The sequence below is a fragment of the Camellia sinensis genome, chromosome 4 (genome assembly GCF_055761805.1).
Source record: "Camellia sinensis isolate YWXY chromosome 4, ASM5576180v1, whole genome shotgun sequence".
NCBI classification, from domain to species: domain Eukaryota; kingdom Viridiplantae; phylum Streptophyta; class Magnoliopsida; order Ericales; family Theaceae; genus Camellia; species Camellia sinensis.
Window position 1 is genome coordinate 54,192,956 of NC_138964.1, and position 72,089 is coordinate 54,265,044.

At 36.0% G+C, this 72,089-nt stretch overlaps 1 protein-coding gene and 1 long non-coding RNA gene across 2 annotated transcripts; one reads left to right on the top strand and one right to left on the bottom strand.

Annotated features, from left to right (window-relative positions):
* Positions 1–22,477: 22,477 nt before the first annotated feature.
* Positions 22,478–23,271, bottom strand: LOC145823765 (uncharacterized). The gene is made up of 2 exons (XM_082923283.1): positions 22,953–23,271; positions 22,478–22,647 (listed from the first exon to the last, which is right to left on the bottom strand). Exons 1-2 carry the CDS (start codon positions 23,269–23,271, stop codon positions 22,478–22,480), a joined length of 489 nt encoding a protein of 162 aa, XP_082779409.1.
* A 9,701-nt stretch (positions 23,272–32,972) lies between these two features.
* On the top strand, positions 32,973–37,346 carry LOC114323566 (uncharacterized). The gene is made up of 3 exons (XR_014366486.1): positions 32,973–33,431; positions 36,588–36,835; positions 37,021–37,346. It is a non-coding gene; the product is annotated as an uncharacterized LOC114323566 (long non-coding RNA).
* The last annotated feature ends 34,743 nt before the right edge of the window (positions 37,347–72,089 follow it).

Below are 72,089 nucleotides of genomic sequence, written 5' to 3' on the forward strand. Positions count from 1 at the left end.
GATGCAAGCATCCGAACTAATGGTTTACAGTGACTCCCAGCTTGTGGTTAACCAAGTTTCTGGGGTTTACGAGGCAAATGATGACAGAATGATGAAGTACCAAGCTCTGGTCAGAGACCACATCAAGCGATTTCAAGCGATCAGGGTCCAACAGATTGGCCGAGAAGAAAACGGCCGAGCAGATGAGTTGGCCGGCCTTGCTTCTATGGTCGACAGCACATCTCCCAACCCTCTTCTGATTGAATTCCTTCCGAGGCCCAGCATTGAGGAAGCCGGGCAGACAGAAGTACTTTGAGCCGAGCTAGGTCCTTCTTGGATGGACCCCATAATCCTCTTTCTCAGAGAACGGACCCTTCCAGTCGACAAGAAGGAAGCGCATAAAGTGCGGGTGAAGTCTGAGCGGTTCTGGCTCTCTCCACCAGGCACTTTATACAAGAAGTCTTTCACCGGCCCCTACCTGAAGTGTGCGCACCCTAGTAGCGTGGAAGCCTTCCTTTGCGAGATACACGAAGGCATCTATGGCAGTCACATAGGGGACAGGTCCTTGGCCTACTGAGCTATTTCGCAAGGCTACTGGTGGCCGTGCATGCAAGCCGACGCCCAGAAATATGTTCACAAGTGTGAGAAATGCCAGAAATTTGCCCACCAGATCCATCAGCCTGCCAGGGAACTTCTTCCCCTCACTAGCCCTTGGCACTTTGCGATGTGGGGGCTAGATATAGTGGGGCCACTCCAAACAGCACCAGACAACCGGAAGTTCTTCATCGCGGCCACAGACTACTTCACCAAATGGGTTGAAGCGGAGCCTTTGGCAACAATCAAGGCGAAAGACGTGAAGCGGTTTGTCTGGCAGAACGTGGTCACGCGGTTTGGCATCCCCAAAATTTTAATCTCTGATAACGGCACCCAGTTTGACGGTTGCCTATTCAGAGGGTTTTGTGAAGATTTGAAGATCAAATTCTACAACTCTACTCCGGCTTACCCGTAGTCCAACGGTCAAGCCGAGGCTTCGAACAAAACCATTCTTGCTGGACTGAAGAAAAGGCTTGAGAAAGCCAAAGGAAAGTGGGCTGAGGAGCTCCCCAGTGTCCTTTGGGCATACCGAACAACCCCACGGCGATCTACCGGGAAAACTCCTTTTGCTTTGGCATATGGCATGGAGGCGGTCATCCTTTTGGAAGTTGGTATGCCCACCCTCAGAAGTGAAAGTTTTGAGCCCGAGCTGAACGCCGAAGCCATTGCCTTGAAATTGGACCTAGTGGAAGAACGCCGGAAAAAGGCTCTTATCCATGTGCCGCCTACCAACAGGAGCTTTCAAGGAAATACAACAAAACCGTGCACCCCAGACCGTTCAAAGTGGGTGATTGGGTCTTGCGAAATGTCATGGGCAATACCTTGGTGCCAGGCGAAGGCAAACTTGGGGCAAATTGGGAAGGACCCTACAAGATAATTGGTCTGGCAGGCAAGGGGGCATATCACTTGGAGGACTTGGATAGTAGAGTAATACCCCGGCCATGGAATGCAGCCAACCTCAAGTTGTATTATTTTTAGCTTTTGCTCTCTTTTTTGTGCAAATGAATTTTTTGCCTTACACTTCATGTAATATTCATTTTTGTCAATATATAGAAATGGCTTATCTTTGCCTTGGCATTTTTTGTTGAAAGAGTTGATGTTTTGTTCAACTTAGGTACTCTCAACCAAGATGTTTATTCCGGTTGAAAGAGTTGATGTTTTGTTCAACTTAGGTACTCTCAACCGAGATGTTTACTCCGGTTGAAAGAGTTGATGTTTTGTTCAACTTAGGTACTCTCAACCGAGATGTTTATTCCGGTTGAAGGAGTTGATGTTTTGTTCAACTTAGGTACTCTCAACCGAGATGTTTATTCCGGTTGAAAGAGTTGATGTTTTGTTCAACTTAAGTACTCTCAACCGAGATGTTTACTACGGTTGAAAGAGTTGATGTTTTGTTCAACTTAGGTACTCTCAACCGAGATGTTTATTCCGGTTGAAAGAGTTGATGTTTTGTTCAACTTAGGTACTCTCAACCGAGATGTTTACTCCGGTTGAAAGAGTTGACGTTTTGTTTAACTTAGGTACTCTCAACCGAGATGTTTACTCCGGTTGAAAGAGTTGATGTTTTGTTTAACTTAGGTACTCTCAACCGAGATGTTTATTCCGGTTGAAAGAGTTACTCTCAACCGAGATGTTAATTCCAGTTGAGAGATTTGATGTTTTGCTCAGCGCTGGGTGCACTACCGAGATGATTTATTTCGGTTGTTTGAGTTAATGAAATTTGTCTTGCCGAGATATTTTGTTCGGTTGAAGTTATTCAGTTATAGGACCGTGCAAACACTAGGTGAAACTAGATCTTTTTCATTAATGAAAAAAGAGTACAAAAGAAGGGGCAGAGAGCCCGGTTACATGTGCAAAGCAAAAAATGAAAGAAAACAGAAAACTACACAAGGGGGAAAGGTTGGAGAATACGTCATCAGCTGCTTCCAGGTCGACTGTTGTTCGCTCTTGGACACCGGCCTCAGTTTCTTCGGGCTGCTCCTGGCTGCTTCCCTCCTCGGCATTGACCTCGGTTTCTTTGGCAAGCTCTTCCTCGGCCTCAGCTTGCAACGTGCTGAAGACGTCGTTGGCAGAGGGCACGAGGTAGACCGGTAGGAAGGCAGCCGGGGGAGCGGCAAACACATCGGTATCAGGACCTTGACCGAGATGTTCGCAGGCTGACTTCCAGCCCGCTTTGAAATAAATGTCTTGAGTAGCGAAGACCTGCTTCTTATAGTTATCCTCGGCTTCCTTGAAGCCGGCGTTGTTGGCATCCTCACACTCCTTCTTCCTTGACTTCTTGAGCGCATCCAGCTCGGCCTGGAGCTTATCCCTCTTCTTCTTGGCTTCATCAAGCTGGCCGAGCAACCTATTGTTGTCAGCATTGGCAATTTGCAGAGAGGATTTTGCTCGGTCCAGCTCAGTTTGAAGGCTCTGCACTTGGCCGGCAGTGTCATTCGCCTTCTACCGTAGTCGATGGATTCGCTCCATGACCAAGTGTTGCTTCTGGATGGCCTGCAAGAAGAAAGTTCGATCAGAGAAGAAACAACGCAAACACTTGTAAAATTTCAGTAGAAGATTGAGATTCTTACCTTGGTCATGGACTTCACGGCTGATTTCACCAACCGGGTGTCAGGGACATGGTCGCTGCCCACCACGTCGCGCGGCAGCAGAAGGGCTTTTAAAAGGTCGAAGGCGAGCAAGTGCTCCTTGTCGCCCTTGACGGAAGCATTACCCGGGATGTCTTTACCCCGGTGCTTCAGCCGCGGTCGCCACGGAGGTGTTGGGTCGACAATATCGGTGGGTTGCTCGGTGGTTAGCTCGGCAACCAGCTCGGCAGTTGGATCTGCGCGAGGTCTTTTGCCAGCCCGGCGGGCCTCTTGTATGGCCTGCCCGGCGGCTGGAGATGCCAAAGCGACCACGGGGCCGCTGGATTGCCCGACAGCTTGAGAATGGGTAGTAATGCTTGATATCTCGGCTGAGGTTGCTGTGAGGAGGTTCTTGATGCGGCTTCGTTTTGCCATCTCTTGTTCTTCGGTCAGTCGGATTAGCGGCACGTCCAGTAAAGTTGGGTCCGGAGGAGGCGTTGGAGCACGGAGAAAGTCTGTAACTTTACTTCGGCGTGGAGCTGAGTATCTGTAGGTTGGAGTGTAGCCGAGCAACTCGTTACAATCTCGGTGGCTGTAACGGAGCACGGTTCAGATGGCTTCAACGTTGGGATATTGGTAGTTGGATTGCAAGGCTTGAATTGCTGCAAAAGAAACAGGAAAAATAGTAAGTACAAAATGTTGAAGGTAGGGACTTAACCGAGCAAATTAGCGGGACTTACATGTGGAACCAAAGCTCTTGCTGATGAACCAGCCCGGTACGTCGGCTGTTTCATAATTTCCAGACACCTAGAAGAAGTCGTCATCATGTAAGTCCTTGTCCGGGGTGCCGGTTATTATCTTCTCTTTGCCCGATCTTATTTTTAAATAATAGGCCAGGCCGTCGCCAGTGTGCCCAAAGGTGTATTGTCGTAGTATCTCGGCTAAACCTAAGTTTGTTCGTAGTCGGTTGTTTAGCTCGTGCAGGCCATTGATTATTCGGTAGGTGTTGGCCGAAACCTGGGTGGGTGCTAGCCCGGTGCAGCACAGAAATTCGGTCATCAGAGGGTTGACCAGGAAGCGGAGGCCTCCTTCAATTACTGACAGCACGGTGAAGGGGCATTGGTCAAGCCTGCCCCAAGGGGTTGTTTCTATCTCGGCGAGCTCTATGTGGACGTCTGCCGGGATACCGTATTCTTCCCTGAAGGCAGCCAAGGCAGCAGGTGTGTCCACAAGGAAGCGGAATTTTCCCATGTTTGACTGACTAATCTAGCTCGGCTGTGGTGGTTTGGCACATGCTGGGGATTAATGGCTGCTCGGTCCTTGAGAGCCTCGGGATTGGTCTTTGGTCCCCTTGGACTCTGCAGGAAAACGGAGGGTAATTGTAAGTGGGAGCGCGGTCGCGCAAAACGAGCTAGAGTTGATTATGCCAAACCACCTTGGTCGCAAAGGTTAGCCAAGGAGCTCGGTCGCCGAGCGAACCAGTGATTAGCCCGGTCGAGTGGCCAAGTCCATTTTGCTACCCTGGTTTCTCCTAAGGTTGGGACAAACTAAAGATTTGCTCGGTCTGAGTGATTTTTTGGATCGAATGAAGATCTGGAGCCCGGTCCACCCCAGATCTTCATTGTTCATCAGGGAAATTGAAGAACAGTGAAGAAACTAAGGGGCATTGAAGGTTTTGGGTGGGGGAGGCCCTAAACCTACGGATTTGGTGCTATAAAGAAGAAAAATATGAAACGAAAATAGTAATAACAAGGGCTCGGAGACCTTACCAGGAGAGGGCAAAGTGTTCTTCTTCGAAGACGAACTCAGCAATGGCAAGCAAGCGAAGGCAGAAGCTCTGGATCGACAAGGAGGAGAGAGGGTCGGTAAGGTTGAAATGAAAGAAGGTTAAATATGTTTATAGAGATGAATAAGACCGCCAAAAATTTGAATCTGAACGGACGTGATGTTTGGCTGCTCGAGGCCAATCAACCCACGACACGCGTCCCTATTGACGGCGGCGCCAGTACTGAAGAGACAGGATGGTGAATCGAGGCATCGACCGGGCAAGTTTTGAAGACAGGCATGTCAAGTAGCCCGGTCACCGTATTGTAAACTGAGGACTGAGGAAGTGTTACCCCGGTCAGAATTGGTAATCCCAGTCACGCTTGTGCGGACGGAATTAAGGGGCAATCGAGAGGGAGAATTATAAGCCGGATATGGGTCGAGTTAGAGGCCGAGCAAATTGGAGGCCTAATGGTGCCTTGGGCCGCGATAACTTTGGATTCGCCCGGAGTTGGGGCTGCTCAGAGATGGATCGAGCCACTTGGGTCTGCGCAGGTGATACCCGTGCAACTTGCGTTGCTCGGTCAAAGGCACGCACTGTTAGCCCGGCCAAGAAACTTGTGCCAGAAGCCTGGCTGGATGGCCTGTGGTTGACCGGTACGACCAGTCTCAAGGTCGGCTTCGCCGGAATGCTGCCGAGCATGGCTGGAAAGGATCTCAGTTCTTGGAGCAATTGGGCATGAAACACAGCATGGCCGTCGACAGCCAAGAAGATTCAGCCCGGCTGCCGAGCTCCTAGTAGAGTGGGCTGGCAGTCGGGTTAGGTGATGTTCAGCAAGATTTGTGCTGACAGATGGGATAGCAGAACCACGTGTCGAGAGATCACTGGGAGTAGATTTGGGGCGCAGAAGGTATATAAGCAAGTCTGCGCCCCCCCATGCTGGACAGACGAACATTTGGTGAGACATACACTAAACACTCAACATTCTCCCTTCTCTCTATCTATCCTCAGGTGTGTGCTAACTTAATCGTCGGAGGGGTTTTCCAGCCACACACCGCTGGGTAGCTCACTGCTGTTGTGCACGCAGGTAATCGGATAGAAACGGAGCTCGGAAGCAAGGAGTGCGGACCCGGTGTCCAAAGGGGAGGACAGAAGACAGTACCAATTGTCTCACAGCATGCTAAGGGACAGGGAAATTCACATCGGTAATCACGAGATGTCGGGTGGACAGAGTCATGGCAAGGGAGTCATAGAGGACACCACGAACTAAGGGGACCTATGTTAGGGGATCTCGATAGATCCAAGGGCTGGGCCTTTGTTTTGATGATGCAAGGGACGTGGAGAAGTCCAAAATAACACATCTTAACATAGGAAGCAGCGCATCGAAAAGGTTAAAGTTGACTAACAACCGAGCTCTTGGACAAACAAAGGAGGACCTGAGAGATTACCTCCAAAGGAAAAGGCACGATGCCGAGATCATATCCAACGTCCATCCAAAGACATTGTTCTCAGTGGAATTGGATGCGTTCAAAGTGTCGAAAAGATTCAACATGCCAAGGTTTCAAATTTATAATGGTAAGTCTGACCTGAACTTTCATGTTAGTTTATACTTAAATTCAATGGCTTTGTGGAGTGGGAATGATCAGCTATTGTGTAAGGTGTTCCATCTTCATTTGGAGAAATAAAATTCGATTGGTTCCACAAACTGCCGAAAGGATGTGTGAATAATTGGGAAGGCCTGGCCGAGTTATTTGTGGCCAGGTTTGTTACAAACAGATTATAGCCACTGGGAGTAGATTCCCTACTGGCTTTAAAGATCAGCGATTGCAAAGGTCTTAGGGCCTACGCCAAGAGGTATTATGAGGTTTACAACTGGATTCCAACTTGTAACCAGTAACTCGCAGTCGTATCTTTTAAGAACAACTTAGATGATAATTACCCACTTCGACAATCGCTTGGGAAGACACTCCCGAACAACATGGAGGAATTAATGGTGCGGATCAAAAAATATGCTAGGGCAGAAGAAAACAGAAATGCGAAGAAGACGAATGCATTGAAACAAGAAAAAAGAAACAGCTCGCCGAAGCAAGGCCGAGAAAATACCGGTGTTGACAGGCTGTGGTTAGGATTGAGATCCATGCAAACAGTGAGTACAGTTTTCAAGATCCCCATCTATAAGATCTTGGAGAGAATCAGGAATCAACCATACTACAGGGCACCATAGAAGGACTCGGGAGAATACATGGGCAAGAACCCTGGGAAGCACTGTGCCTACCACGAGGAAAGCGAACACATGACCCAGGGATGTCGGGCTTTGAAGTCGCACTTGGAAGATTTGTTCAGACAAGGACACCTGAGAGACCTAATCGGCAAAACAAAAATAAGAGAGGAACAAACGAAGTTAGCCTAGGCGCCGGTAGCACCACCACCTCCACAGATGGATGGACCATGGGTCGTCAACGTAATCCACACGAAGGTTAATGAGAATGAGATCCGAGGTGAGACTCAGAGAGTAAGGTATCTGCAGCATGTCTACTAGATCTAGCAGAAGAAGCCCATGATAGATGGATGTTGGGGGCCGATGATATCTTTCATAGAGGTGGATTTAGAAATGGTACAACATCCATATAACGATGCTCTGGTGGTAGCATTGAAAGTTGGAGACTAACAAGTGAGGCGTATCTTAATTGATCAAGGCAGCTTTTGTGACATCATGTACGTCAAATGTTACAAGGAGCTCGGCCTCCAGAAGCATGATCTAAAGCAATCCGATAGCCCTACGGTTGAATTCAATGGGACACCAATATGGCCGCTAGGAACCATGAGTCTGAAGGTGTAGGTAGGGACCAAGAAGGTAACTATAGAGTTTACCATGTTAGATACCCCATCCTCATATAACGTCATTCTGGAAAGACCTTGGCAGCATGCAATGAGGGCAATTCCCTTAACGCTGCACCAACTGTTGTGATTCCTAACTGAACATAGGATAGAAGAGGCGAGGGAAGACCAAGTGTAGGTGAAAAATTACTCTATGGTAGCAATGAAGTACACTTACAATGTGAGGGAAACAGAGACATCAGAGATTGATGGCGAAGACAGGGAGGTCTTGGATGATGTTGGCGAAGAACCTGCTGGCAAGAGTGAAGAACCCTTGGAAAAGGTTCTAGTACATAAAGGCGATGATGAGTGATTCTTCCTCCTCGGCTCTAGTTTAGCCGAGGAAGAGGAGAGAAAGCTGGAGAATTTTTTGAGAGTAAACATAGAGGTGTTTGCCAAAACATCCTACGAGATGCCAAGGGTCAGCCTCGAGGTCGCTTGCCACAAACTTAACATGGATAGGTCGACAAAACTCATGATTCAGAGAGCAAGGAGACTAACTCTGGTCCAGGTACAAGCAATTGAAGAAAGAAGAGAAAGAGCAATAATCCGATTGGGGGCATACTAACAGCAACTTGCCAGGGCATATAACAAGAAAATCAATCCTAGGAAGTTTCAGATTGGAGACCTCTTCCTAAGGAAGGAAGTCAACAATAAGAAGGATCCCAGGGACGGCAAGTTTGGCCTGAACTAGGGAGGACCATATCGCATTATCTCAGTCACTGACAATGGTGATTACTGGCTTAAAGACATTGATGGCAAGTAGTTGCAAAGACCATGGAATACCGGCAATTTGAAAATTTTTTACCATTGATTTTTGCTTTTCAAAATTCCTCTCTATGTAATGGATATTAGCTGAAGTAGTAATGAAATACTAGTATTGATTTTGTTCTTACAAAATGTTGTTTATGATTATGAGATAAGACTGAAAAAGTCTTAAGGTGATGTTCTTGTGGTGAACACGACGATTAACTTAGACTTGCCATGATGGCAGAGTTAAACTAAGTAAAAGGCGATGTTCCCGTGGTGAATAAGGAGATTAACTTAGACTTGCCATGATGGCAGAGCTGAACTAAGTATAAGGCGATGCTCTCATGGTGAACAAGGCGATTAACTTAGCCTTACCATAATGGCAGAGTTGAACTAAGTTTAAGGCGATGTTTTAGTATGAAACAAGGCGAAACTTGTAACGTTTTGGTCAGTTTGTGCGAAAAGCCGAGGTAGATAGTACTCTCGGTACACTGAGGTCAAGCCTTAAGTGTTTAGTTTGGGCGAGCCAAACGCGATGACCTTGGACATGGATGTCTAAGTTGGACTTAGGCAAGAACCAGGCGATGCATCCTTAATGTGAACATAAGTGAGACTTAGGTTCACATTAGGGGGGCAAGAAGCATGAATAAGTTAAAAAAAAGCACAACACTTGTAAAAAGGCGATCTTTCAATGTGAGACAAGGCATGTTCTGGTCGGTTTGTGCGAAAAGCTGAGGTAGATAGTACTCTCAATACACTGAGGTCAAGCCTCAAGTGTTTAGTTTGGGTGAGCCAAACGTAATGACCTCGGTCATGAATATCTAAGATAGACTTAGGCAAGAATCAAGTGATGCATCCTTAATGTGAACATAAGTGATACTTAGGTCCACATTAGGGGGCATGAAGCATGAATAAGTATAACACTTGTGAAAAGTTAATGAGAAAAATGAAAAATTTTACAAGTTGAAATTATCCGAGACAAATATTAGAGATACTATCTAAGATAATCGATTAGTGGTAATCTAAGATAAAGTACCCGAAGTATTCTGATTTGAGGTAAGGAACCAAGTTGTTAGACTTGGAAAGATAAAAAAAAGTCTAAGTATGGAAACATACAACACAGAGAAGATAGCAAAGCATACATAAAGCAATTACGAAAGGCAAATATCCAACACTTGGAAGAAAATGAAGAAAGACATGCATTAAAGGAGGAGCTTGTTCGGCTACAAAACGAGGCACTTCGGCTTGACAAAAATAGAAGTTGTTCAAAAGAAAAGTTACAATTGCCTAAAGAAGAAGAAAAAGTACAACCAAAAAGAAAAGGAAAAAATTCTAAGTATCAACATGGTTCTTTGGCTGGTTCATCTCCGCGGTTGGTGTCGAGTTGGCCTCGGTGACCAATGTGTTATTCTCAGCCGCTAACTCGACATCGATTTCCAGGAGAGTTTGATCCAGGTTTTTCTCGGCGGCGATAACTTCAGTGTCAGAGGTGGCCTTCTTGGGAGAAGTGCTCTTAGAAACCTTGCCCTCTTCTTCTTCGGTCAGGTCCAGGACCTAATTGTTGAGAGTTAGGGACTTGGTTCCAGCAGTGACTTCGGCGTCATCACCCTCCTCAGCGTCGGCCTCTTCTTTTTCGTCGTCTTCCTCGAACTGGTTAGACGGGGGATGAGAGGGCATGTTGAGTCAGTTGATGTCACGAAGAGGCGAGGCCTTAGGGATGGACAGCTCCTTGAAGGCCGCCATCCAGCCGAGGTAATAGTCTTTATTATAGGCCAGATTAACATGCAGTTTATACTAGTCCCGAATATCGCCTTGCCCCTCCTCGTAGGCCTTCTCATCGGTGGCCTTGACCTCGGCCTCCTTGGTTTCCAACGCCTCTTTGAGCTTGCCCTTGGCCTCAACAACCTTAGCCTCAGCCTTGGTGTATTTCGCCTCGGCTGCCTTGGTCGCGTCCTCGGCTTTCTTTGCAGCGGCCTCTGCTTTGTTTTGAGCGGTCTTGGCAGCGTTGGTTTTGTCTATCAGACGCCTGATGTGGGTCTCGACTTTGTTGAGTGAAGTCAGGAGACCTGTAGCTTCTTGCGTCCTTTTCGTGAGATCTTTTTTTACCAACTCGACCTTGACCACATGGAAATGAACATGCTGGATGGCCTACAAGAGAAGAAGCAAGTTAGAAAAATATTGGCTAAGTACAAATGACTAAAATAAAAGTTGAATAGAAGGACAAAAGGTCAGAAACTTACCAAGACAGAGTGTTGTACAATCATGGTAAAGTTTTCATATTGGTTGAAGTTGGCGAGCTAGTTTATGTCGGCCGAAAGAAGAACGGTCGTGGACAGGGCAGCGCCGACTTCGAGACTCTCTATGGCACTGTCATCGGCTTTGAGAGGTTGGTTACCAACTAGGACCTCGGGGGCCTAGGTTTCCTCGGGGTGGAAACCACTCTCATTTTCTGGGCCTTCAGATCTTAGCTTTTTTGTTGAAGGCACATCAAATGACTCAGCCTCGGCAGGCCTCTTCAAGGTGTCGGCTAGTTTGGATATTGGGAGAGAATCCTCTAGATCCTTTTCAGAATCAAAGGGGATTTGGGTGATTGTAGCCTTGGCCTTAGCCTTCTTTACCCTCTTTTGCTTTGGCTTGGGTTGGGGAGATGGCGTAGATTGCAAGGCCACAACATCAGGCAGACCAACTAATAGGTCCTCGACAATTTCCGGTTTGCAAGCTATCTCTTTGGAGGTGGCCGCGACGGTTACTCTGATGCTGAGTTTAAGTGCCAAAAGGGCTAGTGGAGGATTCGCTGGATTGTAACTTAGCGCGTTTGACCCTTGACGCTTTCGGCTGCGCGTTCTGCTGGCAGGAGTGTTCAAAGGTCGGCGACGGCATTGACGTTGCGATGGAGGAATAAGTTGGGCTGGAGCATAAATGAATGGCTTGTTCACTGGATTAGGCATTGATGCCTAACCTGGCCTTGGCGAAGAGGTGACTTGTTGAGTTGAAGCAGATAGTGGAGTTTTGCTTCTTTTAGGGACGTCGAGAAGTGGTGATCTGTAGGTCCGCATGTAATTTAACAAGACTGAGGCCTTGTAATCTTCAATGGCAAGTCTATGAGCCATTTGAGATCTCGGCTCGGGACGTAGGACTTTCGAAAAGATTTGCTCGGCTAAGGAAGAGCTACAAAATGAAAGAAAACATTAGAACCAGAAAGAGATATATGCATGAATGTTAAGAATATGGGACCTTGGGATGATTAAGTTCTTACCCTCATCTTCCCTAAAAACTCCACGATGCAAGGGGTGGAGATGAAGGTCATCATTTGGCACAAACTCCCAGTTGCCCGAGACAAAGATATAGTCTTCACTAACACCTTTGTTAGAGTCTGGGAGGTTGGCTATCAGTTTGTATGCAGTGGATCTGGGTTTGAAGTAATAAGTGTAGCCACTGGTAGACTTGAGGCCACACATGATGTAGCAGTATTGGATATCACAGAGGGTGATCCTAGCGTTTTCTAGGTGAGACAGCTCAGCTATGCCGTTGATAGCCCTAAACGTATTAATGGCTAATTGCATGGGGTTAAGTTTGTAGAAGTACAAAACTTCTCGAAAAAGAATGTCAATGGGGAATCTAACTCCGTTCTCGATTATGGACACAATTGGAAATGGCATGTAGGTTTCTCCGAGCATAATAGAAGCCTCTTCACCAGCTAGCCTAAGGTGGATGTCAGCTGAAATGTTAAACTCTTGGCAAAAGTGTTCTAATTTACTGGGTGAATCTATCCCCCACTTAAACATTCCCATGACCTCAGTTTATTGGATTATGGTAGTGGTTTATGTCGAGGAAGGTTCTTAGTACCTTGGCGAGACCCTAATGAGCACTAAGGCAGGGATTCTAAAGATCTAAGGAAGGTTTTGTTTCAATTTTTCCTAAGAATGGTTTCTAACAAATCCCAATCCAAAATCTATGCAAGAATTACCGATATGAACAAGACTCATGGGGCAAGAATCTAGAAACATGCCAGAAAAATAAAGAAAAACATGATTCAAAACCAAGGTAAAGGAAGAAAAGAACACAGATATGGAAAGTGTAGTGCTATGTATTTATGAACACACTTGAAGCGAGAAATAATGATTCAAACTCAGAACATTGAACTAATCAAGGCAAAAAATTTGTAGAACATAGGATTTGAATCTAGATACAGATTCAATAACAACACAAGCGTAGGCACAGATGTGTATAACAGCACAAAAAAGAAATGTACTTGAGAACAGTAAGGAGAGTGTGAAAGAAATAGGGTAATTACAGGGAGAAGTAGAGAAGTAGATGTCAGAATGAAGTTCGCCGGAGTCAGATGATGATGATGATGACAAGAACCAAATGGTGAAAGGCTTACCAGAGGTGATGAACAGACGGTTGTAGATAGCTCGAAGGAATGAAAATAGATGATTGAGAGAAATTTTGTAGAGAGAGAAAGTTTGACAAGAGCGAGGGTTGCGTTTGCAAAGTGAAGAGACGAAGAGAGAGGGAAGAAAGTTTTGTCAAAAAATAAAAAGGCGAAAAAACATGATGAAACTGCCTTGGACGACATACCTGACAGGCTGCGTGGGTAGAATTGATGTGACATAATGACGCGTGACAGGTACGAACCAATAAGGTTGTGACACGTGGATGAAACAGTTGGAGTAATGGAGCGTGACAACTCATACGCAGTTGAGATTCTTAGAATTCCTGAACTAGTAGGGTAATGACCTTGTCTAGTGAAGTGATTTTGGTTGAGATGTTGAAAGAACTTGGTTCCTGGTTCTTGATTCTTGATGAAGTGGGCATCTGAGTCTTTGTTACCTAAAACCGACGAGTCATGATCTCGGTCGAAGAAGTATATTTATCTGCCCGACTATCATGACTCAAACCCGTCCCTGTAGTTTTAGTGTCGTAATCGACCAATAGTCCTGGGATTACCCGTGGCCTCTGAACAGAATAACAAAATATAAGGGGCTAACGGAAGTAAATATAAACATACAACATTTATAGAGCTGTGGAGACATACATGGGACTAAAAATTTAAACTTAAATATATACATATGATGTCAAAGTTGCATACATCATGCGTTACTATACAGGTAGTATCATAATGGACTTAGCCCAGGATACAGATAAACAAAACAAAACCTAAATGGCCTTGACATGATTCACAAAGCTAGGCTTCTTCAAATGGAACCTTCTTGGGAGGCACTGAGGCTGGCTGACAAAATTGAACTCTAGGCCATCAACTTTGGGCCTGGTTACTCGTTTGGTCACCTATATACATAATATAAATAGTGAGCGGAAGCCTAGTGAATAATAACAGAGTAAATAGCTAAATGAATGCTGTCCCATAGCAGATTCAAAAAGCAGAAATAGATTTATAATTCTTATTCAGAGTTTAGAAGCATATGCTTATTCATTTCACAGATGATCATACGCGGTACACCCATTAGAGCTAACATATCAGATACAGAGCATTATACTTGATCAATTCCATAAAGGAACCTCCGGTACCGGGAACAAATAACATACTTAAGCCACGGTATTGTTACCCCCGGGCGAGGGCCATGAGACCACGGTATTATTGCCCCCGGGCAAGGGTCATGAGCTAAGGATGCCACGAATACTTGTCAGAAATTAGACAATCATTCATTGTACAGAATATAACATTTCATAAAACAGATTTTATTGCATCATATAGAAAATAACTAAAGTTAAGCATAACTTTACTAAGTTATTACTCACAGATGGCTCCAGAGCAGACAGACAGAGTAGACAAATCAGATAACTTGCGGCACGTGACCTACACAAACATAATAGACACACAGATTGAAACACACACTCGGATAATACTTAACTCATTATGTTTCGTTCTTAGTGTATTTCTAAGTCTTATCCTCATTATTATGTCCTAATCATGGCCTAGGATGTCTTAATCATGGCCTAGGAATGCATAGGATGCAATGAAGATGCCAAAATGTTCTTGAAAACACTTAGTCAGATTTGCTGAAAATAGGGGCTTCACTCGAGCGCAACTTCCTTTGCTCAAGCGGAGGTTCACAAATAAGGGTTGTCGCTCGAGCACAACTTTGGTCACTCGAGTGGTGTGTAAACTCTGCAAAGATACTAGTTGATTAATTTTTCCGCTTGATGGCTCCTCAACGGTCGCTCGAGCGTGTGACTGAGGTCTTCGCTCGAGCGCAACTCTGGTCGCTCGAGCGATCTGCAAAAATGGTAAACTTCTGGGAGCATGCATTTTATGCTCGAGCAGAAGTACAAAACTAAGAGTGGTTGCTTGAGCGCATAATCTGTCGCTCGAGCGGAGAGACAAAATTATGAAATTTCAAGATTTGCTTCCAAGCTTCAAAACTCAACTCAAAGCTGCAAATCATATTCTTTGGGGCCAAAAACTCAAGGAAACTTGTATAAACTTGCAAAACATCATGAATGCAAAACCATTTTGCAAAATCAAGGCCCAAGAGTAAGTCAATTATTCAACCCAAGTTTGAAACTTACATGTATATGACATGTATGCAATGCTATGAACTCAAACTTGTCCAAAACATGATCAGTTTAGATAAAATGGTGAGAAACTTGATAAATTCTCAAAACAAAGCCAAGATGGACACATGCATGTGAGATTTGTTTGAAATTTAAAATCGAAATGTGATGAAAATGCACGCATGTATGAATCTTGCTTAAATTCATCAATTCTAGCTCAATTCTTGCATTACACCACTTAATTCTCTAGAGTTCTTGTCCTAGATATTATAATTACATAATCTAAATGTTGAATTCTTACCTTGAGGGTGAATCCTAGTGAGTTCTTGTTCAATTCTTCCAATCCCCTCTAATTCTCTAGCAAATCCTCCATTTCCTTCTTGAATTCAACTCTCTCACTCTAATTCTCTCACTCTAATTCAACTATCACTCTAATTCTCCCTCTCTCAAAGATGAGTCTAAATGGTGTATAAGCCTTATATAGGCTAAATTAATGAAGCTTAATTAACTTGAGTTAAAGATAACTAATTAACATCATTTTATTCTAATTATTTGGTTCCGAGTCGAATTTCAATTCAACCTACCATAAATTCCCAAAAATTTCAAATAACACATAAGCTAAGTCAATTTCGTGATCGGATGCCAATAAGGCCTTCAATTAGCAGAACAGAACAGAAATACACACAAATATTCCTAACATGAATAGATATAAACACAAATAATGCAATTCACATGCAATTAAATCAGAATTTCATCTTAATTACTTATTAGGAATCCTTAATCATGGATTAATACTTAATCACAGGTCGGGTTTGTTACACCGACGTGGTTAGAAATCAGACGATATGGGTTCTATCACCTCAGGTTGATGAGGTAATAGAACCTATGGGCAGTTATGGAAAATTATTTTGAGAATGACGCCACATGGCTAGGTGCCTTCGAGATGTCGGCCGAGGTGCCACGTAGGTGGGTCATGTTTGCTGAGGTGATTGCGGTATTGTTGAGGTTTGGTACAGTAATATGAAATCCGAGATATCTAGATAAAGGACAAAAGTCCTAGATCAAAGAAAGCACTTAGTTTGGATAAGGATAAGGCTCTTGAGGAGTTTATCCCTATCTAGCTGTGAGTTCGAGATAAGCATTGTGCTTGAGTCCTATGAAGTGAGACTTCTAGGGAACTAGGGCACTGTTGGCTATAAAAGTGAGGCACCCCGTGGGTCTAAGGTATGCTTTTATTCTGTGCATTGAGTACTTGTTTGATATCTTTGAGAGATAAGTTAATTGACTTGATCGTTGGAGTGCCTCCTAGTGGACAAGCTACCGTGGTATTCTCATCTTTTTGTTGACAGGTGGTTGGCTTGATCTATTCTACCGCATGCACTCCAGCTAAGTTTCCTGTTTGGTTGTGAGGTTAGAAATCAACACCCACATTCACCATTTTTAGGTGATTTGAGCATATCATAGCAAAGGACAAGAAAAAGGTTTTTTGTGGTGCGATAAGTTGAATTGATATAGGGCTTTCGATGGTGGGTTTTTTTATTATTTTATTCTATGGTTTTGGTTATTTGATTTGAGTGATTTTGATTGTGGAGTGAGGTTATGGGAAATAGCAATTACAACGAGATGAGTTTTACATTCTTCATTCTTGATTTTTTATTTTAATATTTTTTTCATCTTTGTCCTTGATCCCTAATGAGAACCAATTTTATATCACCACCCCGCCCTTAACAGGGTTCGATTTTTTCGGGTTTGGTTTTTCCCGCACCACACATCCCTGCCCTGTTCTCCTCGTCTATTATTACCGCTTCAGTTTAGGAGTACTACTCATTACAAATAAAAATAAAAAATTAAGAAGAGAAGAAAGTGAAGGAAAGGGATAAATCAATTAAAATAAATAATTTTTAAATTATTGGGCGGATCTCACACTAGGAGACATAAATTAAAATTAAATAAAAATTGTGTAGATTAAGTTTCATTTGTTTTGACGTAGTCTATGTTACACACACACACACACACACCACACACACACACACACACACAAATCATGTAAATTAATTTTGTACAAAAATATATATAATTTTTAACGTTTGATTGACAATTAAAACAACAAATAAAAATATTTTTTATTTCTTATAATTTTTTACCAAATCATTTCATTCAAACGAAGTGCTTCAGAATTTGTACTAACAAGTCGTTTTGGGGACTATGATAAAATATCTTACTTAGTTTTTGTTTAATCAAATAATAAAAAAATAAGTAAATAAAGAAAGCATTTTATTGGCTCCTTAGGCTATCTCCAATGCTGTATCAAATGATTTATCAAATTTGAATTTGATAAAGAAGCAGTCATTTTTCAGCTCCAACGGTTTCATCAAATTGATATCAAATCGAGAATATAAATAATCTTTCACCAAATAGAGGATTTTTGGCAGCCTTCACTATTTCACTGTTTAGTGCCGTTGGTTTGGACAACCGGCCGAACGTTCGGTTGGTTGTCCCCCTAGTCATCCAGTTAGTAGATAACTTCCCACAGCAATGCTTGCCCTCGGACGACCAAGCAGAAGTCCTCCTAGACATCCTCTGTGTATATAGGCTTGCAAAATTGTGTGACTTGTGTGCCAGCAATACCAAATTTATGACCAACAATTGAGGGAAGTGTAGTAGAGCGTTAGAGGATGCATGAAGATACAAAAATGCTATCTAAGATTAGTCGTTGCTTTTGCAAGGTGTCTGACCTGTAAGGTTACCGTTGGTATTGTAGAGGGTTTATCAAAGTTGGTTTTGCAGAGGGTTTATCAAAGTTACTGTTAATGTGGTATCTATAAAATATGAGCTGATTTATATTTTACTTTTACAATATCATTACAGTTTCTATTTTCTTTGTTATAATTTCCTTCAATATTCTTGTGGTCTCTAATTTTTCAGTTGTTCCTTTTATGAGCTAGTTATTGTTAATTTAAACCTTTAGGTTTTCTTTAATTTGTCACTTTTTTCTTGTACAATCTGTTTCACTATCAACTTCAATTTTCGATCGTATTGATTTTTTTTGAACTAGTTTAGTTCTACAAATTTTACCTTCAAACTATGGAAGATTTTGAAACGTTTGACGAATCACAAATTTTTTTCCAGAGCAATGATACAAGTATTATTTCCAAAACATCTTGTATTCCTCGTGGTAAAGTGTTCACCATTATAGAAGATGAAACTTTATGTAGATCTTGGTTGGCCATCTCTCAAGATCTCATTGCAGGTAATAGTCCGACCATGGCAATATTTTGGGAACGGGTACTCGTTTATTTTAATTCACAATTGAATGGTCAATCAAATCAAAACCGTATTTATTTATCTCACCGTTGGTCTGTGATGCAAAAGGCAATTAATAAGTTCTGTGATTTTTCTTGAACAAATTCAATTGAGGCAACAAAGTGGAACAAATGAGGCAGACAAAGTAATTTTTATTGGTTGTTATACTATATATATTTTCTGATTTTGTTATACTTACTATGTATTTCGTTTTTAAGTTGTTGAAGTTAAGCACATGTATCATGCAATTCAAAAAAAAAAAAACATTTCACATTTGATACAAGTTGGAAAATTTTGCGCCAAAGTTGTAAGTGAGATGAAATTAGAACACAAGGCAATAAACCCACACCACTAGCAAATCCATATTCGACTCCAACAACTGAAGGTGAGGCATCAGAACCCAACAACAATATATATTTGGACCAACAACGAAGTAGTACATCAACACAACCAATTGGTACTAAGGTTGCGAAAGAAAAGTTGAAGAAATAAGCAAGCCACGATGTTAGGTTTGATGAAATGGCAGCCAACTAGCCTAAAATTGTTGAAGTGTTGATCGAGATGAACAAAAGGCGATAAAACGTGAACAAAAGGCTGCAGAACATCGAAGAAGAGCCGAGGACAGGGAGGAACAACTGAAAATATTATCTATGATGAATGAAAGAGAACAACGAAATGAGGAGTATAAAATAATGTTAATGGATATGATCAATTTAAATCCTATGCAAAGGTCCTACTATAAAGAGCTTCAACGACAAATCTTATTTCGATCAATAAATAGATTTGCTTGACTGTTCTATGAAGACCGCTTTTTTGAGCCCAGTTAGTTTCATATCAATTTTCATATTTGTTTGTTTAATTTATTATTGTTTTAGTAATTGATTTTAGTCATGATCTTTTTATAGTAATGATGTGAAATTTATTTTACTATTGATTTGCTCATAGTAAGGATATTTCTTGACTTTTTGTTTTATTTTAGAAATAAATAACGATGAAAAATAGTTACTACTGATAACAACTTGTCTCATAAAATATAGGAAGTTATTTAAAATATTTAGCTATGTAAATTTTGAGACACGTGATAATATATGAAAATTTTCACATGTTTTTGCAGTTGAGGCCTAAAGCCATTGTAGGATATTGAGGCCTAAAGCCATGTTTCATATTGTAGATTTTTTATTTTCATATTTTTTTCGCAATTGAGTCCTAAAGCCCTGTTTCATATTGTAGGATATTGTGGTTCCTATTGCTATTGCTATCTATTGCAACTGTTTTAAAAAATAAACATTTATTATTATTTTATTTTCCAAGTGACAGTGCTTTTGTGAGGAAACAATGTGTATCACTTGCAAAATGTCATCCATTACAACAGTGTTAGAGGTTTTTTTTTTAAGGGTTGTCAAGACACATTTGAAGTTCACCATTTACAAATAATACATCCATTCAAACATTAAAAACCACATAGTACTAGTACATCCAAAAAAAAAACCACACTCGTAGTATATCCACACACACACACACAAAAAAAAAAAAAAAAAAAAACACCACATATTGAAACTACATCCAGTTTCTCTATCAATAACTTCAAAGGTCAGTGTCAGGTGGTGGTAGAAGGAAATAGTGATGGTAGATGTCAGTCACTCGGTGCTCAATTTGCTCAATGCAATTGGTTGCTTGTTCATGACGTCTTTCAGTGTCCACACGAAACTCACTAAATTGTTGAATTAATGCGTTCTGAGTGGTGCCAAATGCATCAAACTGATTCGCCATGTGTTTTTCCCATTGAATGGGTTGATTGTGTCATTCTTGTTCCATAGAAAAAAAATAAGTCCAGTATCGAGGTTGTTGAGGTGGTTGCATGGCATTCTCATTATGTTGGGGATCATCTATTGGTGCATTTAGACTTTGCAATAACAAATCACCACCGTCAGCTCGGGTGAGTGTGTACTCTGAAATCACAGCTGATATTTTTGTTTTATTTCACCTATAAGTTTGATCTTGAAAGCTTTGAAAATTTTTGTAAGCAGAGCTCCAAAAATAAATGACCGGCCACTGATATTAAGATTTGCAACTACTATTTCTTTCATGAGTATATAACATAAATCTAATTTGTGGCCAACTTCAAAATAGTAGAGCAAATAAGCATTAAAAACTAGAACCACATCAAAATGTCCTCCTTTTGGAGTGACATTTTCTATTATGTATCGGTGGAGAATACGAAGGTGGGGTTTCAAATGTTTTGCTTGCAAATTACTTATAGTAAATTTACTATCACAAATAATAAAATATACTTCAGTTATGTTGCCAACAATATCAATGATTTCATACTCATTGTGAAAGTAGACTTGCATCTCCCTTTTCTCAACTCCAATAATTCATGCCAAAGTGGGGATATCAAATTCTATGTGTTTACCTTTCACATAAGACTTAATAGTATAGTTTCCATCATCTTTAGATATACGTTCCAAGTGAACATAAAAAAGAGAAACAAGATGAGGATATACCTTCTGTGATAAATTGATCAAATTTATCCACCTCATAGTTTTAAGTTTGATAACCAACAGAGTATCATATTGAGGAGAAAGATTTAGCCTTCTACCAGTGACACTAGGTCAGCTGCAGAAGTTTGGAAAGGCTTGTTTATGACTGTAAGTTAGAAAATCTTGAGTCGGATACTATTGTTGAGGTGGTTGTTGATGTGGAACAGGGTTGGAGGATGGTCTAGGTTCGCTTTTTGTTCTTTTGGTTCTACGCATGACTATCTGAAAATGTCAAGGAACAGAATAGTTACAAAATGGTGTGAAAATGTAAGCAATAGAAAAAGGAATAGAGAGGTTGAACCCTCAACTTTGGAGCCTGTCTGCAGTTGAAGTGGAGAGTGAAGCCACCGATTGACTGGCCGGTCGTCCTGCCAGATATCCCTTCGGTCGACCAGTTGTGTGCAGCTTCTTGTTCTACTTTTTGCTTTCGGTTTGCAATTGCGGTGCTGCTTCTTGTTTTTGTCCACACCACAAACATACAGACATAGTGATGTTGCTTTATAGATAAGTGAGGCAGTATATGATAATCAATGAGGTAGATATACATATTGAATGAGGTGGTTGATCATGAATGAGGTAGGTGTGGCCTTGAATGGTTTTGAGCCTTCTTATGCCAATTCAATGTTTTGAGTCTTGTAGAACATGACAATGCATACATTGATGTTCCCATCAACTTCAAAATGCACATGGCTGATGTACATTCAAAAAAAAAAAAAAAAATAGCATCAACTATTGTCAAATTGTAATTTGGAGATGGTAACTATTTTACAGTAGTTTTTTTTTCTGGCTGTGAACCAATAGATCACAGTGGAAAAAATGTGCTATTTTTAAGATCAAAGTGATAACAAATAATAGTTTTGTAGAGGGTAAACAAATTACACACTATTATCATCATATAAATGAAAAAGGTCAATGTCATTTTAGATCAATAAATTGTATATTGATAGTAAAGTGGATTTTAAGTATTATTGAAGGACCAATAATACTTTAGATACAAAGTATAATTTCTTCAAATAAAATTTTAGTAATTGACTTGTTCCCATAATTAAAGTCGAAATTCAAAGTCAACTGTTATGCATTACAAATAAAAGTTAGATAACAGTAAAATGTCAATTGCGAAAAATATAGTAAAATAATGAAATCCAATAATCATCTGGAACAAGATAAGACCATATCCAAAAACATTATATATTCATTTCATGCATTTAGTTGCAAAACTGATATATGTGTACAGGTGTAAGACAATCTTTACTACCAAAACAACAACAAACAGTGACAAATCAATCACCCTAAACACCTCCTAATCAAAAAAGCCAACAAACAGTTCATCCTCTTGTCCACATGGTCAAGTTACTTTTCACCATGAAGTTGTCACATACGTTCAATTAAATCATTGCGAAGGGCAGATATGTATTCTTATCTCTAATACCTAAATGACGGGATATAAACAATTCAAAGGCATTGTTACTGGTAGTAGATAGTACTACTGTTAAGGTGCTTATGATATTTCATAATCCAAATCAAGATAGGAGTCTCTCTCATCTTCGACAATCATATTGTGCAATATAATGCTAATCTTCATTATGTTACCAAGGATTTTGGGATCTTAAAAATGTACTAGACCACCTACAATTGCAAATAGGGATTAGAGCACTCCGAATGCTTGATCTACATCCTTCCTTGCTGACTCTTGCATCATAGAAAAATGTTGCCTTGTTGCTTCTTGGGGAGAAGAGATTGTCTGCACCAATGTTGCCTATGGAGGGCATATACCATTAGCAAGATAACAACCCATATTGTAAGTGTGTCCATTAACTGTGCAATTCGTAGGCGGAGCTTTCCCTTAGGCAAGATAAGAAAATAAGGGCGAACGATCCAAGACATTCAAGTCATTGTGTGATCTAGGCATTCCAAAAAATGCATGCCAAATCCACAAGTCATAAAAAGCTACTACTTCAAGAATTATGGTTGGCTTTTTCTAATGGCCTACATATTGACCTTGCCATGCCATCGGATAATTTTTTCACTCCCAATGCATGCAATCTAAACTTCCCAACATACCCGGAAACCCACGAACATCCCCAATAGCAAGTAATCTAGCAATATCAGTAGGTGATGGAGATCTAAGATATTCAGGTCCAAAGATTTCGAAAATTGAATTGCAAAAGTGTTTCAAACTTTCAATTGTTATGCTTTCCTCAATTCGCATATAATCATCAACTGCATTTGCTGCCATTTCATATGCAAGCATTCTAACTGCAAAAGTCATCTTTTGAAGTGCAGACAATCCGAGAATATGAGCTGTATCTTTTTTTTGAACAAAATATGTGTCGTATGCTTCACTGGCATGTGAAATTTGCAGATACAGATCATGACACATTCTAAAACGTCTCCGAAATGTTGAAGATGAATAAACTGGATTTACAGCAAAATAATTCGCAACCAATCAATCATGACCCTTTCTTCTTTTGCGATGTATGTACTTATGTCCTACAACAGAGCCACATTTTTTCTTTGTTTGATCACTTATTGTTAGCATTTATATCATCCTAGCATTATTTATCTCATAAAGACCCACAAGTGAATCAATTTTTGCATTATCACTTTCATCATCAGAGGATGAAGAAGAAGAGGAGGATGAAAAATTAGTGAACAAATAAGAAGTTGAAGAAGTCATTATGCTCTGCTTTTCAGTGATAGGTTGGTTCTAGATACAACGTTGTTTGTTGGGTGTATTCAATTGGTTTAATCTATTTATATATATATATTTTGAGGGAAATAATTAATGGAGGAAAAAAGGAATGGAAAATAATTAATGGAGGGAAAACAAATAGCAAAGAAATTGAGAGAAACAGAAATGGAGGGAAAAATAATTTTCGGAACTAGTGGATTGCCCTTGTCGGTCAACTAACCAGCCGTTCCCTTGGTTGACTTGTTTGTTGATGATAGCCAAAATTGCTCCATTGGAGTGTTGGATATCAGATGGAGTTTTTACTCAAATTTGGTGAACTAAATGATTCACCATTGAAGATGCTCTTATAAAAATAGTTTCCAAAGTGTGTATGTGAAAAACATAAAGAGAAAAATAATGCTCCTTCCATTCCAAAATAATAGTCTCTTTTGGAAAATTTAACTTTTTTTGGTAGTACAATTATTATACTTTAAAAATATTAGTTTTTCAAAATTACGCTTTGATAGTACATTTTTTGAGAATATCAATTGCCATAATTGTACTTTTTGTATTGTTAATGGATTTAAAAGAAAGGCAAAATAGGTAATTCATATTATTTTAATTATTGATTTTTGAAAAGGGACTAATATTTTGGGACAATGAAAAATGGAATAAGAAACTAATATTTTGGAATCGAGGAAGTATATATATATATATATATTATTTCATTAGTTAATATTAGCAATTTGAGAAAGCATGGTTAGTTGGAATATTCTTTTACCTATATCAAAAGCTTTGCTTGTTTCTTCTATTTTATAATGAAAGAAGAAAAAGTAAATGGGGATTCACCAAATTGACTTGATATTCACCTACCCCACCCCAAAACTAATGGGGATTCACCAAACCAATACTATAACCAATCCATAGGGAAAAGAATTGAAGAAAAATCGCACCTATAAGTGCGGGGTGGGGTGGGTCCCTATCGGGTCGGAGCATCGTTTGTCATTGGGGAATGCGTTTCTACCAATGGAAATCGAAATATGAGGGGTTTTAGTGGTGTGGGACGTAAAGTGGAGCTAGAAAAATAAAAGAAAGAGAAGGAAAGGAATGGGGGAGAAGTTGATGGTTAAAGAGGAAAAGAAGTAGGTTGATGTGGGTTAGAAAATAAGGTCGAGGTGGAGGTGGTAGGTAGTAAGGGAATTGAAGTAGAAATGAGGTGGAGGTAGAGATGGTGAGTGAAAGGAAAGACATGTGCTGGTGGCGGCGGAGAAAAAATAGGTGCTGGTGGGGGAAGTCCAGGTTGGCGAATAGTTTAGAAATGTGGTTGGTAGAGAAAGTTGTTGTTGTTGTTGTTGTTGTTTTTTTTTTTTTTTTTTTTTTTTTTTTTTTTGCAAATGATATTATTATTATTATTTCAAAATGTAGGGTCATTATTGAAGGATAGAAATGTAAATTACTTTTTCTAATTAACTGTGACCTCAAAATTAATGGGCATCAAAATAAGATCTAAACTTGAAAATTAATTTAATAATGGGTTTCTAATCGTTGTTTCTAAAATATTCATCATAACCCGTCAATTATAAAAATAGAAATTACTATTATCAAATTAAAATCTAAGATAAACTTAAAGCTTTGTCTTAAAATATTCATGATAAGAAAAGTAGCTTAAAACTATATACCTAGGGAAATATTGATGGGACTTGAGCACGTTGCAGGATGGCCAAGATTAGCCGTCACCTTTATATGTCTCGGCATTTTCTTCAGCTTCCTTGGTAACTAACATAATACCCCATGAGTTGCGAAACCCAATAGGATTTTTTGATAGAGCATGAAATGATGGGGAGACATTTATGGCCAAGAGCAATAACCTTCGACGGATTTAGTTTTAAAATTTTAGAAAGAAATGAGTTATCACTACTACAAAAACAGTTAAAGATCACACTTTGATAAATGAAAATATCTCACTTTTATTGGAAGTGTGATAAAAAAAAGATTAGATTGATATTTTAATCACACTTGATTTGATTAAATGTAATAATATTTATTTTTTAGTCACTTTTCAATTAAGTGTGATTATATATATTTTTTTAATCACACCTTCTAATTAACGTGTGATTACAGATCACATAAGAAAAATTAAAAATATCTCACATTTATTAGACGTGTGATTAAAAAAATTAAAATAATTTTTTAATCACACTTAATTTAATTAGTGGGATAATATTTTTTTTAATCACACATTTTAAATAAGTGTGATTATATATATTTATTTTCATCACAGTTTCAGGTGTGATTATATATAATTTTTTAATTTAATTTTTATATAAAATAATTATTCCCATATTCGCGCCTCTTCTACACGATTGAGATGGCAACGACTCTTTGAAACACCCACTAAGATTGAATTTGCTAAATACGTACAGGCATTATTATAATAATATAAAAATCACACGAAAGAAATTTAAAATAGTTCACTTTTATTAGAGATGGCAACGACTCTTTGAAACACCCACTAAGATTGAATTGGCTAAATACGTACAGGCATTATTATAATAATATAAAAATCACACGAAAGAAATTTAAAATAGTTCATTTTTGTTAGAAGTGTGACTTAAAAAAATTAAAATAATATTTTAATCCAATCAATTTAATTGAATGTGATAGTATTTATTTTTAATCACACTTTTGTTAGATGTGTGACTATATCTTTTTTCTAGTCGTAGTTGCTAAGGCTTGGTTTGGGGTGTTGCAAAAAGTTACAAAAAAAGTAAAAAAGTTATTACTATTCACAAATTAAAAATATTAAAAAATTAATATACATAATATTTTAATCAAACAAAATTTACACAATTTTCAGGGCTGAATTAACCATTTAGTACCGTGAAAGGGCAAAAAAAAAAGAATTACATATATAAAATCACTAAGTTGGATGGAAATGTTGGGCCCGTGGGGGCCCACCACAGGTCCCGTTTTGATAATCCGAACCGTCAATATGTAAAACTCGTCCAGAACTATATGCCTGAAAAAAATCATGTTGATCGGAAATCGGTAACTACATGATCAAATCAGTTTTGTATAAAAAATGGATGGTGTCATAGTTAACAGTTGACAAGAAAAACTAACACGATCATATAGCTATTAATATCCAATCAACGTGATTTTTTACAAGCATATAGTACTTGACGATTTCTACATATTGAACGGTTCCGATTAGCAAAACGGGACCCGTGGTGGGCCCCCATGGGCCGAACAGCACCGTCCAATTTATGTCTGAAAAGGAGAGAATCAATCTCCTACCCCTACCCTTTGCCGCGCTGCGCTTACGCATCCGACCGTACGGCGTATTCCATCACTAACTTCTCCTATACACTTATTTATACAATTTTTTAATACACATTTTTTCATAAAAAGTCAAAAAGTTAACCCAAATATCAATATTTTTTTCCTAAACTTTTTAGTCCAAAAAGACAAAAAATGCACTTATTTAGGACACCCCAAATAAGTGTGACAGTGTGTTTCGTTTCAGTTTTTTGAATTTAGTTATCTGAAAATTGAGTTTTTTGTTTTTCGTGTTTTTTTATTTTATTTTTAGTGAATATTTTATAAATTTTAAGTAATTTTTTACTTTTTTAGATGTACCTTACTTAGATGTATCTAAATAATAAATTATTTGTGAAAAAATATTTAAAAAATTAATAAATACATAAACATACGAAAAATGTATTGAATTTTTGTATTTTTTTTTTATATTTTTGGTACTTAATGAATTTTTTAAAGATTTTTTTTTTCACAAATATTATACTTTCTAAGTGTATTTATGTTAAGTGTGTTTAAAAATTAGAAAAATTGTTTAAAATATTAAAAAAATTCAGTGAAAACAAAAAACAACAGAAAATGAAACAATAAAATTTTTAAAAAGTGAATTCTGAAAACAAACAAAGTGATTTTTTTTTCCCCTTTTTTTCTTATCTATATAACAAAAGAAAACAGTTTTTGAAAATGTCTTAGACCATCTCCAACGCTTCACCAAACTTGACATCAAATTTAAATTTTGGTGAAAAAGTTACTGTTTGGTGCTCCAACGGTTGCACCAGATCGATATCAAATTGAGAATTCACCAAACAATTCATCAAAGTGAGAACAGAATACAGGTCTCACCAAATTACTGTGTGTGACCATTGGAGGAGACCAATCGGTCAACCGGTTGGTTGACCGGCCGGTTGACCAACCGGTTGACCGATTCTCTTTCAAATAGGTAGGTTCAAACCGGTCAAAAAGGTTCAAACGGGTAAATTTTTTTTTTTTTAACTTACCGGTTGACCGGCCGGTTAACCAACCGGTCAACCCACCAGCAAACTTACTAACTTTATGCTTCATCTTTTCAATTTTCTTTACAAAAAGCATCTGAAAAGTACTCTATTACGCGAACGGAACTCAAGGGAGGGTAGGTAACATGGTTTCATCATTGAAATATTCTAAAAAATTTACATGGTTGATCCTCTAGCTGACAGAACAAATTTAAGAAAACAATTGCAGCCGGCGAAATTGTTGTCTGTAGAAGGATTAAAGAAGGTTTTAAGTGTAACAACCCTCGTTACTGTTTACCGATTAACCACTGATTACTGCTAAACTGAGACCGATTATGATTGGTAACTGAATTGATTGAAGTACTGAACTGATTGACTGAAATCTGGAACTGAATTGATTAAGTATATCTGTTCAATTGTATGTCTATCTATTGACTGTTTGATTATCTGTTCATGCCTTTGTGTTTAAATTGCGAATTGAAGGCCTTATCGGCGGCCGAATCTGAAATTGATTGATGATTTGTGATCCTTAGAATTAATGTGATTTTATGGCATATTTAGTTAAAATGTGATTTGGTATGATTAAACTAGATTAAATTAAGCTAAATTGCATTAGGTGGACTTAATTGCCTAAATGCCACCTAGTGGCCCACTACATGGAACATTTGAGACTTGCCTTCATCCTATTTTGTACATTTCATCAGCCTTGTTGAGTGTATAACTGGCTAGAGAGTGAGGGAGAGTGAGAGAAGTGAGTTCAACTTGTTTTCATCTTGATTTTGCTTGGAGGCTTAGAGGAATTGAAAGCTTAAGTGCATAATTGAGCTCCTAGATCTTGAATACAAGACCTAAGGTAGTGTAATTACCATCTTGTTTGTGAATTGAACTTGTTCTTACATGATTCATGTCAAATTTAGTGGATTAAGTCATGAAATAGCTTCACATGTTGAATTATAACTTAATTCATGCATGCATGGTTGTATTGATGAATTTTAAGTTGTTTTCATGGCAAATTGTCACATGCATGTTCATAATTAAGCTTAAGTCCATGATTTCATCTTGTTTTTGGGAACAATTGGCTCACTAGAGCATCAAATTGAAGCTTTGAAATGGTTTAAATTCATGCATGTTTGCATGTTTTTCATATTCTTGAAAATTGGTTTGAAATTGAATTGTTTGAAACACCCTTGGGCTTTGATTTTACAATTGAGCTTTGGAATCACGTTAAACTATGAGTTTTGGGATGTTTTCTGGAAAATTGGCCCAAGAGGATTATAGCGACCCCGGTCTTTTCCCACTTGATTATTGTATCCGGACTTAGGTTCCGTAGATTCTGTCATTGTATAATTGTTGTTGTTGTCCCTTATTTTCTCATTTGGAATTATAGGATGTGTTGGGCAGGTTTGTTTCAGGTTGGTTGGGTTTAGAAACCAAGTGTTGCTGTCCAGGTTTTTGGTTCTTCGCTCGAGCGAATGGTTGCGTTTGATTTGGACATGTAGCTGTTCATTCTTGGCTCGAGCGAGATTTTCTTCGCTCGAGCGAGTTAGTTCGTCCTTCGCTCGAGCAATAGTTCCTTCGCTCGAGCGTGTGTCTTGTTGCAGACCTGAGGGTTTGAGTTCTTCGCTCGATCGAGCTTTCTTTCGCTCGAGCGAGCTTTTGAGTTGTTGGCTCGAGCAAGGCTTCCTTGGCTCGAGCGTAGTTTCTCTGTGTCTGGTCGCTCGAGCAACCAAGTCTTCGCTCGAGCGAGCCTGTCCAGTTTATAGACCCAGCAGTGGGTTTTGATCAGTCTTTTCTTATTCTTTTTGGTTCTAAACCCTAGGTCCGACTTCTCTCCCTCAAAACTCATCTTCTCTTTAGGTGTTCATCTACTTCTAGTGTGAATCCATCTTAAGTTCTTTGTAAGAAAGATAGAGGGCGGCTTGGGCTTCATTCTAATCTGAACATTTGGTGATTTGGAGCACATTGGAATTTGGGCACTCATCTCTGTCTTCACCATTTGGGTTGTTTTCTTTGAGGTAGGGATTTCCTACTCCATTTTATAGGTTTTGTTCTAAGTTTTGGTATTTTGATATGTTGGGGATACTTTGGTAAATTTTGGGAAAACCCTAGTTGTATTATTGAATTAATTTGTATAAGTAATTCATGGAATTGGGAAAAGAGGGTTAAATTCATGGAATTGGGGAATTCATTGATTAAATGGCGTAATTGGGTAATTGGAATCATTTGTCTATTAAATTGTTGGCATAGTTATTTTCAGTTTAGAAATAACTATTTTGGGCTATCGGTGGAGGATAGTCGTGATTGTTGTAGACATTGCATGTGGATTAGGAATAACTGAAACTAATCCCATTGGTTAAGTCATTAATTTTGACTATTGTATTGATACAGAAAATACGTGTATTGATTGAGCATTGCATTTGCATACATTGTTTTGTGTGGGAGGAGATAGGGGATGTACTCCACGGTTTAGGGGAAGATAGGGGATGGACCTCTAAACCGGATTTTGTTTGGGAGGAGATAGGGGATGGACTCCATTAGCATCACTTTTATGTGTGCTTATTTATATAGAAGTGTTTTATTGATACAACACTAAAATGTGTATCAATCTGGAAGTATGAAGTGTTTTGAATTGAGCTTGAGTCTCATTTGTTTGTTGATATTGGAAGAATGTGAATATGATATATATAATTCACTGTTGTAAGTTCGGCCAGGTTCTGAGCCATGTTGATTAAGTTGGAAAGTAAAATGTATCTTAGACAATAGTGTCATGAGGCTGTAAAATGAAGTAATTGATTATCTTGGTTAACCATCTGTTGAATGCTATTGCTTTATTCATTGCTTATATGTGGTTTAGAATATTTCTACTGGGCTGTGGCTCACCCTTTATGGGAACATCATTTTGAGGTTCAGGTGATAAACTACCTCCAAGGACTTAGCTTGGGAGGGTTTGGCTTCTGGTTTGAAGAAGACTACCTTTAGTTAATTGTCTTTATTTATTAGTACATGTAAACATTCAAGCCTAGGGCTTTTCTTGTTTTGAGTTAGAACTCATATTTTTGTATCCAAGTGTTGGCTTGGAAAGATGTAAGCCTGTAAGGCATTTTATTCAATGTTACATGTAATGCTTTATTTAGTAATACTCTGATGAATGAATTAATATATTGTCTTCTTTAAGTAATGCATGTCAATGATATATATAATGGGTTAATTTTGAGGGCGTTACAAGGATCGAAATTTATGTTTTAAAACTTGGTTTTGAGCTTAAGGTTCAAATCTGAAAATTCCAGATTTTGAACTCATGCTCGAGCGGGGTGACTGGCGCTCGAGCGTGAAATTCGTACTCCCAGTACCTTGTACTGTTTTGATGTCCCCTCGAGCGGAATAATTGACGCTCGAGCGGGACATTGTGTCTCATGCTCGAGCGGGTGTCGAGCGCCCAATCGAACGTGATTTTCACCTATCCAGCACTTTTGACTCTTTTGCAGAACGCTCGAGCGGGTAAGTCTACGCTCGAGCGGAAACCTTTGTCTGCATGTCCGCTCGAGCGGAGTAACCTACGCTCGAGCGTGACCCCTGTTTTCTGAAAATTCTGAAAATGCTTTTAAAGTGCATCTTTGCATCCTCATCCCATCCTAGGCATACTTAGGCCTAGTTTAAGACATCTTAATGAGGATATAGATGTAGAACCACACCGAGGAAAATTAGGGATTAAGTTATTATTTTCCCAACTGTGTAGCTTAGTGTGTGTTCAATCTGTTACTGTATAGGGTTGGCGACTGGGGACGCGCTCTAGCTTTACTGTAGCCCAGAACTCTATGAGTAACAACTGTGTAAAGATATATTCAAAATGATTATCTTCTGAACAATTGAACTATACTGCTTTCTGAACTGATACTGTTAATTGAATGAATGTATGTCCTATATTCTGAACTGTATTGTGGCATTCTTAGCAACTACTGTTTACTGCTACTGTTACAGAAATCTCTGTCGGTTCCCTTATTGGAATCACTACTGTTTACTGATTGATGGCCATTATTTACTGTTCGGTCTTTTAAGACCTACTGTTTACTGTATTGTTATGCTAATAGATTTACCACATATGACTGTACTGACTGAACGACCGAAATACTGATTTAATGAACTGTTTTCATTACTGTAAGGACATTCATTCTTAACATCTTTACGCATTACGTTATTCACTGGGCTTTAGCTCACTGCTCATATATATATGTAGGTGTACAGGCACCAGACCGTGGCTAGAAGCGTCGGGGTAAGCTCCAGTTTTGTCAAGCCAACCACTGTGCCTCACTGCGAGGTTCCGAGCCTGTCAAGTTATGGCTTAGGGGTGTTTTTAATTTCCCGTCTGTCTCTGTATCTGTTTTGTATGATTGTATAGACTGTTACGGTGCTGTTTAATAGGGATTAGGTCCCTGAACTGAATGATTGTATATATGTACATACTGTTTTGTCACTGACTGCATATATGTATGAAAAGTCTTTTTGGCATACAGACTGTCACAGTTCATTTGACATTGTTTATTTACTGTATTGGCTTCCGCCAGCCCCTGTACTCTGTATTACTGTTAAGCAGGCCTTCGGTAATCTTAGATTACTGGCCGGTTACGGTGCTAAACCCATAGGGACGGGTTTGGGTCGTGACATTAAGGTTTGTCCAATTATCCTGGTTATCTTGGCTCATTCTGATGCACTTCGATTTCACCACTTAGACTGTGAGTCTGGATTCAACTTTGACAGATTCTTAGATCTAGTTCTTCAATTTTGGGATTTAGTTGACTCTAGTATACCTCAATCTTCAAATTCATCTTCAATCTCTGTTTCAAGTCCAGATTTTTTGATTTAATTTCTGATCAGTAACTTTTGGATCTTTGATCTGGAATGTGGCCTTACCGGTCGACCCGCCGGTCGACCAACCGGCCGCCCCTCCCTCTTTTGATGCTCACCTTTTGATGCACCGTTGGAGCTAGTGGTATCAAATTGAGAAAATCGTCATTTTTTTCCTTAGATTTGATGAAAAAAGAAGTTCACCGTTGGAGTTGCTCTTAAGAGTTACATTTGAATAGAACGACTAGGATTAATTTTGTATTAGATCCAACGGTCTGATTTACTCCTCCAACTTTCAATATCCCGCCCAAACATTTCTCCTCACTCTTCCTTCCTTTCAATAGTTTGAAACCACCCCAACTCCTCTCTCTCTCTCTCTCTCTGGAGATGAACCATCCCATGGCCAAGGAATTCAATGTCCCTCCGGTGGTGTTCCGCTCCGGAGGAACACCTGCACCATTTGCAACAGCGGCGGCTTTCGACGGTACCGTTCTAGTTGCCATAGTCCACAAACCCTAGCATCCCATTCATGTCCTTCGACATCGTTCTTGGCTCCGCAATTCGGTGGTAATATTTCGGGAATCGAAACCGGGTCGGATGACAAACCACCTCTACTCAAAAGATTTGGAATCAATACGAGACAAATTTGGAGCAAAACTGTATCGATTGTGAACCCGTTTAGAGTGAACACGAATCTACAAGAATATTCTAATTTGTCAGGTATGTTTCTCTTCGTGATGGCTTTTGGGTTGTTTCAATTGCTTGCTTGGAAGCTACATTTTGGGAGTTTAGTGGGTTGGGCCACTGTTTCAGCTTTGTTTCTTTACGTTGTGTTCAATAAAGTATTGGGATTATGTGTGTTTTGATGTTTGTGCTTTTAGTTACAATAACTATTATGTGTGCACAAATGTTTATTTTTCTGTGGATTTTGATATCTTTTAGGCTGTGATTGAATCATGAATTTGGATAGTAATTTGGATTTCCCGTTCTCTATTTGGATAGTAATTTGGATTTCCCGTTCTATTTTTAAATCCCTATCCAAATCTATGATCCAAACACTTCAATAAAAATTAAACATAAATGTATACAAAACCTTACATCTTTAATTAATTTAAATTATATGACAATATATACATCATATGTGAGATTGTCTTTCCCTATGCCAAGTTTCATTGGAGAATTTTTTTTTTTTTTTTTTGAAGTTATTAGAGAAAAACATGCAGTGGATCTTAAATGACACTAGCAATAGATCTTTGTATTTATGGTTTCTTTTTCTTTTTGAATTTCCCCCCTTGACATATATTGGTAGTAAAACGGTGGCTTATTTGTGCGTCATGGTTGGCTATTGATTGACCTGACAATCTGTAAATCTATATAGTTTGTCATTGTAGTCTATTTGTTGTTGCAGTCTGTGTGCTTAAATTTTTTCCAATACAAATTTAGATTCATAATAAAATAAAATAAAAAGTTTCATGGTTGCTTGAAGACCTATCTATTTATTGATTTTGGTTGATCAACTAATTTTAGCTTGAGTTATTGATTGTCACTGGTATGCTAGGGGACATATCTGAGCATTTAAGAGGCCTTTGTGGAAATACCTGCGATTAGCATTGATGTGTCATTATTGGGGGCTAATTAGAAATATTGTTTTCAATAACACACATAAATTGCTGTACTATTTTGTTTATTATTATGAGGAAAATTCCATATTAATTTGACTATCAATATCATTTTTACATGGATCTTTCCCTGATTAGTGGTTAATTATACCCATATGACATGGATGAGTTTTGTAAATTGGTGCTAACATTTACCCACAAACGGGGCATGTATCTTTCCTTGGTGTGATGTCTTCCTTTATATCTTTAGTCATGTTATGTTTCACTAGGATTGTGTTATGCATGGATTTTTGAATGGTGGAGTCTGAGTAAATTCTCTTTCATGTCTTTTATTTTTTTCCTTGGCCAATATTTATTTTCATTTTTCCTTGCCTTTCCTTTCCTTGGTGCATGTTTTCATTTGATTGTTGTTTTGGGCCTTAAGCAAAAGAACCCAAAGTTCGCAAGGCAATGATTAGACATTCTTCTGATTATCTACCTTCCATGCATTTAGATCTTTCTTGTTGGGTGCATGAAATTTTTGCTCTTTGTAAGTAACATTGGCAATTAGGGTTTTGTTATTCTTGCTAAATCTTTGACTTTTTAGTGTTATGGGTTCACTAAGAGACATCGACCATCACATTTTAACTGTGTCTACAAGGTATGTTACTATTATATCCTTGAAATTTTGAACAACAGAGGTTTTGTACCAGCCCTTTTCTTCTTGTTCTTCTTTTCCTTTTTAAATACTAAATTTAGTTAGTCGTGCTTACCAGTTCTATTTACTAATTGGCATTGTCGAATAGCACGGTTCATATATTGTCATACTGCATGCCCATAAGAATCTTTATATAGAAAGAAGAGCATTGTGATTAACGCTGATTTTCTTTTTCTTTTTCTTTTCCAATAGAAATAATGCTAATTTGATTTCTTTTGAGCGGATGACCTAATGTGTTCGCATGTTAACTTCCCTCCTATGCTAGGTCCCCTAGATTTATAGCTTTTGGTGTAGCATGCCTAAACTTGTGGAGTCCAACTAATCAACTTGCCTATATGAGGCAAACTAGGTTGCTAAATCTGCTGTATTTTGCAAGTTAGTATTTTCAGAAGCAAGCCAAACTAGCAGTATGTACTTCCCGGCACAGTCAGGACGATCATTTTTAAGTGGCATCTCATATTATGCATTTGACTAATTAGAGGCACATGGAGTCAGTAACATGTCCAATGACTTTTAATGTTTAACCCTCAATTGGTGAATGGGTTGTGTCAGTTATTGGGTGACCATTAAATGGTGCAATAATTAGTTACTTTGGAACATGGCAATTAGTACTCTTTGTTGTATAAAGTTTTGGTAGTAATTAAGAGAATAATTTCTAGTGTTCATTATGTTTGTTTTGATATTTGTGCTTTTAGTTGCAATAACTATTATGTGCACAAATGTTTATTTTTCTGTGGCTTTTGATATCTTTTAGGCTGTGATTAAATCATGGATTTGGGTACTAATTTAGATTTCCCTTTCTCTTTTTAAATCTCTATCCAAATCTATGATCCAAACACTTCAATAAGAATTAATCATAAATGTATACAAAACCTTAAATCCTTAATTAATTTAAATTATATGACAATATATACATCATATGTGAGATTGTCTTGCCCTATGCCAAGTTTCATTGGAGCTGTTTAATCCTCAATTATTGAAATTTGGAACCCCATTTTCTATCTTTCTGGTTTCTATACATGTTTTTGATCTCTGTATTTGTTCCTGATTGTTTTCACAGAGAGAGAGAGAGAGAGAGAGAGAGGGGTCAAAGATTAAAAGGAAAAAAATTAAAGCTTGCCAGGAACATAGTATGTTCTGGTTTTTTTCAAACCTTAAAGTGTTTTTTTGTTTTTATTTTCTTTATTTTTTCTGAGGAGAAATTTTTCTATAGTTTTGTGTTTATGAATGGACACTGATTTTACTTTTTATTTTTTATTTTTAATCTTGAGTTGGTTATTGATTTGAATTACATGCGTGTGCCTGTGCCGATGATGAGCTCAAGACCTAGGACGCTGAGTTGGTTATTATTTAGGGTTATTGAGAAAATGTGAGAAAGAATAAAAACAAATTGAGGTTTTGAGATCACTGAACTTCTGAATGTGGTGTTTATGCATGAAGGTGTAGTTTTTTTTTTTTTTTTTTTTTTTCAGTTCTCTTGGAAGCTAAATAAGGTTAAATAGATTTAAGAGATCTCGAAATTTTAAAAAGCTTACTGTAGATTCTACATTCTTTTGGTAGATTACATATGGTACAGTACTTAAGTTGATGCATGAGAAGACAAAGGTCCAGCTGCATTCACATGAGGTTCCATATGGATCTGGAAGCGGGCAGCAGTCAGTTACAGGTTTTTCTGTTGTTGATGATTCAAATAGTTACTGGGTACTCTCTATATCTCTTTCTCATTTTCAAGTCAAGGCCATGATTGTCACGACCTCCACTTAGGGAATCGGCTCTAGCATCGCCGAGCATCTCGGCTTCGCAAACAGGTTCATTTTCATTTTTGTCCCAATCCTTTTAGTCTTCTTTTTTAGGATATTAAAACCTCAATTTATCTGGGTTTATTGATTTTTTCTCAAATTTTTCTAGGTTTGTGTCCTTCAATCTTAAAACATCAATTTCTTGATATCTTTTTCATACTTTGATTTTTAGTTGAGTTCATTTTGTGTGCTAGGTTTTGATTGTTCTGCAGAAAGATGTAGATAAGGCAGTGGAGAAGCTTAAACCAAGAGGAATTGAAGTGTTTGGAGTGGTTTGTCATGTGTCTGTAGCTCAACAAAGGAAAAATCTGGTAGAAAGACTGTTCAGGTGAGCAAACCCATCTTATTTGTTATCTTCTGAGAGTAGTTAAACAAAGGGGAAAATGGAAACCTGGGCTTTAATTTTTCTTGAGTATTTGTATTTCTATCTTTAAGTTGATTGATTTTGAAATTCATGACTTAATTGGTTTGAATTTGTAGTATCATATTGTTCAAGTTTTAATTAATCTCATTAGCAAAAGTCTTTGTATTTTCTTATAATTCTCTTATTGGTTGTTGAGAGTTTCATCGTTCTAGATTAATTTAACTGGATATCTTTATGTATTCAAATTCAAATTATTAGTTACTAAATTTGATATTTTAAATTGAAGTGGGTCATAATTTATAGATGAAAATGGGTTAGAGAGATGAAAATTGATGAACCATTATGAGACACAGAGAAGTTAGTTTCTAATTGCTAAACCATTTGGCGAAAATTGATGAAAATTGTTGAATCATTTGGCGAGATGACTTGTTTTTTAGAGAAAGAAATAGAAAGGTAGAGCTTTAGGCCTTGTTTGGTTTGTTTTTCAGAAAAAATTTTGGAAAAAATTCTCTACAAACAAGTTTTCAAGAGTAATCAAATCAAACAAATTTTTCTCAAAAAAATCTCAAAATTTTGTTTGGTTACCTACTTTCCCAAATCACACTCTCTCTCATACACATCAAATCAATCACTTTTTTTTAAAATTCTCTCCCCAACACAATTTTCCAAAACCATTTTTGAAAAAAGACAAACCAAACAAGTTTTCGTACTTTTTATCTCAAAAACTACTTTACAAACACAAACCAAACACACCCTTAATTTCTATGTTGTTTAATTTGTATATAAATATTCACTCAGTTTGTTATCCTACCATACAACATAACATGTCATGTATAGGACACAACAATATACATACTATCAACCATGCTTCTATAGGAATTTAATTTAATATTCACTCAGTTTGTTATGATTTTCTTAATGTGGACACTAATACATGTTTAGGAATGTAGGATTAGGTGTAATATGAGTTTCGCCATGGATTACGAGATTTGTCATGTCATCAAAAAATAAGAAATTTGTTTACCATAATTGTCATGGCCATCAATTTTGGCATGGATAACCAAATTTGTTCCTGCATGTGGATAAGTGGATATAGACCCATGGGCACAACAAGATGGATGATTTGATACTCATGAATTTTCTTTGTTATGTTTCATTTTTTTATTGGTTTAAATGCATTTGTAATTTCTAAAGAAGAGGCAAATTTTGCCTCTTGATTAATTTGTATTTTTATTTTTCAGGCTAGAAATTATTTGGAGAGATGCAAAATATGGTCAAAGAACTCAAAGACTTTGTGCTTCTAGTTTTTTTCATTTTTTAAATATATGTAATCATAGTTAATTTTTTTATTATTAATTTCTTTATATATATTTTTGAACATTCAACTTTTATTTTTGAAATATGTGACGTTATTCCATTCAATATATGGTTGTGATTCAAATGATAGTATATATATTGTTTATTATATTCTTCAAATGCGTACAAAAATAATATTGATTATTCTTAACTATGTCGAATCCTTTTTTTTATCACACGTATTAACTATGATAAGAAATGCATATAACGTGTGATCTTATCTCATTATTAATCACATGTTTTATTAGTTATACATCACATAAAAAGTGTGATCTAAATGTTTATTATCACATGTACAAAGTGTGATCTAAATATTTATTATCACACGTATAACGTGTGATGGAATCGTCTTTTAATGACACTTTAAATATGTGATTAAAAATGATCCTTTTTAGTCACACTCTCAAAGATCACACTTTGATAAAATATAAAACGTATGACTAAATATATGTCACACAAAAAATGTGTAGTGCATGAATACTTTGTTTTAGCTATATTGATTTAGACTTGGGTATTTGAAGGACGTTGAAACTTGATTGTTCTTATTAGAATGTTTTGTTTGAATTACTTTCTTCATTTGGAGACGAGTTTTGAGATAATTGCTATTTGCTTTATTTTGGTATTTTCATGATATTGATAATATGTTGTTTTGATTTCTTTTAGGTTAATTTTATAACTTTATCACTGATCTTTATGATTTTATTGTTCTAAAATTAGTGGGATTAGATAATGTATTCAATAGGAATAATGTGTTGGAGTTGGTTGTGTTTGGCATGGTTGTCTCTTGTACATGTTTGTGGTTGGTCTTGAATAGGGATTCAGTTGCTCGCATGCTTTGTTGATTGACTCTGCTCAAGTGTTTGGAGGAACTGGGGTTGTTTTGTTATTCTTGAAAATAGAGAGGTAATTGTAGGGGCTGATTTTTAATGGCTGGGTGTATAACTACAGTGGCTGATGTTGGAACTGTTGATGTTTGTTGTTATATTGAGGCTTGATTGTTCTACGCTATTACTTTGTTGTATCTTTTTCGTATGTTTTGTATGATTGTCATCTTGTGAACCTGCTACTGGTGTGTTGAAAGTGTTTGCACATGATTTTTGTGATTTTGCTATGGTGCAATTTTTTGTAATTATTCTTTTTTTTCTTTATTGATGTAATGCTTTGATTTCATTAATAAAAGGTTTTGTTTGCTGATAAAAAAAAATTAAAAAAAAGATTATCTTTCGTAATTTTAAAAATTACATGCTACCCCCTTTACATTTTTAATTACATAATGAATTACTCATTTTATTAATAAATTATTAAATCAATTGACAATTTTCAATGATTATCAAAAATTTATTTCTGATGATTTTATTGTTATATCGGAAGGTAATTAAGAATTTGATTTTTTTGGGTTAATTTTGTAAAAAAAAATTATAACAATGAGGTATTTGTAATTTTCAAAATCACAAGGGACAATTTGTATTTTAAACAAATCTCAAAGGATGTATTTATAATTTATTCAAAAAATACTAGTGGGATGTCATTTTCAAAGTTAAGTTTTTTTTTTGAAAAATATTTTGTTTGTTCCAAACAATGAAAAATATTTTTTTGAAGGGTAAATTACAAATACACTCTGTGAAGTTTACTTAAAATGCGAATTGCTTCATGTGGTTTGGAAAATTACAAATACTTCTCTATCATAATTTTTTATTTAACATTTTTAATTGAAAAAGTGAAATTTCTAACTATTTACCTATATAATAATAAAATTTTAACATTATTAAAAACAGTTAATTAACTTGGTAATTTATTAATAAAAGGACCTATTTGTTATGAAATTAAAAATCTTAGGGGGCATAATGTAATTTCTAAAATCACAGGGAATAATTTATAATTTAAGTAAATCTCAGAGGGTGTGTTTGTAATTTACCATTTTTTGAAAATATTTTTTGGTGTTAACAAAACACTGAAAATTTAAAATGTAAAAAAGAAATTTTGCAAAAACATTTTATATGAAAAATATTTTATGATGTCAAAATGTTTTATATCGAAATAAACGGAGCTGGGTAAATTACAAATGCACTCTCTGAGATTTGATTAAAATATGAATCATCCTCTGTGATTTTAGAAATTACATTCCACCCTCTGATGTTTTTAATTTTATAACAAATCGTTCATTTTATTAATAAATTATCATATTAGGTAATAGTTTTTAATAATATTATAAATATATTTTAATTAATAATTTAAATAATTTTATTATTATATAAAAAAATTATAAATTTTATTTTTTTAATTAATTTTATTAAATAAAAAATTTTAACAGAAAAATATTTATAATTTTTTAAATCACAAAAATAACCTATATTTCAAGGAAACATCCAGCGCTTATATCAAACCCATTTAATTGATCGTCTCTTATACCTCATACAACCTCCCACAAGATGTAAATAAGTGGTCAAAATGAGGTAGAAAAGTAAATTGGATGCACCATAAATAGAGGGCTTTGAGACAGCAATTAGGGTTAGGCTCAAAGAATGAATGAGGCTCCTAGCAGAGAGATTGGGAAGTTTCTGTGGGTGGTTGACCCTCTCTGCAAAAATCAAAGATCATCAGGGCCGATGATTTCACCTCCAAAATCAACCGCCCTCTCTCTCTCTCTCTCTCTCTCTCTCTGCGTGTGTGTGTGCGCAAGTGAGAGGTTGGATCATATCCACCTTTTTCTTGACCAAAAGCAAAAACCAAACCAAACCAAACCAAAAATAAATAAATAAAATAAATAAAACATTCAATGGGGTTTGAGGCTGTGATGGCACTACCCTCTTGGAGAATTGAAATGAATAATTTCTCCTGGGAAAAATTAGAGGCAGTGACGATGGATTTCTTGAGCCGGGCACTGAGAACCCGACCCGTTTCTTGGCTGGGCAACTCGGAGGGTTTGTGTGAGATTTCTTCTCTCTGTCACAGGCAACTGTTGTTGCAGCCATGGCGTAGTTGCGTTCTCTCCTCATTCCGATCTGAGCCTCACTTTTTTTTTTTTTTTTTTTTTTTTTTAATAATTTTTCATTATAATATTCAGATTTATTGCTGTTTGTTTAGGGAGTTTTTTTTTTTAATATTCTAAAAAAAAAAACTATTTCGAGAATTGATCCACTTTTCAAACTATTTAGGAAATTAACCAGCTTTTGAAATTATATTTTGAAAATGTAAAATATAATTTCACTTTGAAATCGCATGTTGAACATGTAATTTCACCATATCATGATAAATTATATTTTCATCATGCGATTTCAATTTCAAAATCACGTTTTAAAAATAAGATTTTAAAAAATAAGTTAATTTTTCAAATAATTTAAAAAGTGAGTTAATTATTTAAATAGTTTTTTTTTTAGAATATTAAAAAAAAAAACTCTTCCTTTAGGGGTTGGGTTGGTTTTTTTTTTGACGATTTGGTTATTTTAATTTCAGGTTACTCAAGTTTGTTTGGATTGAATTTTTTTTTTTTTTTATACTTTTTTGATTTTTATAAAAGTAAAAGTGAAATAATTATAATTTAGATGTAATATTTTATCTTATTAATTTTTTAATTTATTTTATTTTTTTTGGACTAATTTAATTAAAAAGTTAAAAAAAATTTACTTGCCAACTGGGTGATATACATTGTTGATTTTGTGGTATAAAGTTTATTTTAACCTTAATTTTTTCATTTTCTTTGAGCGCTCCATTATATATCTATCTATCTATCTATCTATCTATCTATACTATTATAAAGTGAACACATAATATGATGTCCTGAAGCTTGCTTTACTCTCCTCATGCCATGTAGCAGTGTTTTTTTAAAAAAAGTTAAACAAAGAGATGGGCAAGGCTTGAACCCATGACCATGGGTTTAAGTATGAGAACTCATACCACTTAAGCTAAGTACACATTATAATATTAATTTCATTATTATTTTCTTTTATTCCTATTTATTTAATTTGCACACACATCGTGTGTGCCCAGCCGCTAGTACTATTATAAAGTGAACACAAACTCTTATGGTGTCTTGAAGCTTTACTCTCCTCATGCCATGTGGCAGTATTTTTTATTTTTTAAAAAAAAGTTAAACAAAGAGATGGGCAAGGCTTGAACCCATGACCATGAGTTTAAGTACGAGGACTCATACCACTTAAACTAAGTACACATTATATTATTAATTTTATTATTATTTTTTTTTATTCCTACTTATTTAAATTGCACACACATCGTGTGTGCCACCCGCTAGTATATATATATATTTATAATTAAAACTAACAGGAAATGAGTATTTTAATCTAATTATTATCAATTTCATTGTATATGTTGTATGTATATAATGTATATGTATTGTATATGCATAAATGTACCCTAACTATATTAAATCCATTTTTGGTAAATACCCCTTAAGTATTTTTTAAAAAAATTAATAATTTTTTTTATTCTCACTATTGGAGTAAGCTATATTAAATCAATTTTTTAGTCTAAAATATTGAATAAATTTAATTTAAAAAAAAACAAATATAAAAAGAGAAAAAAAGAGTTTAATTTATTTTATAGCTAGTTTTTTGCACTATTTGTGCAATTAATGGTTTAATTTATATCAAACTTTCATTGAATTAATATTCTAAATTTTGATTATCAAAAGGGCAATTGCATAAAAAATACTAACAATTATAATCATTTAGATTAATTTGAGAAAAAAAATGTAAAATTAATGTCAAAATCAAATCCATTAAAATTATAAAAATCAAAATGACGTATATGCCAAATTTAATAAACTAACAATCTAATTTTCCCTCAACCACAGTGGAGGAAGTAGTTTTAGGCTTAGGAAATGAAGAAATGTGCTGCCAATCAATAGCATTGGCAATGACAATGGCAATAAGAGAATTAAGGACCTGGTGATGAGAAGTGTTGAGACAAACTGAGTTCCTATTTTTTTTCATATGTACTTCCAGTTTGGATAATGGGGAAATGAAAGAGCAGTGAGCCAAAAAAGTAGTGAAAACTATATGATAAAGGCAATTTGAGTTTGACCCAAGGTTTTGAGAGAGAGATGGTAAAGGAGTAGGTGTATGCCCACCACATTGTAGAACAATCTGGTCAATCTACAATTCTTAAGAACATGAATCGTTGTTTTAGGCTCAAGATTACAAAGTGTCATTAATAACATACATTATCTTTCTAAAAATAAAAAAAATAAAAAAACAACATCCATTATAAATTGGATTTGGATTCTTTTAAATTGGTCACTCAATTTGAGTGAGTGTTTGAGTTTAATAGATTCATTTTGGAACTAAGTAGAATAATCATGTAAAAAAATCAAGATAATTAAATATCGGTAGTTATATGTTTAAATCACATTTGTTTTAAAAAATTAAATAATATAAATAATTTGAAAAATAATTATTTATTTTTTATAATATAAATTTGAGTCAAGTATATAAATTTGAAAAAAAAAGATTGACTATTGGTTTGTGAGGTAGTGAGATTGACGTTGGTGATAGAAACAGTGAAGAAGATAGAGAGAGAGAGAGAAAGAGAGAGGGAGAGCTGAGAAATAGTGAGGAAAAGAGAGAAACAAACGGAAGAAAGAGAGACGGAGAGAGGGGCATACTCTTTGATTGCTAGGGTTTGAAATCAAAGTATCATAGATGGAATGTATATATAAGTAGTTTGGTCATTTTGTATAAACTTGTCTTTATAGACACAAAATTTTAACATGTGAATTTTTGAAAAAAAAATTCAAATTTAAATTTATTACTTGAGTGCCTTTTTATGTATGTATATATATATATATTTCAAAAATATAATCAAGATAGATAGACTAAGAACCACTTATGAAAATGAAGAAACAGTATCTAAATAATTGTTCATAGTGACTTTAGTTTCGAGGAACCTTCTAATGGGGATGTCATGGAGCTCATTTCTTTTTCTTTTCATCATCTTCTTCTTCTTCTTCTTCTTCTTCTTTTTTTTTTTTTAAATTTTAATTCATAACTACCTATGCATTGCACCTTCTATTTTCAATCATATCAATAACACTGTTGGCTTATTTTTCCTACGAAGGAAAATATCATAAATGCGAGCGTACTAGCAAGGATTGAAAAATCCTTATAGATTAAATTCAAGCCAATTATCAAGCGATTGCGTTGACGGTTCTTTTGCCTCAACAAAGAGGACTTCAAAATTGCCAAGTGTAGAGAAAAGAAAAATTAAAAGAAGAATGAGGGAGACAAAAAAAGATGATTGAGTGAACAATCAAAGTAATAATTACTTATTTCTACTCCTATACTTTGAAAATGAAGTGCATAAGATACTTCGAAAAGGAAGTGCTGAAAATAAATACTTCGAAATATAAATCTATGTTAAACTACTCCTAAGATAAGGAAAATGACAAGAAATATTGAAATCGATTGTCTTTGATTTAAGTTCTGGATCTTTTACAATGTAGCCATGAATGACTATTTATAAGCAAATATTTGTGGAAAAAACTTCCAGCAATAACTATCCAATAACCACCTAAAACTACCCACTCTTCCATCTTCATTCCCACAATGCCACATATCCCTCTATGTCTTCATAACTTCCTTTAACCTCCAATTCATGCTCCATGTTCTCTACTTTATTCTCCATCATCTTTTCATATTTCATAACTTCTCATAACCTCTAAATGAGTAAGAAGATGCCACATGTCCTGCAATTATATAAATAATAAATAATAATAAAAATTACAGATTTATGGTGCCAACATTACCCCCCGCGGCCCTTAAAAATGATATTTATTTGAATTTTTGAAGGGCCAGACCAAGCACATGACTAATCTAAGCAATAAAGTGCTTCGAATAATATCAACAAAGTGCTTCGAATGATATAATAGCACCAATAAAGTGCTTCGAATGAGTATGAAATTATGACTAGATGACCAATAACAAGCTTCGAAGGTGGTATAAAAGACCAAATTCACCGTTCGAAGGTCTTGCGGCACAGCTTTGAAGGAACAATATCACCCCTCGAAGGTTGGAAGCATTGGTATAGGATGATGATACTTACAATGAAGTTTCAAGGTTAGGCTTGATGCTTCGAATGTATCTTCGAAGCTTTATACAATTTCGAAAGTAAAGTAATCAACCTTCGAAACAACTCTTAATGCTTCAAATGTATCTTCAAAGCTTTATACAGCTTCGAAGGTGAAGTAATCAACCTTCGAAACAATTCTTGATGCTTCGAATGTATCTTCGATGCTTTGATTGTGTACATACAAACAACTGGCCATCAATTTGAAAAGATAAGTCATTCTCAACCACTTATTTAAATGCATAGGCTTTTCCTAGCCAAGTTCATTCATTTTAAATGGTCATCCCCTATTCTTAGTGCTTCGAACTCATAAGAACAATTTGTTGATTTTATTAGCCACATCATCAAAATTATATTTTGGTGTGATCCACAAATCCAAAGCAGGTTTTGAACACCAAGAACCATAGTACAAGATGACTTTAAAAATTCAAACAACTTGACATTTTGAACAATTTCAAAAAATTCAAATTCATGAACATCAAATTGTTCATAATTCTTAGCCATGTTTGAGTTGAGAACATGCTCTTTAGCCAAATAACTTTCATCATTTATTGACAATTGGGGCTGTTTTTCTATTTTAGCCACTAACGGCTTATGAAAACCCTCCATGTGAGTTTCATCATTTTTTGGCCTAATGGATTGTTCCATTTTAGCCATTAATGGCTTATGAAAATCCTTCATAGACATGTTGTTTCCATGGTTTGACTCTCCAAGAATGATTTTTTCAACCCCCGAGCCATTGATGAAATTATATTTTCACTAATTTTAGTCACAAATGACTTAAAAACATTTTGTAAGACCCCACAAAATTCAGTCATTAAAGACTTGACAAAAAGGGTTAATAACTCATGTCTCCATTGGCAAATTTCTACATCAAGTTGATAAGTTACTCCAATTAAGTGGTATATTTTTTTTTTACCAAATAATATGGTAATGAAAAAACAACTTGGAAATTTTTTTCATCAAGAAAATGGATCTTTTCTTGAAGATCCAAAATTTTTCTTTTACGCCAATATATTTCATATTGACAAGTTCGAATGGCGAAATCCAAATCATTTGTCATTTCTTACACTTGGCAGTCCCACTGGGCGTGCCAAAAATTGTTGGCTTATTTTTCCTACGAAGGAAAATATCATAAATGCGAGCGTGCCAGCAAGGATTGAAAAATCCTTATAGATTAAATTCAAGCCAATTATCAAGCGATTGCATTGACGGTTCTTTTGCCTCAACAAAGAGGACTTCAAAATTGCCAAGTGTAGAGAAAAGAAAAATTAAAAGAAGAATGAGGGAGACGAAAAAAGATGATTGAGTGAACAATCAAAGTAATAATTACTTACTTCTACTCCTATGCTTCGAAAAGGAAGTGCATAAGATGTTTCGAAAAGGAAGTGCTGAAAATAAATACTTCGAAATATAAATCTATGTTAAACTACTCTTAAGATAAGGAAAATGACAAGAAATATTGAAATCAATTGTCTTTGATTTAAGTTCTGGATCTTTTACAATGTAGCCATGAATGGCTATTTATAAGCAAATATTTGTGGAAAAAACTTCCAGCAATAACTATCCAATAACCACCTAAAACTACCCACTCTTCCATCTTCATTCCCACAATGCCACATATCCCTCTATGTCTTCATAACTTCCTTTAACCTCCAATTCATGCTCCATGTTCTCTACTTTATTCTCCATCACCTTTTCATATTTCATAACTTCTCATAACCTCTAAATGAGTAGGAGGATGCCACATGTCCTGCAATTATATAAATAATAAATAATAATAAAAATTACAGATTTATGGTGCCAACAAACACCATGTTACTTTATTAGGTTGGGACTAATGTATCAATGACACCATCTCATTTAAATGTCCTAGCTCAATGAATTGATCAAAATGTACTCAAATCATGTTTTAAAATTGTCAAAAAATTTTATATAGCTGTAATTTTTTTATACCGTGGATATGATTAAGAACGTGCATAGGTCAATTTTAAAATTTTAGATTTAGAATTTAATCGATTATGTGTATACCAAGAAAAATTGAATTGATTTGATATCGACACGTAGGTTTAATTTTATTATGTTAAATTTGACTTATTAATTAAAAAATTATTGCTATAATAAAAAATGATAAAAACCTATTATATAAAAAGTAATCAAAATCAAATACATTTAGACATGTTAATAAATTATACAAGTTATAAAATTTTGTCATAAAAAATATAATGAATCGAATATTAAGTTCTTGAGTTGTTAACCCCAACTCAAGACGGCTAAATTAATCTGATACGTGAATTATTTGATTCATTTGTACACCTCTAGGTATATATAATTAAGGAGCTTCCATCATGGATATGTGAGCTTTCGAAGAGTATTGATATCTGATATGGAAGTATTTCACGTACAAAATCTAACAAAAATTTTAGAATAAATTACATTGATCTTCCTAAAGTTTAGAAAAAAAATATAATAAGTCTCATAAATTTGGCATAATTATACTGGACCATCTGAAGGTTTTAATTCGTATAATATTTATAGCGATCTCGGTTTTCCCTTTCTGTATCTGTTGTATTCGGACTTAGGTTCCGTGGAGTTGGTTGTTGTGTGTATCTTGTTTACATCCTTTACTCTTTGTATTTGAGTCTTGGATTGTGTTGGGCAATTTCGAAACAGGTTGGTTGAGCTTAGGAACCAAAAGTAGTTGCCCAGATTCTGACCTGTCCGCTCGAGCGGGGGTTTTGGAGCTCGAGCAGGAAAATCACCCTTCCAGTATTTCCTCTGCAGTGGTGGACGCTCGAGCGGGCGTTTGGACGCTCGAGCTGGAGTTTGTGTGTGACGCTTGAGCGAGGAGTTGGACGCTCGAGCGGGGACCTGGTTCTGCAAAAGTTCTGGGAGCGTGTATCTGGCGCTCGAGCGGCGGTTTGGATGTTCGAGTGGGAGCCTGTGAGTGACGCTCGAGCGAGGGTTTCCACGCTCGAGCGGGGCGACTGGTTAAAGGTTCCGAGTTTTGACATTTTAAATCACTTTTTCACATCTCTTCTCTCTCTTACTTTTCCAAAAACACCATTAGAGACCTTCTCTCTCTAAAACCTTGCCTTCTCTCTAAGTATTGATTTAGTAGGAGTTGTTTCCTCACTTTTGGCCTTTACAAAAAAGTTGTTGATCGTCGAGGGCTATCTTTTGATCCAAGAAATTTGTGATTTGGAGCATTTTCGTTTTCTTTATCTTCTTCGTTGGGTGTCATCTTTTGAGGTAGGGATTCCTACTCACTCTTATGGGTTTTGACCTAGATTATTGGGCATTTTGTTAAATGGAATGATTTTGAGACTTAGGGTTTCAAAAAGTATAAATGGGGGTTTTGTCATTTTGATCCTTGAATATGTATATTGGGTTTCAAAATGAAGTTATTGGTGTTTGTTGAGAACATTTGGACTTTTGGGCCAATATTGGGAAATGGGGTTGTAAACCCTAATTTGTTGTATAAATTAATTGGTATAAATAATTTGGGAAAATTGTGATTATATGGAATTGAGTTGGAAATAATGAAATTGGCTCATTATATTGTAAAATGGTGGAGTTGGATTTATTAATCGCTCACTTTTGCAAACATTGATATTTTATCTGTTGGAGCTTTTATTATCTGTTTAGAAATAATTGCTTTGGGCTACCGGTGGAGGGTAGTTTTGATTGTTGTAGACAATGCCTGATGATTAGGGAAACTAAAACTAATCAATTGGATGTGTCATAGAGTATGACGGTTGATAGAATACATTAACGTTATGTATTGATTGATTGTGTATAAGACCTATGTGTATATGCGTTGTGTCTGTAGGAGGAGATAGGGGATGTACTCCACGGTTTAGGGGAAGATAGGGGATGGACCTCTGAACCGGATGTTGTTTGGAGGAGATAGGGGATGGACTCCACTGATACAGCTCATATGCTTGTCAATTAATGTATTGATATAGCTCATATGCTTATCTATGGAAGTGTTGATACAGCTCGTATGCTTATCTGTTGAAGTGTGGATACAGCTTCTATGCTTATCCGTTGAGATGATGATGTAGCTTATATGTTTATCTAATGAAGTGTTGATACAGCTTGTATGCTTGTCTACCGCGAAATGGGAAACGTTTAATATGAATTATTATTTCGTTTAGAATGTGTGGCCAGGTTCTGAGCCACGGGTATGAATGTGGAAATTGGATAAGAAATGGAAAATGAAATGAAACATAGACATAGTGGTCATATAATGGAAATGGTTTATGAATTGATTTATGGGAGTTAAACATTTATCAATTGCTAATGTCTTAGTTACTGCTCATATTGTGTTTAGCATATCTCTAATGGGCGTTGGTTCACCCTATATAGGGCATTATTTTCAGGTACAGGTAGTATGCCACCTCCAAGGACATAGTTTGGATGGATATGGGAGTTGAAGACTCATTTTGATTATTTTGTTTGTATCACATGTATATCAAGCCAAGGGCTTATTTTGTATAGAGTTAGTACTCTTCTTTTGTGTAACCAACTGTTGACTTGGAAAGCTGTAAGCCCGTAGGGCATTTGCTTTTGTTGTTAACATGTAATATTGTTGTAAGAACTACTCTGATGAATGGAAAGGTGTTGTTTTTCTTATATCACTGCATGTCTGAATTATGGGTGTTATGTATTATTTTGAGGGCGTTATAATATTTAACCCTCTTTTCATTGAAAATTCGTAGTCCTATGAATGAAAAAAATAATGTTGCTATATCTTTTACATTAAAATATTAATTTTGCCTTGTATATCTTACATCTGTATTAGTTTTGATTTCCTTAACCTTACTAAAAAGAAACTCAAAATAATTATATCAAAATTATAGACTTTGTTGTAATTTTTTTAAACTTCAAGACATGTCAGTGTAATTTATTTAAAATTTTAGTAAAAGAATATTAATTGGTAGGAGTCACTTTGAATTCAAGGCAACCCTTTAAATTAGGGATGAGCAGTGGATATATTGATCCGTCCAAACCGACTGAACTGAACTGATCTGCCGCATTTTGGAGAGATGCGTGATGACGAGCGAACAGTTGTGGATTATTTTTTCCAATCCACCTAGTTTTGGACGGATGACGGATTTGAGGGATGGCGGATTTGAGGTTTCTTTGGCCGCAACCGAATCGCCAAACCGCGAGCACCCTTAGTAATTTGTAAGATTTTGTGTTTTCAATTTGTTTAAATATTCTGTTTGTGTTTTCAATTAAAAAAGAGTTTAAATATTCTATTGAAAAAGAGTTTTCAACTTGAATATATTTTTTGAATTGAAAAAATAAATGTATTATTTATCTATAATTTTTGGTTTTTAAATCTAACTCTAAAAATAATAAATAAATAAGTTGACATATGCTGGTTGGTTTTTGTTTTCAAAAACATATATAAATGTAACAATATAGAGGCTTACAATCTCTACTACTGCTCGGCTCATGGTTTTGGTGGTTTGAATTGTTTTTATATTTTACAAATCACAGATTGTAATACTTTATGTAGATGAGGCATGCTATGATTGTAATATGTGGATGAGACATGCAGTAATTATAATATTCTAAAGTTTCAAACTTTCTTTCTTTGGATGAGGTATGCAATGATTGTAATACTTTTTTAAGTCATTGACTGTAATACACTTTTTTTCTTTTTTTGTTTTGAGGATGTGCACAAGTTGAATTATGTTGAAAATTTATAAAATTTTAAACTGCCAAACCGATGCGCATCCATCCGCTAATTCGCTCAATCCACATCCACCAGATTGGCAGACGGATGCGGATTGATTTTTTCCAATCTGCCTGTCACACCCCAAGCTCCGTGACAACGCCGCACACTCATTTAAGTGAGCATGCAAGGCTAAGAGTCTAACACATAACCAACAATGTAAAATACTCTAATTAAATCCTTAATTGTCATAATGCTAAAATCCATAAAAATTGATTATTCTTATCATATGAAATTATCCACCAAGTCCACTAATAAAATCCATTAACAAAACAATAATCCAAGTACTTAAATCATAGTCCTACTCTCGGCACTCCCACATGTAAAAATAATCTTGCACAACTCCACTCTTCAGAATCTGAAAAAAAAAAAAGAGAAAAGGATAAGCTAGATAGCCCAGTAAATAACCAACCATCACTGCTAGCTGGATCAAGTATACAAAAATAAATAAATAAATCGATAACCAATAAATATAATTTTTTTCTATAGTTCAATAAATGAACAATTATTTGTAAGATGGTTTCATAGCTAAAAATAAACAATGTACAGTACCTTTTAAATGAAAAGCCAACAAGATAATTCAAAGTAATTCGTTGTTCAAATCGATGGTTCGATATTTAGATGGTTCAATGATTTGATTCACAAAACCCAAGTCTTAATGACTACGGTCACTTAGCCCGTGACAAGGTCCAGAACCACACATAGGCCGGTGGTAAAGCCCCAAAAGAAACTAGTTTCTGTGCCAATAAATAACCCCCATTGGCTAGGGTCCAAATCATAGTCAGACTAGAGTGATGTTCAAAATTCAAACAATATACAACTTTTAAATAAAATATTCGATATTTTCAGAATAAACATTTAGTACAATTTTCATAATAGTTCCACAAAATATTCAAATAATTTTCATAATAATATTTGATGTTGTTTTATACTTGACCCATATTTTATTTTAAGAGAACATGAAGGCTATAAATAAATATTTATGATCTTAAACGATTCGATAGGAATAAAAATGAACCAACAGTGATAGAGGGTTACTTACATCAAACGCTTAAAAACAATATTCCAACACTAACTCCAAACACTTAGTTCCACCACTTTAATCACACAAACCTAATAAACAAAATCTCAAATAAATTAATATTTTTACGTGTTACATACAACCACAAAAGCCCTATCAAATTAGATTAATGTATTGCTTTAATATCCAAGTGATCAAACCATTCAACCCAACTTTATAGCCAAACACACCCTTACCCATTATACAAAACTCCATTGATTCTATTACCCACCCAAAGGTACACTTACACATTGCACCCAATTCTCAAAACCTAAGTAGGCACCTAAAGATCTTCCAAATCCCCTTAATGCATTCATTGTTAAATTCCTCAACATAAACTTAACAATTAACAGTAAAGACAAATTTTACCTTAACCAATGGGTGCCCCAAAATCACCAACGTGCTGCCTCCAATCCCTATTGCAGCCTCACTTGAACCTCTCTTCGTTATTTATTTTCTTTTTTTCTTTTACCTTCTCAAACCCTAGCCACCTATGGAGCAATTCCCAGCCTCTGTTTTGTTTGTTTCCCAAGACTTAAAGCCATAATATATAGGTGGGCTTATTAACCTAATTTCTCAAAGTTACAAAATTACCCATCTAAGTAATAGAAAATATAATGCCATCTCATAATTAATTCTTTGATATTAATAAATGACCCATATAAATTAATTTAATTACTAATCTATCCAATAAAATAATCCTACACAACTTGGGTTTTACATTCTTCCCCTCTTAAAAGAAATTTCGTCCTCGAAATTTGACATACCTGTAGTCTCAAAAAGTTGTGGATACTTTTGTCTCATTTCATCCTCAAGTTCCCAAGTAGCTTCTCTCTCCGAGTGAATGCTCCATTGAACCTTAACGTAGTGGATGACTCGACGCCTTAAAACCTGCTCCTTCTTATCAACAATTCTTATAGGGTGTTCCTCATAGGTTAAATCCTCCTTAAACTGCAACGGTGCATGATCAATCACATGATTGGGATTCGGTATGTACTTCCTCAACATCGAAACATGGAAGACATTATGAACTCCAACTAGTGAAGGTGATAGGGCAAGTTTGTAAGCTACCTCTCCAATTCAATCTAAAACCTCAAATGGTCCAACAAATCTAGGACTCAATTTACCACGAACACCAAACCTCATTACTCTTTTCATAGGAGACACCTTAAGGAACACATGGTCTCCAAGCCCAAACACCAAATCGCATCTCCTGTTATCTGCATAACTTTTCTGTCTACTCTGTGCAGTACGAAGTCGCTCTTTAATAAGATTGATCTTGTTCACTGTTTGTTGCACAATCTCAGGCCCTAACAACTTCCTTTCGCCCACATCATCCCTACAAATAGGTGATCTACACTTTCGTCCATATAAAGCCTCATATAGTGCCATCTGAATGCTCGCATGATAACTATTATTATAAGAGAATTCCACTAAGGCCAAATGCTCATCCTAAGAACCTCCAAGATCAATAATACAGGCCTTCAACATGTCTTCAAGAGTCTGAATAGTTCTCTTTGACTGTTCATCAGTTTGAGGATGAAAGGTCGTGCTAAAATTCAAACTAGTACCCAAAGCTGTATGCAAACTCCTCCAAAACATAGATACAAATCTGCTATCTCTATCAGACACTATGGTCATCGGAATACCATGTAACTTCACAATCTCCTTGATATACAATTTTGCAAACCTCTCTAAGGAGAACCCTACCTTAAAAGCTTGAAAGTGAGCGGATTTGGTCAATCGATCAATAATAACCCAAATAGCATTGTTACCACCTTGGGTCCTAGGCAACCCTGTCACAAAATCCATAGTAATATGTTCCCACTTCAACTTGGGAATAGAAAAAGGCTGTAACTTACCTGCAGGTCTCTGATGTTCAACTTTCACTTGTTGACATACCAAACATTGAGTAACATACTGAGCAATTTCCCTGAACTGTGAGCTTCTCTCAGGATTTCTCTCTTGAGCTCTAAATCATTAGGCATACACAACCTCTCTCTAAATCTCAAGGTTCCATTTTTATGCATACAAAATTCCATCTGTAGCCCTATTTCTATTTCAGCCTTAAGTTTTTGCAACTGAGGATCTCTTCCTTGAGCGTCTTTAATTCTATTAATCAATGTGGGTTGAACCCTAAGGTTTGCCAACTGCGCTCCATGGTTGTGCCATCTAATCTCAATATTCAACCTTCGCAAGTCCTCTAAGATAATTTTTTGGTTAGTGATCAAGGTAGCCAAATTACTTGGGGTCTTTTTACTCAAGGCATCAGCCACTGCATTGGCTTTTCCTGGATGATAATTGATAGTCAAATCATAATCCTTTAATAGCTCCAACCATCTCCTTTGTCTCATATTCAATTCTTTTTGAGTGAAAATATACTTCAGACTTTTATGATCAGTGAATATCTCACATTTCACCCCATACAGGTAGTGCCTCCAGATTTTTAATGCAAACACCACTGCAGCCAACTCCAAAGCATGCGTAGGATAATTTTGCTCATATGGCTTCAATTGCCTACACGCATATGCCACTACCTTATCATTCTGCATCAGGACACAGCCCAAACCCATCTTTGATGCATTACTATAGATGGTAAAACCTTCATCTCTGGAAGGAACTAGAAGTACTGGAGTAGACACCAATCGACTCTTTAGATCCTGGAAACTCTTCTCACAATCATCAGACCATTCAAATTTAACCCCTTTTTGTGTTAAACGAGTCAAAGGCATAGAAATTTGGGAAAATCTTTCAACAAACCTTCTATAATAACTTGCTAAACCCAAGAAGCTACAAATTTCAGTGACACTAGTAGGCCTATTCCACTCTACCACCGCCTCCACTTTCTTAGGGTCAACAGACACCCCATCTCTAGATATCACATGACCCAAAAATGATACACTCTCCAGCCAAAATTCACACTTCTTTAATTTAGCAAATAATTTCTTCTCCCTTAATATCTACATCACTATTCTCAGATGTTCTTTGTGCTGCTCTTTACTCTTCGAGTACACAAGAATGTCATAAATAAAAATTACCATAAACTGATCTAAGAAGGGTTGAAATACTCTGTTCATTAAATCCATAAAAGCTGCAGGCGCATTGGTCAACCCAAACGACATCACTAAAAATTCATAATGCCCATATCTAGTTCAGAAGGCTGTCTTAGGTATATCTTCCGCCTTAACCTTCAACTGGTGATAGCCAGAACGAAGGTCAATCTTAGAAAAGACTTGTGCTCCTTGCAACTGATCAAATAGGTCATTTATCCTAGGCAAAGGATGTTTATTTCGAATTATCACCTTGTTTAACTCTCGATAATCAAAGCAAAGGCGAAAACTACCATTATTCTTTTTCACAAATAAAACGGGCGCACCCCAAGGAAAAACACTAGGCCTAATAAAGTCCTTATCTAGTAACTCTTGTAATTGTTCCTTCAACTCTTTCAACTCTACTGGGCCATTCGATACGGAGCCCTAGAGATAGGACCTGTGTCGGGTATTAATTCGATGACAAACTCAATCTCTCTATCTGGTGGCAACCCCGGTAAGTCGTCAGGAAAAACATTGGGAAATTCCTTTACAACTAGAATATCCTCTAACTTCAATCCAGTCTCATGAATATGTCTCACAGAAACTAAATAACCCTCGCAACCATTCCTCAACAATCGTCTAGCTTGCAAAGCTGAGACTACCAAAGGAGGAGTGTGAAGTCCACTACCCACAAAACAAAATTCTAGTTGATCAGGAAACTGAAATACTACCCTTTTGCCTCGACAATCAACAGAAGCATAATTGGTTTCCAACTAATACATTCCAAGAATTATGTCAAAGTCCCGCATATCTAAAACAATCAAGTCTACAAGCAATCTCCTGCTATCTATACTAACCACACGAGATTTGCCAATGTCTCCTCATGTTCCATTGCAACCTATATGCATCAATAATAAAACCTCATCTTATTCTATTCTCAAGTCCCTATAACATGTAAATAAAATTAACATTATATCAAATTATAAGCGTTCCCAATACTACATCTACCCAATCTCACCACTATTTTATACCAGCCTTTAAAATTATAACCTGGCTCTGATACCATAAAATTGTCACACCCCAAGCTCCGTGACGATGCCGCACACTCATTTAAGTGAGTATGCAAGGCTAAGAGTCTAACACATAACCAACAATGTAAAATACTCCAATTAAATCCTTAATTGTCAGAATGCTAAAATCCATAAAAATTGATTATTCTTATCATATGAAATTATCCACCAAGTCCACTAATAAAATCCATTAACAAAACAATAATCCAAGTACTTAAATCATAGTCCTACTCTCGGCACTCCCACATGTAAAAATAATCTCGCGCAACTCTACTCTTCAGAAACTAAAAAAAAAAAATAAGGATAAGCTAGATAGCCCAGTAAATAACCAACCATCATTGCTAGCTGGATCAAGTATACAAAAATAAATAAATAAATCGATAACCAATAAATATAATTTTTTTCTATAGTTCAATAAATGAACAATTATTTGTAAGATGGTTTCATAGCTAAAAATAAACAATGTACAATACCTTTTAAATGAAAAGCCAACAAGATAATTCAAAGTAATTCGTTGTTCAAATCGATGGTTCGATATTTAGATGGTTCAATGATTTGATTCACAAAACCCAAGTCTTAATGACTACGCTCACTTAGCCCGTGACAAGGCCCAGAACCACACATAAGCCGGTGGTAAAACCCCAAAAGAAACTAGTTTTTGTGCCAATAAATAACCCCCATTGGCTAGGGTCCAAATTATAGTCAGACTAGAGTGATGTTCAAAATTCAAACAATATACAACTTTTAAATAAAATATTCGATATTTTCATAATAAACATTTAGTACAATTTTCATAACAGTTCCACAAAATATTCAACTAATTTTCATAATAATATTTGATGTTGTTTTATACTTGACCCATATTTTATTTTAAGAAAACATGAAGGCTATAAATAAATATTTATGATCTTAAACGATTCGATAGGAATAAAAATGAACCAACAGTGATAGAGGGTTACTTACATCAAATGCTTAAAAACAATATTCCGACACTAACTCCAAACACTCAGCTCCACCACTTTAATCACACAAACCTAATAAACAAAACCTCAAATAAATTAATATTTTTACGTGTTACATACACCCACAAAAGCTTTATCATATTAGATTAATGTGTTGCTTTAATATCCAAGTGATCAAACCATTCAACCCAACTTTATAGCCAAACACACCCTTACCCATTATACAAAACTCCATTGATTCTATTACCCACCCAAAGGTACACTTACACATTGCACCCAATTCTCAAAACCTAAGTAAGCACCTAAAGATCTTCCAAATCCCCTTAATGCATTGATTGTTAAATTTCTCAACATAAACCTAACAATTAACAGTAAAGACAGATTTTACCTTAACCAATGGGTGTCCCAAAATCACCAACGTGCTGCCTTCAATCCCTATTGTAGCCTCACTTGAACCTCTCTTCTCTATTTATTTTCTTTTTTTCTTTTACCTTCTCAAACCCTAGCCGCCTATGGAGCAATTCCTAGCCTCTGTTTTGTTTGTTTCCCAAGACTTAAAGCCATAATATATAGGTGGGCTTATTAACCTAATTTCTCAAAGTTACAAAATTACCCATCTAAGTAATAGAAAATATAATGCCATCTCATAACTAATTCTTTGATATTAATAAATGACCCATATAAATTAATTTAATTACTAATCTATCCAATAAAATAATCCTACACACAACTTGGGTTTTACACCGCCAATTTGGCGAACGGATGACAGATTGGAGGTTTCGTAGCTGCAACCGACCCACACCCATCCCTAGTTTAAATGATGATATTATATATTTTATTTGAGTTAGGGTCACTTTGAATTTCCCTTTAGGAGCTCCTCTTATCTAAACTGGATTGAAGGGTACTGTTTGGGAAGGGCTAGAAGAAAGAAAGAAGTCTACCCATCAATCGTTTTACTGTCCATAATAACCACCAACTTAATTCACTTGAAATAATAATTATCCATCACTAATTATGCAATTTTTTCACAATAATTCTACAAATCACAAAATGCATGTCATGATTCTTGGCTTTTGTTATCACTTTTGGACATTTTTTTTATTATTTTTTTGAGAAATTCAATTCTTACAATTTTTTTTTTATACAGAATAATCTACAAAAATAATGCAATAGTTATAATTTTGTATTTAAAAGTCACATTGGTGGATTTTTTATTTTCAAATGATAGGGCCGATTTCAACACTTCATTTTGTATTTAATTTTTTTGTTTTACTTTTTATATTTATATATCATCACTCCTTTTTCCAGTACACAACGTATAGTAAAGAGAGGTATTATTAGTATTAGATATTTGGTGACGGTGTCAATTTAAAATGAAAAATTGCTTCAATGGAGTTGTAAGATAGTGGGCTCGTTTAGAGCCCATTTGTGTCAGAATATTAGTCAGTTAGATTAGCGGGAGTTACGGGCCGGTCCTTTGGACTGGACTTAATATCCATGATATTCTATTTCAAAATAATTTAGCCCACCTTCTCATTTTATCCCTGATAACCCACACGTTTGACTTCTCTACTTTGTGCAAATGTTACTGCCATGACCCACCATCGCCCCTTCTAGCCATTTTCAATTATTTTCGATTGTCGGCGATAACCTTTGGTGACCTCTGATGATAATCTCCGGCAACCTCCACTCTTGCCACTATCCTCTAACCTCCGACAATATTTTTTTTATCCATTTTTCATCTCAAGTATGTCACTACTACCACCATCTCCTCCTCAAATCTAGTGGCAACAAAAGAAAATGAGAAGAAAAATGATGAAGTGAATGAATGAGAGAGACAAGAAACTATTACTAGAAAATAATTCTCATTAATTTTCACGTTCACAGATCAAGACAAAGAATCAAAAATCAGATTCAATGAAATTATGGAAGGAAAATCAAGCAATCACCATTACAAACCAACACAAGAATTAGAGATACATTCAGTGATAAATATATCACTGATTGTTTGCAAAAAAAAAAATGTAGAAGGAAAATTTAATCATCACCATTACCATTACAAATGATGAATTTATCACTGCAAATTTATTAAGTTTAATATAAAAACAAACATATTCAATAAATTTACTAATAAATTTATCACTGATATAAACAACAGATAGGAGCTTCGTTGACCATATCAGTGCTACATCTCGATGTCGATAGGGGTTGTGATACTAGATCAACATCGAAGATAATAGATCAGTATTAAAAATGGCCAGATCTAAAGTCACTAGTGAAGATTGGCATCAAAGATAATAGATTGGTAATGAAGAATAAGTATGGAGGCAAAACAGTGTCAATTAGTAAATTTGGATACTTTGCATCCTACACCGGTGATGAAGGAAGATGGTGGCAACGACAATGTCGAAGATGGTAGATCGGTGATGGAGGAAGATGGTGGCAACGACGATGTCAAATTCAATGATAAATTTATCACTGATTGTTTGTTAAAAAAAAATTACAAAAGAAAAATTACCATTACAAATGATAAATTTATCACTGTTTAGTTTATCAAGTTTTATACAAAAACAAACATATTCAACAAATTTACTGATAAATTTATCACTGGTTTAAATAAGATAGGAGCTCCGATCGGGATTGAAAATACCTAGATGAACCCAGCACCATTCTGATCTAACACCCTAAACGCCACTCTCATGTCTTCTTTTTCATCTCACTCGTCTATTATTAACTGGTACAGAGCTCCGAACTTGTTAATGTTGACACACCCATCTCTGTTCATATCGATTTTCTTGATCTCTCTCAGATCTAGCACCATCTCTCGCAAATCCAAGGGCCACAGAGACAACTCTCATGTTCACTAACACCAACGAACAACCGTTTGATTGCCGAGTTTTCGTCACAAACTTCCTCACCGCCGTCGACGCCGTGACCCCTTCATCTCCGCCCAACATTACAGTGGTGCAATCAATGCCTCTTGCAACACAACAGTGCATGAAATACCTTCTCACACCGATTACGATCTCTATACCCAAATCTTTCGTTGCCTTCCTTTTCAAAACCCAGATCCTTCAAGGGAGAGAGAGAAAAAAAAAAATTAAATAAGACCACATAATTCAAACCAAGTGCGCGAAGCATAACAACAAGGGTTAAATTGGGATAAAAAAATATAACGGGACTTTCTGGTACATGAGATAGAAACTTAGGACCTAATGAGTAATAGATTCAATTATTGAGACCGGCTGGTAAAAAATCCTTAGATTAATTGGATATTTATAATCCTATAATAAGACTATATTTTTTGAAAAAAATGAAACCGCTATTATAATTTTGATAATGTTTTTAAAAAATAATTAGAACTCGATCATGGAGTTATGAATATCCGATTAACCTAATTTTTTACATGAATAATATATTCGACAAACCCTATAATTTGAACGATTTAAATTAACAAAATAGACTCAGAACAATCCCTCGCAAGACATCACAACAACATCCCGATTTGCTTCACCCTACAAAACACATATTTTAACACCTTTATTGGAGCACTTGTATGCTCATTAAAAAATAATAAACACTTAAGACACAAAATCAAGTATAATGTTTTTTATATTTTTTGTCATATAATATAATTTAACTAATATTTTTAACGTTTCTATTGGAGATGCTCTTAAAAGATTTGTTAGTGGAGTTGTGTGTTAGTATTAGTGTTAATGGTGTAAAGTGTTTGCCTATAGAATTTCTGAAACTCATGAACAAACAAGGTATATGCGAAATGACACATGCTCGTAATAATTTGAGATTCGGTCGAGACATGAAAAATGGCGTCAACAGGAAAAAGGGTCACTGATGTGCTCAAAGCACAACAGTGACTGTAGTGCCTCCATTTGAGGTGTATTATGACCTTATTTTTATGATCCAAACCATATATTTTGTAAGGTTTGTTGAGTATTTCATGCTTACCAAAAATCATATTAATCGGCTATCAACAACTATATGATCAATAACCAAAAAAATAAATAATAAGTTTTTCTTTTGAGAAATAGCATAAACAATATGCGATTCGATCATATAGTTATTGATATCCGATTAATATGATTTTTGGTAGGCATGAAGTACTTAACAAACCCTACAATTTGAATGGTTTAGATCATAAAAATAAGATCATAATACAACTCAAACGGAGACACTACAGTCACTGCTGTGCTTTGAGTACAGCAGGTTCCCTGTTCCCCACGATCAATACTCATTGCTTTGCTATGGTGTATGATATATTTCGGCCAAATTCCACTGTTTAGGCCTTCAATTGCACGATTTTTCCATCTTAGAAAATATTTATTTCTTCAATTACTTGGTCTAAATAAATCCGTTTGAGACTAGGTTATTTTCCAATATGTTTAGTTTTTGTTATATTTTTTGAAGATTTGAGATTAAGTCAAATCTTTTATTTTTGGCAAATTTGTTATTCTCTTTTATTTAGACTTGATTAGCAAGAATTTCCTTTTTAATTTATTTCCTATTGTAATTAAACCTCTCTTTTCACTATAAATAGGAGTTGTAAGCCTTCAGATAAATTAAATTATTTTTGAAAAATTAAATCACTTTGTTTGATTGTTGTTTTTCAAACTCAATTTTTTGAAAATTTTAGAGTACTTGTTTGGTTATTCAGAAAACTAAACACCCTTTTCAAAAATGCATTATTCCAAATTGAAATTTCCCTCCAATTTAAGGAAAGAGACAATTTTGAAGAAAAAAAAAATTGTCACATCAAAAAATACTCTCATCTTATATATATATATATATATATATGTACATGCTATATATATATATATAAACATAATTTGGTATGTAGCCATTTATGGGTACATATCCTACCATTAAATGTGTGACTTTATCATAAAATTTACATTCATTTCAACCATAGAAAGCGTAATTTTTATTTTTATTTTTACAAATTGGCATTAAAAAAAAATTGTAACTAACTTACAAACTTTTGCAACATGAAGTACAAAAAATTTGGACATTTTGATATGCCAATTTCAGACGATGTTACACATGTTTGTGTTAATGTTATGATATTGTGTGATAAAATAAATTTTCTGCATAACATTTATGAAAATTTAATTCTACGTAAGAAATTTTTTAATGCCAATTTGGAATTTTTTTTTTATATTTTTAGTGGTTGAAATGAGTGAAAATTTTATGATACAGTCACACAATTAATGGTAGGATATATACCCATAAATGGCTACATACCAAAATATGTTTTCATACATATATAGCATGTACATATATATATATATATATATATATAAAACTAAGATGAGAGCATTTTTTGATGTGGCAAATTTTTTTTTTCAAAATTGTCTCTCTTAATTTGTAGGGAAATTTGAAATTGCAATGATGCATTTTTTTGAAAACCAAACAAAAATCTTTTTTCAAAATGAAGTTTTCAAATCACATTTTTGAAAAATTATTCAAAAAAATAGAACCAAACATAGAGTATATTTTAAGAGAGAGTATCTCTTTATCAAATTTGTGGTTCATATTTGTACTTGATTTTCATTTCATTAATCAGCATTGCATCAATTAAGTTCAGTGAGCAAACATGAAATGTATCTCTTAAGGAAAAAATTATCACATGAGTCTAGAAAAGTGTGTGGTTGTAGTTTTGGTTGTGGTTATGATTAAAAAAAAAACTCTAGTTGAAAAAAAAAATATATCCAAAAAATATTACAAAAGTAAAGTGATATTAATAAAGCAATATTTATAGATGTTTTGTTTTGAAATAAAAAATCAGCTTTAAAATATATCTTTTTACATAAAAAATTATATATGAAAAGTTTATGTAACTCCATAATATTTTTTATTTTTTTAAATTAAGCATTTAATGCCTTGTTATCTAAATGAGACATAACTAGTACTCCTATAATGCTTTAAAATACATAATAACAACTCGCCCAAGTGGGCTCACCCTTAGCTATTCTCCACTAGAATTTTGATTGAATTATCTACCCCACCCAAAAGTAGAAATTCAACCAATTTTTCCAAATTAGAGAACCACATGGCAAGGGACAGGGCAAAACTTGCACACCCAAATCTAAACGCACACGAAATTGTAAACGCCCACAATTGGGGGTGTTTAGTAACGTTTGTAATTATAGTTTTTATTTATTTTTTTAAATTAATAAATTTCTATAATCATAAAAAAAAGTTATCACTAATCACCCCACTTCAATAACCCTATTCACTCATAATATGTAATTGTCAATAATCGTCATTGGTCACCATCTCTGGTATATCTATTTATTTCACTTGTTTTTTAAATAAAATGTTAAAACACATGTGTGTATATATATATATATATAAATATTAAATATGTTTTTTTTATTATTATTTTAACCAAAAAACAAGTATAAATCTATCTAATGTTCTCTGTAAATAATAAATAATAAACTGTAAACAAACGACACTTAAACTTTCATGTTATATTTAAAATTTATTTTAAGAGAAATTATAAAATAAAAATAAAAATAAAAAATTTCAAGGGTTAATCATTGCAACAAAATAAATCTCAAGTTTTTTTTTTATTTTATCAATTTAAACTTAATATTTTGATTTGTTTTCAATCTAAACCATCCTCCTATTTTCGTTAAGTAAAACTAGCAGAAAAAATATATTTTAGTTATTAAACTCAACATAGATGCACAAAAAATGTTTAAGATACTATTTTTCATTAAGTTTAATGATTAAAATATCATTTTTTTCTCCGCTAGTTTTAGTTAATGAATATAAACAGATGGTTTATATTGAAAACAAATTAAAAAATTAAAGTTTAAATTGAAAAAATAAAAAATTCAGGATTTATTTTGTTATAAGATTCAAATCCTGTTTTTTTATTATTTATAATTTCCCCGTTATTTTATTAATAACAAAAATTAAAGAAATAAATTAAACTTCTTTCATTTTATTTTATTCGTGTCTTCTCTGTACAAATCATGGTTACAAATATTAAAATTAGAAACATGCTTAAATTAGTTGTGGCAAAAAATCATACCACTCATTTTATAGCATGCCTATGAAAATAAAATAGAGGATTCAAATCTATTTAAATGCCCTGCCTATCTTTCAAATTTCTTTCCTTCTTTTCCTCCTTTTTTTTTAATTGAAAAAATAGCAAAAAGGTTTATTGCATTACACATCCCGTTATAATCAATCAATTAAGTGCATTGGAATACAATAAAATTTCCAAAAGTGAGAGAAAACCCTGCCAAGGGGGTTGAGACTTGCACATAAGAAAGAAAAATCAACCACCTTCGAGAAATTTATAATGTGCATCCTTTCAAAAGATGCATATCATAAAAAAGTTATGATTTTTTATAATGAATATTATGATTGTTTGTGTTATATGTTATGACGTTTTGTAGTAAAATTATAAATAGTAAATTTATGATGTGCACCCTAAAGTTAAGAATGATAATGTTATAACATTTTTCAGTGAAAAAAAGTTAGGACTTTTGTAGTGAAAAAAGTTGTAACATTTTGGGTTTAAGTTATAAAATTTGTGAAAAAGTTATGAAAATCATACCATATGCACCTTTTGAAGGATGCACATTGTAACATCTCCCATGAACCTTTGCATAGAGGGAAGCATAATTACACGAACAAACAAAATGTATAAAAATAAATGAAAATCAAACACACCAAATGAAATCCTACCATAACCTTCTACAAACCCCCCCTTGGATTGGAATGCTCAATCCATAATAGAGAAGAACATTTGACCTTAATGGATCATGGATGGTTGCATAGCGTGAATCAACATGTTAAAAGGGCATTAGATAATTGTGTGTAGAAGATCTGAATCTAGATTTGGAAGATCTAAGTCCAGATCAGGAAGCTTTGGCATTAATGAGTAGAGGAAGACTAATAGGAGGAGAGGAGACAATTGAGGTGGTAAAGAAGCACAAAATGATCGGAGCAAGTGTTTTGTTTGGTTTGTTTTTGGGTAGTTGTTTTTGAAAAAAATTTGGGAGAGTTGTATTAGAAATTTTTTTGGTTTGTTTGGTTGTATATTTTGAGAGAAAATTTTTTTGTGGGAGTTTGGGATGATTTGATATTTTGGAAGAATTGAATAGATGTGTGTGAGAGAAAAAGTGATTGAAAAGGAGAGAGGAGAGAGAAAAAGTGATTGATTGATGTGTAAGAGAGAAAAGTGGTTTTGAAAAGTTTTTGAGAAAAATCTCAAACCAAACAATTTTTTGGAAATTTTTTTCTAAAACTCATCTCTAAAACTCAAACCAAACAAGCCCTTTTAGCAACTTTAATGTTAAATTAAAGTGGGATTCAATCATCGGTTGAGTTGGATCCAAGTGGTTTTGTGTTCTCTTAAGTGAGAAGGTTACAACACAAAAAGTATGAGCTGAAAGCATTGAGTTTTGAATAAGAAATTCTCTCATAAAGTGGGCATTAATACAAGTTGGACTTGGATTTAGTTTTGTCTGGACTGGGCCCAAGCTTGTATTTGTGCATGTTCTGGGTTTGGTTTGGACTTGGACCTAGTCTTGAGCTTGGCCTGGGCTGGGTTATATTGAGCTTAGCTTATGCATGTGTTTGAGTTTGGGCTTGGATCAGGTTGTAACCTAACACCCATATCCGTTTTGCAATCCATCTACTTGAATTATTCAAACATCAATATATACATATTTATCTATATATATTAAGGACATGTGAGTTTTTAGATCTTTGTAACTCTAGCCCTAATGACTAGAGTTGATGGCCTTGATGATGATGATAGCCATCATGGCTTAGGTTTCCCCTACAAGTATAAAAAAGAGCCTTGCCCCTCAAACTTTGATAGGATAGGTACAGGCTTCGATTTGCTTTTCTTTGTCTTCCAATATTTTTTTTTAGTTTTTCCAGATTCAATTTATGTCTTGTATGTTAATTGTTAGTTGTCCATGTTACTAATTTGTTCTACCCATTGGTTTAGTGCGAAATTCTTCTATCATGTAATCAGTTCATATTGTCATAATTGATTCTACATTTCATTCTTTATGGAAAAGAAGATTGCTTTGTCATTTCTATTTTTATTTTATTTTATATAATTTATTTTTCTATTATTATTATGAAAAATACCAATAGAAAAAAACAAACGCAACATAAACAAAAACAAATAAATAACTAAAAAACAAAAGTGGAGCTAGCCAGTGGCAAAGAGCTTTGTTGGGGGAGGGGGTTTTTGCATAAAAAGAAGGAGAGCGTTGCACAAAGAGAGACAGAACACATATTTCTTACTCTGATGATTTGATCTATTTATTAAAAAAATTAGATTGATTTGATAAATACAACCACCTAATTTTAATATGATTGAATCATATTATTATTACATTTTTACACAAAGAGGCCTATAAGATAAATAAATTCGATCATTAGACTAACAATTGTGGTTGGTCCAATAATCTCAATTGTACGAGTCCACGTACTGGGATGAACTCAACCCTAATATTATCTATGATGACACAAATGTCAAATTTTTATTGAATTGTTATTATTGAATGAGAAATTGTACTGTATACACTTCAAAAATGGTGCATATCCTTGCACTATCATTTATAGATCTAAAAAAGTAAACACAACTCCTTGACTATAATAAAATGGGGTCATATAACTAATATGACTTCCTAGCATAATGAAAACGCACTTTAAATTGGGATTGAGGTTATTTCCATTGTATGATTATATTAGAAGATTTTCATTATATTATTTAAGAATTGTGAAATAATCATAGAAATTTATTATTATTTTAAATTAAAAAAGAATCATTACTGTAATCAAAACCATCACAATAAGTAATAAGTAACATCATTTTGGGACATACCAAACACAATAATGAAATATAATAAACTTTGATTTAATAATTTAGCTAATAACCAAACAACACAAAAGTTATAACTAATACTATTTTAAACAATAATATATACCATGTCTATTATAGCCTGAGGTTTGTTGAATGCTCTGGGGAAGTATTTTGCGAATGACACAATGTGGCCGAGGTGGTTCCGAGATGTCGGCTAAAGTGCTACGTGGGTGAGTCATAGTCACCGAGATGGTCACGGTATCGCCGAGATTTGGTACGGTAATACCGGGATTACGAGATATCTGGATAGAGGACAAGAATCCTGGATAAGTGGAGGTTCTTAGTCTGGATAAGGATAAGGTTTTTGAAAAGTTTATCCCTATCCAGCCGAGAGTCCGAGATGAGCACTGAGCTTGATCCCTATGAAGTGAGACTTCTAGAGGACTGGGTCACTGTTGGCCATAAAGGTGAGGCATCCTCATGGGTCTAAGGTAGGCTTTCATTTGTGCATTGAGTACTTGTGTGAGATCTTTGAGATAATGTGACTGACTTGATCGTTGGAGTACCCCCAGGTGGACGAACCACCGTGGTATTCTCATTTTCTTGTTGGCAAGTGGTTGGTTTCATCTATTTTGCTGTGTGCTCTCCAGCTGAGTTCCTTGTTTGGTTGTGTGGTCAGAAATTAACACCCATAACTTGGCATCGTCTATGGAAACTTAGCATAGAATAGATGGTTAACAACGGGCAATGAGAGAGGATTGGAGATGATCTTTACAGCAAGAAAGAGGAACGTATGGGTCTTAATACTGAAGGAGGGAACAATAATGAAGAGGTACATGGGGTTGACCCCGGGACCAACAGTACTGGCAAGGGCTGAGGGGCAAACAAGAAGGGTAGTCAAGATGAATACTACCACGAAGGTGATCTCTAGGTATGGAAGGATAGATCCCTGAGAATAGATGAAGAACTGAAGGACGTGGCAAACAAGTTGATAGACCAGCAGACAGTAGTCAACTTCATGATGTAGAATAACGTGATACAACTGATGTTTTCCTTACAGGACACACCGGCTCCAACAGGCAAGGTTGATGCCCAAAAAAAGGACAAAAGACAATACCCACTGTCCTGCAGCATGCTAAGGGACATGGAAATTCACATCGGCAATCTCGAGATGCCAAACGAACAGAGTCTGTTTGAGAGTCATAGAGGACACCACAGTCCAAAGGGACTTTTGTCAGGGGATCTCGACAGATCCAAAGGCAAGGCCTTTGTTTTGATGATGTAGTAGACGAAGGGAAGTCCAAGAGAACGCACAATTACACTGGAAGCAACACGTCGAAAAGGCTGAAGTCAATTGATAGGTGAGCTCTGGGACAAACAAAGGAGGACCTGAGAGATTACCTCCAAAGAAAGAGGTGCAAAGCCGAGATCACATCCAATGCCCAGCCGAAGAGGTTTAGCATGCCGAGGTTTCAAGTTTATGATGGTAAGTCCAACTCGAACTTTCATGTCGGTTTATATTTAAATTCAATGGCTTTGTGGAGTGGGAACGAACAACTATTGTGCAAGGTATTCCTATCGTCATTTGAGGAAATAACATCAGATTGGTTCCACAAACTCCCGAAAGGATGTGTGAAGAGTTGGAAAGGCTTGGTGGAGATGTTTATGGCCAGGTTTGTTACGAACAAGTTGCAGCCACTAAGGGTAGACTCCCTACGGGCTTTGAAGATTAGCGATAGCGAATGTCTTAAGGCCTATACCAAGAGGTACTATGAGATATACAACCAGATTCTGATTTGTAACTAGGAACTTGCAGTTGTGTCTTTTAAGAATGGCTTGGAAGATGATTGCCCACTTTGGTAGTCGCTTGCATCGACACTCCCGAAAGACATGGAGGAGTTGATGGTGCAGATAAAAAAATACGTTAGGGCAAAAGAAGACAAGAAGGGGAAGAAGATACCAAAACAAGAAGGAGAAACGGCTTGCCGAAGCGAAGCAGAGGAAATACCGACGTTGACAAACCGGAGTTGGGGTTGAGATCCATGCATGCAGTAAGTACAGTCTTCAATATTTGCATCTATAAGGTCTTAGAGAGAATCAGGAACCAGCCATACAATAGGGCACCACAGAGGGTCCCGAGAGAGTTTATGGACAGAAATCCTAGGAAGCGCTGTGCCTACCATGAGGAAGACGAGCACATGACACATGGGTGCCAGGCTCTGAAGTCACACCTGGAAGATCTGGTCAGACAAGGACACCTAAAAGACCTGATCGACGGAGCAAAAACAAGAGAGGAGCATACAAATCTGGCCTAGACGTTGGCAGCACCATCATTACAAGCAGATGGGCCACGGGTAATCAATGTGATTCACTTGAAGGTCAACGAGAACGAAGTGCGAGGGGAGACTCAGAGGGTAAGACATCTGCAACATGTCTACTAGGTCCAACAGAAAAAACCCAAGACATGTGGACATCAGGGGCCAATGATATCTTTCATCGAAGAGGACCTGTATATGGTTCAGCGACCATACAACGATGCACTGGTGGTGACATTGAAGGTAGGAGATTGCCAAGTGAGGCATAGCTTGATTGATCAGGGTAGCTCTTGTGACATCATGTATGTCAGATGTTATAAGAAGCTTGGCTTCCACAAGGATGATCTAGAGTAATCTGACAGCCTTATGGTCGGATTCAATGGGACGCTGATGTGGCCTCTTGGAGCCACGAGTCTAGAGATGCAGACAAGGACTAAGAAGGTAATGACGGAATTTACTATGATAGATACTCCCTCTCCATACAGTATCATTCTGGGAAGACCTTGGCTGCATGCAATAAGGGTTGTTCTCTCAACGCTGCACCAATTGTTGCGATTCCCAACTGAATAGGGGATTGAAAAAGTAAGGGAAGACAAAGTATAGACCAAGTACAGACAAAAAATTTCTCCATGGCAGCAATGAAGTACACTTGCAATATAAGGGAAGCAGAGAATGCAGAGATTGAAAGCGAAGACCACGAGGTCTTGGATAATGTCGGCAAAGAATTGCCAACAAGAGCGAAGAACCCTTGAAAAAGGTTCTTGTACAAGAAGGAGATAAGGAGCAATGCTTCCTCCTCGGCTTTGGCTTAGCCAAGGAAGAAGAAAGGCAAAGGAAAGTCTTTTTGAGAGAAAACATATAAGCGTTCACTTGGACACCCTATGAGATACCGGGGATTAGTCCCAAGGTCACCTGCCACAAACTTAATGTGGACAGGACGACCAAGCTAGTGATTCAGAGATCAAGGAGACCAACTTTGGTCCATGTGCAGGTAGTAGGAGAGGAGGTGGAAAAGCTGCTAGAGGCACAAGTGATTTGGGAAATAAACTACACCACCTGGTTATCCAATACGATGGTGGTAAAGAAGAAGAATGGCAAGTGAAAGGTTTATGTAGACTTCACTAGTTTGAACAAAGCATGCCCGAAGGACCACTTTTACCTGTCCAAGATTGATCAACTTGTTGATGCCACATCAGGGCATGGAAGAATGAGCTTTCTGGACGCATATAGGGGATACCACCAGATAGCAATGTATGCCCCAGATGAAGAAAAGACATTATTCATCACCCCGAAGGGACTTCACTGTTATAGGGTAATGCCCTTTGGGTTGAAGAATACGGGAGCAACATACTAGAGGTTGGTTACCAAGATGTTTAAGCACTTAATTGGGAAGACTGTGGAAGTCTACATTGATGACATGGTTGTCAAGAGTAAAGACCCAGAAGATCATCTAACAGACCTAAAGCAAACTTTGAAATATTGAAGGCATATCAGCTTTGGCTGAATGCCTCAAAGTATGCATTTGGGTTAGGATCTGGTAAGTTCCTGGGGTACTTGGTAACCAGGAGAGGAATTGAAGCGGGTCCAGATCAGATCAAGACCATCCTTGATTTGAAGAGTCCAACGGCAGCGAAGCAAGTCCAGATTTGATTAGCAAGGTATCAGCCTCAAATAGATTCATTAGCCGGAGTTCAGATAAATGTAAACCATTTTTTCAACTATTAAAGAACGCTACAGAATTTTTGTGGACAGAGGAGTGCAAAGTCACCCTGGCCGATTTGAAAAGGTACTTGACAACAGCACCTATATTGTCAAACCCAGTACCAGGAGAAGAATTGTTCCTATACTTAGTAGTTTTAGACCATGTTGTCAGTGCCGTAGCAATCCGTCAGGAAAAGGGAGAGCAGAAAGCAGTGTACTATGTCAGCCAAACCCTGGCCAATGCAGAGACTAGGTATCTTTCCCTAGAGAAGTTAATGCTTGCTTTAGTAATGGTTTCAAAGAAATTGAACCATTACTTTCAAGCCCACAACATCTTGGTGCTTACAAAACACCCACTGAAGTCTTTGTTACAACAAGAAGATATGATAGGCAGAGTAGTGCAATGGGCTGTAGTTCTAAGTCAATATGACCTAGAATACAAGCCAAGGACAGCGATAAAAGCCAGGTTCTAGCCAACTTTGTGGCAAAGTTCACTCCAGACGTGACACCGAGGTGAGCACCAGTGAACCTCGGCCTTGGATGCCCAAGAGAGAAAGAAGAAAATCAGTTGGGCCCATAGAACCCCACGTCGGGAAAACAGAAGAAATGTGAAGAAAAGTTAAAACCCTGCGATATTTACAATGGCGATTCCTTCCGTCTCCTTGTCAATGGTAGTTCAAACCGAAAAAGAATGGGGGCAAGAGTAGTTTTG

Coding starts and splice junctions, on each gene's coding strand:
- LOC145823765 (XM_082923283.1), bottom strand. CDS start 23,271: ATGTGTCATGATCTGTATCTGCAAATTTCACATGCCAGTGAAGCATAC. Junction 22,648..22,952: donor GGATGTTCGTGGGTTTCCGG/GTATGTTGGGAA, acceptor TGCCCTCCATAG/GCAACATTGGTGCAGACAAT.